The sequence below is a fragment of the Schistocerca serialis genome, chromosome 2 (genome assembly GCF_023864345.2).
Source record: "Schistocerca serialis cubense isolate TAMUIC-IGC-003099 chromosome 2, iqSchSeri2.2, whole genome shotgun sequence".
Classification (NCBI taxonomy): Eukaryota; Metazoa; Arthropoda; class Insecta; order Orthoptera; family Acrididae; genus Schistocerca; species Schistocerca serialis.
This window is the reverse complement of record NC_064639.1, coordinates 205,417,129-205,489,217: the sequence shown is the minus strand read 5'-3', so window position 1 is coordinate 205,489,217 and position 72,089 is coordinate 205,417,129.

Below are 72,089 nucleotides of genomic sequence, written 5' to 3'. Positions count from 1 at the left end.
GCTAAATGCAAACAGTAATTCCTCGCTGTCATTGGTTACCTGAAACCATCCTCACACTACCTACCAGAGCTGCAAAGTTAGCAACCAGTGAGCAGTCATGGTTGGCGCGTGGTAGATTCCAAAAGAAAATAGAATGACAGGAAGAAAAATAAGAGCAACTGAAAAAAGTCAATATGATGATGAAAATGACACGGCAAAGTATTAGAAATACAGAAGTACATTTAAAACAGTTACTTGAATAAAAAACTCAAAGATTTTTGAATAGATTTAAAAATAAAAGAATGTCATGGAATTTAACGGGATTCGAACCCACAACGTTCTAAACGTCGGGTTTCTAGGCTAACTACTGGGCTATACTGTGTGAGGTTGATGTATTTATGACTCTGGTAGCCCATTCGCAATGATGAACTCCAGTGTTCAAAAATTCGGCTTCGCGGAATGACGTGCGAAGCTTTCTAATTTAAGACAATCTCTGTGATTATAACAACTTATATGCGACGCTGAATCGCGTTCAATGCGGTAGGATCCAATAGCGTTTGCTTAGTGCTGTGTACGAAACGTGTGTATTTAGTTAGCATCGTGTGTGTGTGTGTGTGTGTGTGTGTGTGTGTGTGTGTGTGTGTGTGTGTGTGGTTCTAGTGTGGCTATCACGTGTGATGAAAAACGAAATAAAAAGACCAGATCCACAATTCGGGAACCAAACACATCAAGAAGAAAGCAGATCTGGAACTGGAAGCGGATTGACGAATTATTATGGCATTTTCACAACATCGAACGGTTCGGGCGTGAGGTTGACCGCTCTGATTGGAGGAAACCAGCTCCAAAACGTGAAGTGTCAACTACCAAGTAATTTTAATCGGATTCTAGATCATCTTCGCTGCTGTGATATTCGTCTTTTCTACTGAAGGCTCCTTGCTTTCTAATTTTGATAGATGGTAGATTTAACCAAAACTACAACAAAAAAATGTTGTAAACCAGGGCTCTGAATTACATTCCTTAAGACATATGATGACAAGTTCATCTTCGCAACTATGAGACACACCTCTGAACATGTGCTCATATTTCTTAAGGTATGCATCTCAGAGCCCATGTATACTGATCTTTTTTCCTTGCTTCGGTGCATACTAACTACTCCCAAAATACGGAAAGCACAGAGCATGCAATAGAAATGACGTGTTTCACAGAATCGGAGATGAACAAGTACTTATAGCTCTTAAGGTACGCTCTTTAGAGCCCATGTTTACCACAAATTTCTTTTTTGTTGTGGTCCCTAGGCCCCACTCTGAAAATTTTTAGTAGTAGTTCTGGTTCACTCTACACAAGTGGAGCAGAGACGGGTGGTATATGGCCGAGCGGTTCTAGACACTACAGTCTGGAACCGCCCGACCGCTACGGTCGCAGGTTCGAATACTGCCTCGGGCATGAATGTGTGTGATGTTCGTAGGTTAGTAAGGTTTAAGTAGTTCTAAGTTCTAGGGGACTGATGACCTCAGATGTTAAGTCTCATAGTGCTCAGAGCCATTTGAAACCATTTTTGAATGGGTGGTATATCATTCTAAAGACGATAAGGTTCGCAAATGAGGGAAATCGCTGACATAAGCGGATTTGACAAAGAGTTGTTTGTTACCCCGGCACCTGGGAATTTGTGTCTCGGAAACCGCGAAGCTGGTCGACGGTTCCCGTGCTACTGTCGTGAGTACTTATGGGAACCCTTTGAAGAATTGTGATACTACGAGTAGGCAACCAATTGTAGGACGTCGAAGGCTCATCACAGACTGAAGTCTGCCCTCTCTGTAAAGTAAATTTGTGGTAAGTCCCTTTGGGACCAATCTGCAGAGGTCATCGGTCCCTAGGCTTATACACTGCTTAGTCTAACTGAAACTAACTTACCCTAGTAGGACGGGGGGAGCTGGTGCGAATAGTGGCAAGTGGCAAGGCCATAGACCGCGCGGCAGCGTTTTGGAGTACAGCGTTGAGTAAACACTGTTGAAGGTGGGGCCCCCTCAGCAGACGACCCCTACGTGTTCAAGTGCTGTCCCATCGACATTGGAGTTACGACCTGGATCAGTAGCGCGCTGCACGTTAAGCAATACGAACAGGTCGAGTTGTATTCGAACAAATGAACACTATAAATGAAGAACATATGTCATTTTTTATAATGGAAATGCCACGATTTGATTGCAAAGTATCTGATTGACCAACTACCACAATTGTCTCTACGACTACGGGTTTTTAGTTGCTGGATACAGTTTGCAACTAAACAAGGCCGCTCGCAGAATTAAAAAACAAAATTACAATTTTTTTCCCTAGTGCCAGTGACAAACGGATAAATCGACAGTAAAATTATTTGCATAAAGCTTTTTAATTTGACGGCATCCTATTATCTAATCTTTTAATCGATAAACATATTTTTAGATATGCATCAAGACAGGCCACATTGAGATGTGGCGCTACTTCCTGTGACGTATTCATTTTGTAATATCAGGACGACAGGATTACCCGCTTATTTTAGCAATTTTATTCAAACAAGCTCTCTGATATACTTCATATAGATACTAGCTTTTATTCCTTATAAGATAACATTTCTGGCATTTTTGCATATTGTTAGCTATGAGGATGTCGTATAGAGAATTTAGTTTTCGTTTTTGGTCATATGTTCAGTAAATTACTAACGCAAAAAGTGACTGTACCGAAATACATTTATGTTCTTTGTGTCTCGAACAGACTGTTATCAAAAACTGATAAACTATAGATTATGCGACTGTAATACTTGTCACATTAAACTTCGTGATTTACCTGGAATCCAGAATGGTCGTTGGTAAAGCATACCCCATTTCTTACGGGTATGGGTAGAAACGAAGTGGAGTATTCAAATTTATTCATGTTGTAAGGAATCCAAATGGTTCAAATGGCTCTGAGCACTACGGGACGTAACATCTGAGGTCATCAGTCTCCTAGAACTTAGAACTACTTAAACCTAACTAACATAAGGACATCACACACAACCATGCCCGAGGCAGGATTCGAACCTGCGACCGTAGCGGTCGCGCGGTTCCAGACTGAAGCGCCTAGAATCGCTCGTCCACAGTGGCCCGCTGTAAGGAATCACTTGAGGGCTGTGACTGTATTACAAAATGTATAAAGTAATATTTCCGCTTGTATTTACTGGATATACACCAGAATTTGTTCCTATACTGAAAGTTCAATTTATTTCGGAGTATACTTTAAGTGAGCTGAATGTTTAATAATTTCAGTGATATCTTTACTTTCACTTTTGATGAACATTAATTTGTTTGGCAAAGCACAAATATAAATACAACATCATAATTTAACACTTCCACATTCAGCTGTTTATATTCCAAAGTTTCTTAACTGTTTATTCATCATAGAACCTTAAACATCTGACCCCATACCTGAGTGGTTAGTGTGCCAGAATGCCAAGCAAGAGCCCCGGGTTCGATTCCTCGCCAGGCGTGAGGGTTTTTCCACTCGGGGACTGGGTGTTGCGCTTTCTTTAATCTTCATCTCGTCCTCATCAACATGGAAGGCGCCGAAGTGGCGTCATTTAAAAAGATATACCCCAGGCGACAGGTCAACCCGATGGGGGGACCTAGCCGCACGTGCATTACAGTATACACTTAAATAAGTTTTAGCTCAGCAGTTAAAACCTCTGAAATATAAATAACTGAAATATAGATAACTGAAATATAAATAACTGAAATATAAATAACTGAAATATAAATAACTGACATATAAAGGAAATATTGAAATTTGTGGTAAGTACAAAAAATAAAGTTTCAAATGGCTCTGAGCACTATGGGAGTTAACTTCTGAGGTCATCAGTTCCCTAGAACTTAGAACTACTTAAACCTAACCAACCGAAGGACATCACACACAACCATGCCCGAGGCAGAATTCGAACCTGCGACCGTAGCGGTCGCGCGGTTCCATTCTGTAGCGCCTAGAACCGCTCGGCACGCCGGCCGGCCCGTGGTAAGTTCCTATGGGACTAAACTGCTGAGGTAATCAGTCCCTAGGCTCACTCACTACTTAATCTAACTTAAATTAACTTATGCGAAGGACAACAAACACACCCATACCCGAGGGAGGACTCGAAACTCCGACGGGGGAAGTCACGCGAACCGTCTCAGGGTGCCGAAGACCACGCGGCTACACCGCACGGCGAAATATAAAGGAATAAATGAGAAAATGTTAAATAGTGATGTCATGTGTATTCTCGTGCTCTGCGTGGCAAACAAATAAATATTCTGTGAAAATGTAAATAAAGACGGCATTGAAATGATTTATAGATACGACTCACTAAAGGGGCATAGTGAAATAAAGAACTTTACACAGGCATAAATTTCAGTACATAACCTGACTGGCACACCCAGCTATCAGACCTCATCTCACTCCAAAGGAATCTGTAAGTTAAAGGTAACGTAAATTTGAGTGTAAAGCACATGCTGGTGGCAGCATGCTGCCGAAATGCAGTGTGCCAATAAATATTGTTAAATAAAACTGGCTGAAGCAGAAAAAAAAATATTTTTTGAACGAAGTAGAGTATTCTACCACAAACCGACTGCAACTACCGAAATTTACAGCAAGGAATTTTTTTCATTTCTTTTTTACGTCAATGTGGCAGTCTACATCTACATCAACACTCCACAATCTACAGTACGGAGCGTGGCAGAAAGTACCCCGCACCTCTACTAGTAATTTCCTTTCCCGTTCACTCGGTAAATAGAACGAGGGAAAAGAGACTGTCCATAAGCCTCCGTATGAGTCCTAATTTCTCGTGTTTTATCTTCGTGGTCCTTACGTAGGCAACAGAATTATTCTGCAGTCAGCTTCAAATGCCGGTTCTCTACATTTTCTCAACACCGTTCCTCTAAAAGAACGCTCCTTCTCTCCAGGGATTCCTATTTGAGTTCCAGATGCAGGTAACACTTGCGTGTTGTTCGAACCTACCAGTAACAAACCTATCACCCCGTCACTGAACTGCTTCGATGTCTTTCTTTAATCAAACCTGGTACGGATTCCAAACACTCGAGCAGTACTCAAGAATAGGCCGCACTACCGTGCTATATGTAGGCTCCTTTGCGGAGGCACCACGCTTTCCTAGAGTTCTCCCAATAAACTGCAGTCGACCATTCGCCTATCCTACGACAATCCTCACATGCCCGTTGCATTTCATATCGTTTTACAACGTCACGCCCAGATAGTTAAACTACGTGACTGTCTCAACCAGGCACTACTAACACTGTATTCGAACATTATGGGTTTTTTTTCCTACTCATCCGCATTAACTTACATTTTTCTACATTTAGAGCTATTTGCCATTCATCGCACCAACTAGAAATTTTCTCTAAGTCTGTTGTGTCTTATAACCATATGTTTACGTAATGTGTATACATAAACGTACAGTTATAAATGTCCCTGTTCGGGCGCCAATTATAACGATATGTTTACGTAATGTGTATATATAAACATACAGTTATATATGTCCCCGTTCGTAGTCGCTAATTATAACAATATGTTTACTTTTGTGCTGTAACATATAGCTATAATCAGCGGTGGAAACATATTTGCGAACGCCGACCGTGTGCGGCTGTTTCTTGTTTGATCGTCTGATCAGTGGGAAGTTGCATTGCAGAGGAGAGTAAATGCCTATTCAAAATATAATTATTTTTGGATAGCTCAACATGAATTTCCTAAGGGACCGTAGTTTATCATGCATTTACCAGTAGAATATGGCGCGGAGAAAATATTTCGCCGCATGCAACTTCCGTCCGAACTCGACGAAAGAATTCGTGACTGTGAACTCTCTATTTGGCAGAAACATAAAGAAAATTAAGTAACTTCATGAAGGAGTGAGACATAGATTCTATATTAAATAAATAGTCCATACACCAGTTCCATTTAACTCTGAATTTATGGCAATTAATAGACGAACTTACACTGCAATGAAGGATTTAACGTGGATGCCGTTTTGACTGGCACTTCTCGTAATGAAAACAATTCCTTTGACGTTTTCACATACACGTCGCACAATAAATCTACTGCTAGGCACTTTTAGTATTACACATTTACTTTACACTAAAAAAATATTTTTAACGATAATAATACGGCGGCAAGACATGCGCGTCCGACACAAGTTACAAGAGACAAGAGAAGAATGAGTAACTGTTCATCGAGAATATCTCGTACATAAAAAAAGTGTAAAAGTGTTCTTCTTCTGTCCGTTTTTCGCGCCGCGGTTTTCAAAGTCAATAAATCACTGCATCTCTGACGGCGCTTCGACAATAAACAAGTTACGTCACAGGTCGTTCACCTTTTACATTCTCGCAACATTATTTGCTAACTGTAGCTGTTGCCGAGCGATTGCTCGATTAGTGAATGATTTAAAATGATAAGGCAACCACATAATGTTACAGTCTTCCTACAGTCACTCAACTTCGACACCTTACCGTACACCACAGTGTCATCAGTAAACAACTGCAGATTGCTGCCCATCCTGTTCGCCAAATAATTTACGTACGTAAATACTGTCATACATTCCTGAGGCACTCCTGACAATATCCTTGTCTCTGATGAACGCTCGCCGTGGGCGTCAACACAATGGTTTCTATAACTTACAAAGTCTTCAAGCCATTCGCATATCTGTGAACCTATTCCATATGGTCGTACTTTCTTTAAATACACTACTGGCCATTAAAATTGCTACACCACGAAGATGTCGTGCTACAGACGAGAAATTTAACGGACAGGAAGAAGATGCTGTGATTTGCAAATGATTAGCTTTTCAGAGCATTCACACATGGTTGGCGCCGGTGGCGACACCTACAACGTGCTAATATGGGGAAAGTTTGTCAACCGATTTCTCATACACCGGCATTGCCTGGTGAAGCGTTGTGATGCCTCTTGTAAGGAGGAGAAATGCATACCATCACGTTTCCTACTTTGATAAAGGTCGGATTGTAGCCTATCGCGATTGCGGTTTATAGTATACCGACATTGCTGCTCGCGTTGGTCGAGATCTAATGACTGTTAGCACCATATGGAATCGGTGGGTTCAGGAGGGTAATACGGAACGCCATGCTAGATCTCCACGGCCTCATATCAATAGCAGTCGAGATGACAAGCATCTTATCCGCATGGCTGTAACGGATCGTGCAGCCACGTCTCGATCCCTGAGTCAACACACGGGGACGTCTGCAAGACAACAACCATCTGCACAAACAGTTCGACGACGTTTGCAGCAGCATGGACTATCAGCTCGGAGACCATGGCTGCGGTTACCCTTGACGCTGCATCACAGACAGGAGAGCCTGCGATGGTGTACTCAACGACGAACCAGGGTGTACGAATGGCAAAACGTCATTTTTTCGGATGAATCCAAGTTTTGTTCACAGCATCGTCATGGTCGCATCCGTGTTTGGCGACATCGCGGTGAACGCACATTGGAAGCGTGTATTTGTCATCGCCATACTGGCGTATCACCCGGCGTGATGGTATGGGGTGCCATCGGTTACACGTCTCGGTCACCTCTTCTTCGCATTCACGGCACTTTGAACAGTGGACGTTACATTTCAGATGTGTTACGACCCGTGGCTCTACCCTTCATTCGATCCCTGCGAAACCCTACATTTCAGCACGATAATGCACGACCGCATGTTGCAGGTCCTGTACGGGCCTTTCTGGATACAGAAAATGTTTGACTGCTGCCCTCGCCAGCACATTCTCCGGGTGTCTCATCAATTGAAAACGTCTGGTCAATGGTGGCCGAGCAACTGGCTCGTCACAATACGCCAGTCACTACCCTTGATGAACTGTGGTATAGTGTTGAAGCTGCATGGGCTGTTGTACCTGTACACGCCATCCAAGCTCTGTTTGACTCAATGGCCAGGCGTATCAAGGCCGTTATTACGTCCAGAGTTGGTTGTTCTGGGTACTGATTTCTCAGGATCTATGCACCCAAATTGCGTGAAAATGTAATCACTTGTCAGTTCTAGTATAATATATTTGTCCAATGAATACCCGTTTATCATCTGCATTTCTTCTTGGTGTAGCAATTTTAATGGCCAGTAGTGTATTTGAGCAAGCTATTAATAGATACTTAAGCCGCAATGATGCAGTCTCACATCACAAGTGGCGTTGTTTTCATTATTTTTTTACACATCGGACTCGTATTGAATCGATACAATCATAGAATCAATAGCTGACATACTTTCACACGCAGACAGGCGAATTGTCCAAACCGATCACCATTATCTGCTGTTCAAACATTGGGTTCTACACATATCTCAGTCAGACCTAATTTTCTATATGTGCCTCGGAACTAAAGTGCTGGACATAACGACTGAAAACGCGTACATGATCTCGTTAATTGCTGTGAGCTTGCAAAAAGCAAATAAGCACTTTTATGACTGGTGGAATATCAGGAGACTGGTGATCATGCATTTGGGGCCATAATCGCCGTTACAGGGAACCAGGGTGATTCGCCTGTGCTGCTACACGCACAACGTCGAGCGCAAAGGTCGATTGTCGGCCTATCACGAGAGCCGTAACTCTCGGCAACACAGCTGCCTACCTCGAAAAATGGAGTGCGGCGGAGAGTGGGTGGCACGCATGGCGTCGGGGCAGCACACGCAGTGCGAAAATGAGTTCCGGGCTTATGAACGTTGTTTACATAAATTAGCTCCGCGGAATTGAGACGGAGCCGATGGAACCAATCACGGAACTCAGATTACAAAGTTTTGATTGCCCCACCGCCGGGAGCTCGCCGAACGAACGGTCGACGAGGTGGTGGAATGGCCGGGGCCGGAGAGGGCGCGCTGGCAGGAGAGTGAATTAAACGTAATGGCCTAGCAGAACGGAATGGCAGAATACGGTAGGGTGGAGATGGCCACTTCAGCGCCCTTTTGCAGCCAGATGGCCTTTCCGCACTACGGTTGCCCCAGGGCAGGATGGGGCTTATTCGAACAACTTGGCGTGCATTGGGCACTGAGGTAGCCGAATCGCGACCGTGCGTGTTCGATCCACTGGCGGGTTACTCCACCTCTCGCTTCTCAACTGCTGTCAATTAACGCAATTATGTGGCGAGCAAATGTGGTGCGGTAACAATGATGTAGGCAATGGAAAGTTTTCATTAAATACGAGGGCAGGGTGGGGAAAAGTGCTGTTGATCTCATACGAGGATTTTTACTAAATTACACAATAATACGAGGGTCGTTCAAAAACAAAGGCCACACATTAAAAAAAAAACATTAATGCAGGGTGTTCCATTGATAGTGACCGGGCCAAATATCTCACGAAATAAGAATCAAACGAAAAAAACTACAAAGAACGATACTCGTCTAGCTTGAAGGGGGAAACAAGATGGCGCTATGGGTGGCCCTCTAGATGGCACTGCCGTAAGTCAAACAGATATCAACTGCGTTTTTTAAAACAGGAACCCCCATTTTTTATTACATATTCGTGTAGTACGTAAAGAAATATGAATATTTTAGTTAGACCACTTTTTTCGCTTTGTGATAGATGGCCCTGTAATAGTCACAATCGTATAAGTGCGTGGTATCACGTAACATTCCGCCAGTGCGAAGGGTATTTGCTTCGTGACACATCACCCGTGTTAAAATGGACCGTTTACCAATTACGGAAAAGGTCGATATCGTGTTGATGTATGGCTATTGTGATCAAAATGCCCAACGGGCTTGTGCTATGTATGCTGCTCGGTATCCTGGACGACATCATCTAAGTGTCCGGACCGTTCGCCGGATAGTTACTTTATTAAAGGAAGCAGGAAGTGTTCAGCCACATGTGAAACGTCAAGCACGATCTGCAACGACTCATGTTGCCCAAATAGGTGTTTTAGCTGTTGTCGCGGCTAATCCGCACGTCAGTAGCAGACAAATTGCGTGAGAATCGGGAATCTCAATACCGTAGGTGTTGAGAGTGCTACATGAACATCGATTGCACCCGTACCATATTTCTATGCAGCAGGAATTGCATGGCGACGACTTTGAACGTCGTGTACAGTTCTGCCACTGGGCACAAGAGAAATTACAGGACGATGACAGATCTTTTGCATGCGTTCTAATTTGCGACGGGCAACGGAAAATCCACGATGGCTGCGACAAGTGGAACATCAGCGACCTTGGCGGGTTAATGTATGGTGCGGCATTATGGGAGGAAGGATAATTGACCCCCATTTTATCGATGGCAATCTAAATGGTGCAATGTACGCTGATTTGCTATGTAATGTTCTACCGATGTTACTACAAGATGTTTCACTGCATGACAGAATGACGATGTACTTCCAACATGATGGATGTCCGGCACATAGTTTGCGTACGATTGAAGCCGTGTTGAATAGCATACTTCATGACAGGTGGGCTGGTCGTCGAAGCACCATACCACGGCCCGCACGTTCACCGTATCTGACGTCCCCGTATTTCTTTCTGTGGGGAAAATTGAAGGATATTTGCTATCGTGATCCACCGACAACGCCTGACAACATGCGTCAGCGCATGTTCGACTATCTGCCCTGTAGTCCTGGTATCTCCTCTCCGGATTAACACGCCTTAATCTCTTAAAAAAAGGTATTGAAGAGGCGAACTACTCGCTGTGGAGAGGAATTTCGTTACAGGTTGACGGACATCATTTTGAGCATTTATTGCATTTGGTGTTTACAGGTAATCACGCTGTAACAGCATGCGTTTTCAGAAAGGTACATGCATCACATTGGAACAACCGAAATAAAATGTTCAAACGTACTTACGTTCTATATTTTAATTTAAAAAACCTACTTGTTACCAACTGTTCGTCTAAAATTGTGAGCCATATGTTTGTGACTATTACAGCGCCCTCTATCACAAACCTAAACAAGTGGCCCAACTAAAACATTCATATTTCTTTACGTACTACACGTATCTGTAATAAAAAATGGGGGTTCCTATTTTAAAAAAACGCAGTTGATATCCGTTTGATCTATCAGCGCCATTTAGCGAGACAACCATAGCGCCATCTGGTTTCCCCCTTCAAGCTAGACAAGTTTCGTTCTTTGTAGTTTTTTGGTTTGACGCTTATTTCGTGAAATATTTGGCCCCGTCACGATCAATGGACCAGCCTGTATACATAGACAAACGTCCTTGGTGGTGCTTCACATCTGATGTTTGTTCTGTGCGTCGGAGAAGTTTCGAACCGTTCTAGCAGATGGCAGAGCAATAGTAAAACGTCAAAATGCCATCTACATACGACTCACGTTACAAGCAGCGTGGTGTTACTGAATTCTTGTGTGCAGAAAAAGAAAATGTGGTGAACATCCATAAACGTTTGAGTACAGTGTATGGCGATGCTGCAGTTGATAGGAGTACAGTTGGGCGATGTGTAAAGAAAGTTACCGGCTCAGGAAATGCAAAAACAGAGCTCCTTCATCAGCCACGCTCGGGACGTCCTCTCAAAGCCAATGCTCCAGACATACTGAATAGTACGGATGCCATAATTCCTGCCGACCGGGGCATCATCACAACTTGACAATTGGCTCTATAGTTGTCTGTTCAGCACTGGAACTGCGTCTGCAATGATCGAGTCTCTCGGATATTCAAAGAGCTGCTCACGATGGCTTGTTCCACGAATGCTGACAGCGGACCACAAGATTCAAAGAAAGGCCACTTCATCCGAATTGTTGGAGCGTTTTGAGACTACGGAGAGGCCTTTCTGTCAAGGATCGTTACGAGGGACGAAAGCTGGGTGCACCACCTTGAGCCGGAAACAAAAAGGAAGTCCATGGAGTAGCATCATCCTCATTTACCACAGAAGATGAAATTCAAGATAACCCCCTCTACCGAAAAAGTCATGGTGACAGTCTTCTGGGATTTTGATGGCGACGTTCTCTTGGATGTTATGCCGCGAGGGTGAACCATCAATCAAGAGGCATACGTGAAGACTCTGAATAAATTCAAGAACCACTTCCAACCTGTATGATCGGACAAGAATCCAGCAGAAATCTTGCTCCAACATGATAATGCACGCCCACACATGTCTGAGAACCCGGGTACACATCACCAAACTGGGTGGGACATCATTGCTTCATCCACCTTACAGTCCAGACCAGACACCTTCGGACTTCCATTTCTTTGGACCGCTTAAAGATTCCCTACGGGGAACACACAAGAGTGTCAGAAATGCAATGAAAACAAGACCACGCCTACAGGACAAGAGCTTTTACCAGCATGCTCTTCCACAACGTTGGCATACGGCCATAGAACTACGTAGAACTACGTAGAAAAACAGCCCCGGACCAGGCTGAAGATACCCGTTTGGTAAAACACGATGTATGGCTACCTGAAGAAGTCTTGACTGCTTGCTTCACATTCTATTCTGGTAGGAATCGTCGAGTCTTCAATACCTTTTTTTAAGAGATGAAGGCGTGTTAATCCGGAGAGGAGATACCAAGACTACAGGGCAGATAGTCGAATGTCTCACACTTGAGTTAGCGTACCTTCTGCGTTACGACATTTGCGATATTGGGACGTGCGTTATCATGAAGCAGCAGTACACCTCGTCGCAGTTTTGCCGCACGTTTCGCCACAACTGCACGTTATAATTTCTCGAGTGTTGCGCAGCAGCGTTCCCCAGTGGTGAAGACACCAAGTTCCTTGAAATAAATAAGCAATGGGCCCCAGTAATCATTTAAAAGGTTGAGCACCGCCTTTCCAGCAAATGAATTTGTAGGGTCGAGGGGACAACAGAAGACACCACTGCAACGTGGATACTTCCGTTCCCATTGGTGGCACCAGCTACCATAAAATGGCTCAAATGGCTCTGAGCACTATGCGACTTAACTTCTGATGTCATCAGTCGCCTATAACTTAGAACTAATTAAACCTAACTAACCTAAGGACATCACACACATCCATGCCTGAGGCAGGATTCGAACCTTCGACCGTAGCGGTCGCTCGGTTCCAGACTGTAGCGCCTAGAACCAGCTATCATCGCTTGCAACAATGCGCACAAGGAACGTTTTGCCTTCAACAATGAGACACATGAGGCACGTCACGTAAACAGCTCCCCCCCCCCCCCCCCCCCCCCCCGATAATGTGTTGCACACTACCGAAGCTTACGTCGAGACCTTCTGCTAGAGCACGAATGGTTATGCGAAGGTCCACCCTAATCGTATCATCAACCCCCCCCCCCCCCCCCACCGTTATTGTCCGTAGTGGATGAGGCTGGCCTCCAAGATCGACCATCGTCTTGTGACGAATCGCGACCAGCACGAAACTTATTCGACAATGGTGGTTTTCGACGGACATGCTGCCCCATACGCAGTCCTCATTCCCCGATAAGTGTCTGCTGGTATTTCTCCCTCGGTAGCCAAAAAAAGAGTAACAGTACGTTGGTTCTGTTTGAACGCATTTATTAATAACGTCGCCATTGTTCGGGTTTCCATATTTATAGCAAGCACGTCGGAAAGACACGAATGCCACTCTAATCCATTGTCTATACCTCGATGCTTATATACCCGCATCAGAGTGGCGCTATGTTGCCTATTCTCCGCAGCAACGCCCTCTAACGGAAACTTTCTAATCACGCCTTATGTTTTTAATTTACCCCTTCCGTAGTTAAAGCTCATTTTAAACATATTTCAGAAATAAAAGGACAAGACTGTTTTCTGTTGTGATCAGTTTTCCACTTTCACTAACAAAAAATAAACTTAAACTGCTTTTGAAAATCAGTATGGTGAGGTACATTTGTCTCATGTACCTAACAAGAAACTCCCAAGTTAAATTTCTATACATTGAGGGACAGTAAAAATAGTGGAAAGTGGAGTATAGTAGTCATGATGAGAAGAGTGGCAGTTGCATATTTTTTGTCCTGAACAGTGATGCTAGCTGTGAAGAAGTGGTCAAACTATGGTCAGGTCTAAACTCATATCCGTCACTTGACACTACAGTGATTCCACTTCGGCTGCATGCTACCGATCGGTTAGAGGTGACACACAACCACAGCAGATCACTTCCCAAATGCTGTTAATGTGTAACGCAGAGCGATGTTGGAAATGGCCACCGTGAGGTATGACACAAATGCGAGATGCTCTGTCGGCAGCCCATTTAAGTGACCAATGACTGAACTGCAGCAGACGACGGTTTTTTTTAGCCTTGAATTTAAACTCATGTCCCAAGGCAACCACAATGCAGTGTGCAGTGTATATATGGCTCGATGAACACGAGCGATTTATTATGGCGCGATCGCAGCGTCAGTTTCTCGCGCGTTTCAGCAGCCAATGTGAAACAATGTAGCGGCGCACACTACGGCGGTAGCGATGCGAAATAGCAGCGAGATAGCGGCGAGCGAATTGCGCTCACCAGCCACTGCTGCGTCGCAGCGATTTCGCCAACCGCCGCGCAGCAGCAGTAGTTGCATGTGAATGGGGAGCACACACGTGCTCACAGCCACACCCACAGCTGCAGTCAGCCTGCCATGGATGCAGCCGGATTCGACGTCGAATTGTTTATTGAAGAAGTGAAAAATACCCAGAGACATGGGATACTTCTCGCAAGGGGCATCACGATCGAGTTAAGAAGAGATCCGCTTGGTTTCAAGTGTGTAAAGAGTTTTGTGAGGGTTGTACTGCGTAACCGGTTCAGGAGAGAAACGATATAGGTAAGTATCATCGTTAAACTATTTTGTGTTTGTGTTCTAGTGGTGGCGCTTTTGCTCGAAATGGTTCAAATGGCTCTGAGCCCTATGGGACTTAACTGCTGAGGTCATCAGTCCCCTAGAACTTAGAACTACTTAAACCTAACTAACCTAAGGACATCACACACATCCATGCCCGAGGCAGGATTCGAACCTGCGACCGTAGTGGTCGCGCGGTTCGAGACTGTAGCGCCTAGAACCGCTTGGCCAACTCGTCCGGCGCTTTTGCTCGAATGTGGGCATTCAAAACTTGAAATAGCGATAGGCAACAAATGCTTTGTGCTTCCTGGGGAGAGCCCATCATCTCAATGAACAAATATCCAATTAATAATGAAATGTAAATGCGACTTCCACCAACGAATGTATCAGGATGACCAAATGTAGCGGGAAGACACCAAATGTAGTGGGTGGAGCCAGGAGGTGCCGTATTAAAACTCGGTGAGAACTTTCCAAGTGATTTATCGTTTTTTTTTTTTTTAGCTACAGTGCCCTCATTCCTCTTGGTCTGTGTCACAGGGCCCTGCAGTGCTGAGGATGCACCCCAGTCGCCCGTGTAATGCAATGCTGTGTCGAGCCAGCCTCATACGCCAGCAGAGTTGTGGTGTCGTCAGGATGTCGCAGTTGACTCAGCGGTCTGCGTCCCTGCCGACTCACCTGTCCCCACCCTCTTTGCCTCCGCGCCGCTCCAAGGAGCCTCCGAGCAGCCCGCTGACAACTGCAAGATTGTCTGCACTGTGTTTCCTTGCCGGCATTGCTTGAGTCACGGCGCCAAACAGCGCCCGTGATCCGGCGTCCCAAACGGCGACCCTAGCCTCGGGATGTCTCCAGCGATTGTTGGGAGCCGAGACGACTGCCAGCGGTAGCGATCTGGAGAGTGGCCCTCCGCTGGCTGGCTAGCTACTGACCCCGCGCCAGCCTCAGAGTGTCGAACCAACGACCTGCTGTGGACTGGGATGATGGCGCCCCGTCTGTTGCTGCGTGTAGCCTGGTGGTGTGGCACACCCCACCGTCCAGGAGAGCTGCCACACTTGAATGAATCTTGTTAGAAAACGGCACCTATTTATACTCGGCTGTGCTACTCTGTTTTGCCAAGTGAGCCGCTTCGCGTCACGTATGCATAACAACTAGGTTGGCCAGTGGCGCCCTTCTGCCTGCAACTTGCGCCATGCAAACTGCTGTGTGTGCCTTCTCCGGCAGTTTTGCGCCCCTGTGCCCTATATTTGCCTTCGAAACTGCTGCTATGCATAACTCACTGCAATCCGGCCCGTACCTGGCTGTAACTTGTGCTCAGAATATCGCACAAAACTAACTTTCCCTATCCTAAACGGGGATGCTGCTACAGAAAGTTGAAAACAAATTTTGTTACTTCAGCTTTATTGTATTGCAGCCGCAAACTACACAATTACACACATTTCAATAGTGACATAAATGAAATCATCTTTCACATTCTACAATACATTCCTTCACTGTTCACTATGATTGATACCAACCAGATTTAAATACATTTTTCTTGCCAGGGTACGTTTCTAGCATCGTTTATGAAGTAATCAGCGAAAACATTTCTTTAGAATTAAGTGAACTTCAAATGGTTCAAATGGCTCTGAGCACTATGGGACTCAACTGCTGAGGTCATAAATCCCCTAGAACTTAGAACTACTTAAACCTAACTAACCTAAGGACAGCACACACAGCCATGCCCGAGGCAGGATTCGAACCCGCGACCGTAGCGGTCGTGCGGTTCCAGACTGTAGCGCCTTTAACCGCTCGGCCACTCCGGCCGGCAAGTGAACTTCCTCCTTGGGTTGTTGGAACTTCATTGCCCAGATCACATTGGCCCTGCAAACTTAAAGTGTCTCTAAAGTTATAGCCATCTCTGGAACGACAGTAATTGTGAAGGACACAGCAACATTTGATGATGCTAACAGTGACGTTCAGCTTACCATTGATAGGTCTGTGAAATATTCGCTATTTATTCGTCACAATACCAAATGCGCACTCCACATACCTCCGAGAACGACTTAAACGGTAGTTAAAGATGTGTTTCTTGTAGGGTAGGAAAGTTCCAGAGTACTTTCTCAAGACGAAATTATACATAGAAAACGCTTAATCCCCCAATAACGTAGTTCCTGGTAGAGGTTGTCCTTTTGGTAGGCTTGCTTGGCCACTTTCTAGTAGTTTATACAGCTTAGAGTTTTCGAAGATAATGCTATCCGATTCTCTACCACGAGATCCAACTTCAACATAGTTGAACAAATAGTTTGCATCTGCAACTACGAACAAAACTACAGAATGGAATTTCTTGTAGTTGTAGAAATGAGAACCAATGAAATCTGGTTTAACTATTCTCAGGTGCTTGCCATCTAAGGCACCTAAGTAGTTCAGGAAGTCACACAGCTTTGCAAACTTCCCTTACTATTTCACACAGTGTTGTGTGACCGATTCTGTATGGATAATGTAGGTCAATTAGACTGCAACCACTACCCAGGTATCTGCAATAGGTCAATATTAACTTAGTAATAATAATAATACTGTCTTCAGTAGCACCCCGGTACGCTAAAGTTTGTGTTACGTTACAGGTTCAAAATTCACGAAAATGTGGGAGGGTATTAAAGAGTCCTTCATTAAATGAGAAAGAAAACACACAAAATCAAGGAAAGGAGCGATTTCGTCTAGAAGTTATATATACGCCCGTCATTCTCGTTCCTTGCGAAGACAATAGATCCAGGTCCCATGCAAACTAGTGTCGATGATGATGGAGTGGCTGGTAGTGAAACTGCAGATGAATTGACAGCAGTAACATCACAGAGTGAGCCTTTGAAAAATTTCGATAATGCACCTGCTGCCAAACGACGCAGGATAATTGAAGAATCTTTATTAACATTCATGAATACTCCAGTACCGTCAGTTTCACCCGAAGCACCGGATGATGACAAATTATTTTTTGAGTCACTGGTTCCTGCAGTTAAAACGTTGCCTTTGGACGTTGAATTGGAGTTAAGATGCGAGATGACGAAATTATTGCAAAAGTTCAGAAACATGAATGAGACTTTCCAACTTGGTGCTCCGGAATGTCCTCAACATAGGCAGTTTATTGATAGTTTATCACACTGCTTCGTGATTCGCCTACCCAGACTCACGCACGTGCCAGTTCCCAGCAACACCATTACACCACGTCTAGCCCTTCGTCCTACAGCAGTACATACGTGACAACAGAAAGCGAGGACTCTGAGGACATTTTTGATATCCATACTCAACAAGCATAGAAACGAACGGTATTTCTAAGTGTGTTTGTAATTACTTTCCGAATAAATATTTTGTTTTGAGATATGTGTCTGTTGTTCGACTGCCCTTTACATATTCTTGTACTGCACTGAAGTTTCTGCACAACGTTGTTTAATTGCTTTACAAATATATATGCAAAATATTTCGACTACTCCTAATCTACTGATGTTAGTTATGATGATTTATATCAAAATACATTAGTAAAACCCCATACTCAGTAATACGGTAACAGAATATCGTTGATATGAGAATATCATTTACAGCTACAATCCAGCTCACTATATTTTAGCTTTTGATTAAAATAATTAACATGGTGTGAATACTTAAATAGTCTCTGCTAACCTTAAAGTCACAGCCAACATTTCTTGAGGTGAAACTGAAAGTCTCATCGCAGAGTCTATGCTTTTGATGAGTGACTGCAGTTTCACTGTTAAATCATCAAACGACTGTGCAGTCATTCGAAAATAACTAAAGAATTTACTTGCATCTTCTCGTAAATCTGTAAACAGAGTCACGAACGCTCCTTTCAGCAGTCGTGAACTAACGAGCGGGTGAAACCAAAACCTCCTGTTGTGTTGCTTGTTGTATTTGTAAACGAAATAAGCAAACACTGCCTGCTTTCTTCTGCGTACGTCCATACTGGTTGGCTCCCAATCTGGTACTGCTCCGGAATAGTGCAGCGCGCAGTCATAGCGTCGAGTATGGAGGGTCCTAATTCGTCGCGGCCACAAGACTCGAGACTGCAAACAGGTACGGCTTTCCTTCCAGCGTTAAAAACAATTTGGACACGTAAGCTACATTTATTACACAGCATTATATGATGTAAAATGCACCAAACTCAAACTGACCACCGACTACATTTTTCACTGTAAACTTTTCAAAATATGCGCGAAGTTGTACTTTGCTTTGAAGTATCACAATAACTACGAGAAACAATGAAAAGAAAACCAGTTCATTGTCTAGCTGAGGTTTCTGTTGTCTAGCTGAGGTTTCTGGCTATAACATACGAAAAAATCGTTTCGTTTTACCCAATTGTTTTCTCAAAGTCAAGTGAGAAAGACTGTATAGGCAGAGAACGTTCGCAATTCTAAAACAGTGGTTTTAATTTTTTATGCGAAAAGTTAAAGTTTTATCGAGAAACAAAATACAAATGTGGGTGTAGTTTTGCTTCATCAACATAAAACAATTTTTTTAACGCAAATCGGATGAAATGAAATTTCACTCCCCGTTGGGCGATTATCGCGCCGTGAGAGCACTGGAATAGTTTTGGCGCCGCGATCTCGCTGTCAACACGAGCGGCTATTTCTCGCCCGTGTGCATCGAGACTATGAGGGAAGCGGCGCCCAACAATCAGCGGCTGAACTAAAACCACGATCGATTTGTTCACGGTGATTACAGGTAACCTCTACGAGCAAACTCAAGACAGAAAAAACACGGGTTCGGCGCTAAAGGCAAACTTTAATTTCTCGATACCATTGTTTACCTGAAACTAACCTCACACAGGCTATACGAGCTGCCGCGTTACCAACAGATGAGCGTCCTTGTTGGCACTTTGTTGCAGGTTATGGGCGACACAGGCAGACTCCAAACGAAGAGAGAATGATTGGCGACTCCATGGAGTGTTCTGTGCACCACGAACAGATAATGGATACAATTGGAAGGAGAAACAGCAGTGGTCGTATTTATTTTTTGCTTTATTAACCGTAAAATCGATTTTCGGTCACTTAGTGACCATCCTCAGTGCTGTAATATACTAATAAAATTGGTAGGCACTGGTATCAACAAGCTTACAGCGATCGCTTGCGGATAATAAAACAAAAAATAAATACGACCAATGCTGGTTCTCCTTCCAATTGAAGAAAGAATGATAGGAAGAAAAATAAGAGAATATAAAAATTTCAATATGATGATGAAAATGACGCAGAAAAGAATTAGAAACAAATAAATTACGCGTAAACCAATTGTTGTTGTGGTCTTCAGTCCTGAGACTGGTTTGATGCAGCTCTCCATGCTACTCTATCCTGTGCAAGCTTCTTCATCTCCGAGTACCTACTGCAACCTACATCCTTCTGAATCTGCTTAGTGTATTCATCTCTTGGTCTCCCTCTACGATTTTTACCCTCCACGGTGCCCTCCAATGCTAAATTTGTGATCCCTTGATGCCTCAAAACATGTCCTACCAACCGATCCCTTCTTCTAGTCAAGTTGTGCCACAAACTCCTCTCCTCCCCAATCCTATTCAATACTTCCTCATTAGTTATGTGATCTACCCATCTACTCTTCAGCATTCTTCTGTAGCACCACATTTCGAAAGCTTCTATTCTCTTCTTGTCCAGACTAGTTATCGTCCATGTTTCACTACCATACATGGCTACGCTCCATACAAATACTTTCAGAAACGACTTCCTGACACTTAAATCTATGCCCGATGTTAACAAATTTCTCTTCTTCAGAAACGCTTTCCTTGCCATTGCCAGTCTACATTTGATATCCTCTCTACTTCGACCATCCTCAGTTATTTTGCTCCCCAAATAGCAAATCTCCTTCGGTACTTTAAGTGTTTCATTTCCTAATCTAATTCCCTCAGCATCACCCGACTTAATTTGACTACATTCCATTACCCTCGTTTTGATTTTGTTGATTTTCATCTTATATCCTCCTTTCAAGATACTGTCCATTCCGTTCAACTGCTCTTCCAAGCCCTTTGCTGTCTCTGACAGAATTACAATGTCATCGGCGAACCTCAAAGTTTTTATTTCTTATCCATGGGATTTATACCTACTCCTAATTTTTCTTTTGTTTCCTTTACTGCTTGCTCAATATACAGATTGAATAGCATCGGGGAGCGGCTACAACCCTCTCTCACTCCCTTCCCCACCACTGCTTCCCTTTCATGCCCCTCGACTCTTATAACTGCCATCTGGTTTCTGTACAAATTGTAAATAGCCTTTCGCTCCCTGTATTTTACCCCTGCCACCTTCAGAATTTGAAAGAGAGTATTCCAGTTAACATTGTCAAAAGCTTTCTGTAAGTCTAGTAAACCAATTAACTGATTAAAAATAGTAATCATACTCGTTTGGTTCGACTTATAAATAAAAAAAAAGTTTCGTTACATTTGACGAGATTCGAACGTACGACCTTCTACAAGTCAGATTAATGTGCTAATCACTGCGCTAGGCCACAGCATTGGGATGACTGTGGTGACACGATGGCAAAGATGCGTTGCAGCCATCAAAACGTCGGCTTCATGCAATGTCGTGCGTAGTTTATCCAACGTAATCTGATCTCTGTGATTACGATAACGCACATTTGACGCTGAATCGCGTCTTGGAAGGAAGTTTTGAGTAGTGTTTGATTAGCACTGTGTATGGAACGTGTGTATTTCTTTAACATCTGCGTGCGTGTGTGTGTGTGTGTGTGTGTGTGTGTGTGTGTGTGTGTGTGTGTGTGTGTGTGAGAGATGTAGCTATAATGTGTGACGAAATACGAAAGAAATGTGCCACAGCCATGATTTGGGATCCAAACACATCAAGAATGAATGACGAGAAGGAATGGATGTGAGCTCACCAACTTTTGTGGCTGTTTGGCAATGGCGGACACTTCAGGCGTGACGTTGAGCGCTCTGATTGGAGGAAACCAGCTCCAACGCGTGAAGAACAAACAAGTAATTTTCATCCGACTATAGTTGTAACATAAATCAACATTCTTGTCAGTGAGTTAGACACAGGAAGTTTGTTCCGTTATTTTCTAATAAAAGCTTTTCTGATTTTCACTCGTGTGATATTAGGCAGGCCTTTTATATTATTCTTGTTAACATGATTTAACGTAGAGCCCTTCTCAGTTACAATATCAATATTTAAACAATATATTTCGGCTTACAAATTTACCTCCTTTTTGTTTCTTTCGGAATGATCGTTTTCTTTACGAAGCATTAAAGACGAACTGCGTCCGAGCGGGATAAGTGATCCTTCTACTCGGTAGGAGAAGTGGTGAAGGTATCCACTTATTCAGCAATCCATTTTTTATCTGTTTACCTCAATAATAGTTAGTGACTTTCAAATGTTACACATAATACTACAGACTAACTTCTAAATCCTTCTAGATTGAGATTTAGATTTTCACTCTAGAGCGGAGTGTGCGCTGATATGAGACGAGGCACTGGCAGAAGTAAAGCTGTGAGGACGGGGCGTAATTCGTGCTTGGGTAGCTCACTTGGTAGAGCACTTGCCCGCGAAAGGCAAAGGTCCCGAGTTCGAGTCTCGGTCCGGAACACAGTTTTAATCTGCCATGAAGTTTCATATTCTAGTGTCTGAACAGTTACTCAGTACTGCCGATGCACAATCTATTCCACATGGGTTTTAGGCAAAATGCTACAGAAGAGTAGGCGGAATTCCGCACTGCTCTTAACGAAACTTGTGTATCGATACTGTAGTATTGTCTTATCATCCCTAAGGCCGAAGACGGAAATATCTTACCTGTTTCTAAGTTTTTAGCTGATAAGCTGGCATTCTATACTGGCACAACAGCTGTGTATCGTGGTTGACTCACCTGAAACAGAAGAAAGAGATAATTATAATCGAAGCCAGTAAGAGGCGATTATGAATGTTGTAAAATTTTTTGTTGCTTACCCGGGAAAAGGATTTCAGAAAACATGGTTACAACTTATTTTACCCGTCTGCAAAACAGATTTCAGGTTCGTTGGAAACTGGTGAGTCTACTCGCGCGTTGATGCTGCTTACTAACACAAAAACTATAACGTTTTATATATTTTGTTTTATTACGTACCTCGCGGAACCTGAAAGGATATCAAATTTCGTTGAGGCTCTAAACAAGGGATATCGTTTCCGGAGATTCGGCACCCAGATGGTGACTTTCCAGATCAACCAATAAATCAATTGATAAAACGGACACAATCAGACTTTGCGCCCTACTTCAGTGTCATCCTATAATAGTGATGAACAGTGATTGGAAACAAGAGGCAGCCTTAGATTCCATCCATCTGTAACCACTTGCCATCATCGTAGAATTACCTCATTAATCATGTGAATCTGTCACCGGACGAAGTTCAAAAATGGCTCTGAGCACTATGGGACTTAACTGCTGTGGTCATCAGTCCCCTATAACTTAGAACTACTTAAACCTAAGTAACCTAAGGACATCACACACATCCATGCCCGAGGCAGGATTCGAACCTGCGACCGTAGCAATCGCGCGGTTCCAGACTGTAGCGCCTAGAACCTCTCGGCCACTCCGGCCGGCCCGGACGAAGTGGTGCAGTCCAAAGACACATATGATGTGACTACCCTAAATGACTCAAAAAACCTAATTGTTATGATACGTTCGTTAGTGCATTGACGCTCAGTTCCGTGAAAACCTCTCACGGAATGGAAAAATTTGACTCAGCAACCCATGTTACGAGTATGAAACCAAACAATAATGGAGTTATTTTTGTCACGAAAAGTATGTCCTTTCGAGGTTAATAATAACCTTGAGGAGCACTAATATTCCCCATTCTTGACTACAATGATGCTATTTCCCATTATAACGGAACTTCAAAAGTTAAATAAACGAACATGTAAATGCGTTTTTATAAACATATTTTTATCGTAAAAATTATACAACTATCAATTAGAAATAGCTCCCAAATTTGTCAATATCTTTATTATAGGCTGTAACCATTACACTAGCGCAACACAATGAACTGACGCGGTGGCTGAACACATCACTGAATGCGAATAACAACAACGTAACAAGAAAGACCCCCCATGAACGATGGACCTTGCTGTTGGTAAGGAGACTTGCGTGCCTCAGCGATACAGATAGCCGTACCGTAGGCGCAACCGCGATGGAGGGGTATCTGTTGAGAGGCCAGACAAACGTGTGGTTCCTGAAGAGGGGCAGCAGCCTTTTCAGTAGTTGCGGGGGCAGCAGGCTGGATGATTGACTGATATGGCCTTGTAACACTAACCAAAACGGCCTTGCTGTGCTGGTACTGCCAATGGCTGAAAGCAAGGGGAAGCTACAGCCGTAGTTTTTCCCGAGGGCATACAGCTTTACTGTACGGTTAAATGATGATGGCGTCCACTTGGGTAAAATATTCCGGAGGTAAAATAGTCCCTCATTCGGATCTCCTGCCGGGGACAACTCAGAAGGACGATGTTATCAGGAGAAAGAAAACTATCGTTAAACGGGTCGTAGCGTGGAATGTCAGATCCCTTAATCGGGCAGGTAGGTTAGAAAATGTAAAAAGGGAAATGGATAGATTAATGTTAGATATAGTGGGAATTAGTGAAGTTCGGTGGCAGGAGGAACAAGAGTTCTGGTCAGGTGAATACAGGGTTATAAATAAAAAATAAAATAGGTGTAATGCAGGAGTAGGTTTAATAATGAATAAAAAAATAGGAATGCGGGTAAGCTACAACGAACAGCATAGCGAATGCATTATTGTGGACCAGATAGATACGAAGGCCATGCCTACCTCAGTAGTACAAGTTTATATGCCAAATAGCTCCGCAGATGGCGAAGAGATTGATGAAATGTATGATGAGATAAAAGAAATTATTCAGATAGTGAAGGGAGACGAAAATTCAAAAGTCGTGGGTGATTGGAATTCGATAATAGGAAAAGGAAGAGAAGGAAACGTAGTACGTGAATATGATTGGTTGGTTGGTTGGTTTTGGGGAAGGAGACCAGACAGCGTGGTCATCGGTCTCATCGGATTAGGGAAGGATGGGGAAGGAAGTCGGCCGTGCCCTTTCAGAGGAACCATCCCGGCATTTGCCTGGAGCGATTTAGGGAAATCACGGAAAACCTAGATCAGGATGGCCGGACGCGGTATTGAACCGTCGTTCTCCCGAATGCGGTGAATATGAAACGGGGGAAAGGAATGAAAGGGGAAGCCGCCTGGTAGAATTTTTCACAGAGCATAACTTAATCATAGCTAACACTTGGTTCAAGAATTATGAAAGAAGATTGTACACATGGAAAAGGCCTGGAGATGCTGGAAGGTTTCAGATAGGTTATATAATGGTAAGACAAAGATTCAAGAACCAGGTTTTAAAGTGTAAGACATCCCCAGGGGCAGATGTGGACTCTGACCACAATCTATTGGTTATGAACTGTACATTAAAACTGAAGAAACTGCAAAAAGGTGGGAATTTAAGGAGATGGGACCTGGAGAAACTGACAGAAACAGAGGCTGTAGGGGGTTTCAGGGAGAGCATTAGGAAACGATCGACAAGAATGGGGGAAAGAAATACAGTAGAAGAAGAATGGGTAGCTTTGAGAGATGAAATAGTGAAGGCAGCAGAGGATCGAGTGGGTAAAAAGAGGAGGGCTACTAGAAATCCTTCGGTAACAGAAGAGATAATGAATTTAATTGATGAAGGGACAAAATACAAAAAGGCAGCAAATGAAGCAGCCAAAAATAAATACAAACGTCTCAAAAATGAGATCGGCATGAAGAGCAAAATGGCTAAGCAGGGATGGCTAGAGGACAAATGCAAGGATGTAGAGGCGTAAATTACTAGGGGTAACATACATACTGCCTACAGGAAAATTAAAGAGACCTTTGGAGAAAAGAGAACCAGTTCCATGAATATCAAGAGCTCAAATGGAAAACCAGTTCTAAGCAAAGAAGGGAAAGCAGAAAGGTGGAAGGAGTATATAGAGGGTCTATACAAGGGCGGTGTTCTTGAGGACAATATTATGGAAATGGAAGAGGATGTAGATGAGGATGCAACGGGAGATATGATACTGCGAGAAGAGTTTGACAGAGCACTGAAAGACCTAAGTGGAAACAAGGCCCCGGGAATTGACAACATTCCATTAGAACTACTGACGGCCTTGGGAGAGCCATCCCTGACAAAAATCTACCATCTGGTGAGCAAGATGTATGAGACAGGGAAATACCCTCAGACTTCAAGAAGAATATAATTATTCCAATCCCAAAGAAAGCAGATGTTGACAGATGTGAAAATTACCGAACTATCAGCCACAGCTGCAAAATACTAGCACGAATTCTTTACAGACGAATTGAAGAACTGGTAGAAGCCGATCTCGGGCAAGATCAGTTCGGATTCCGTAGATATGTTGGAACACGTGAGGCAAACCTACGTCTCTAGCATTTGTAGACTTAGAGAAAGCTTTTGACAATGTTGACTGGAATACTCTCTTTCGAATTCTGAAGATGGCAGGGATAAATACAGGGAACGAAAGGCTATTTACAATTTGTACGGAAACTAGATGGCAGTTATAAGAGTCGAGGGGCATGAAAGGGAAGCAGTGGTTGGGAATGGAGTGAGACAGGGTTGTAGCATATCCCCGATGTTATTCAATCTGTATATTTAGCAAGCAGTAAAGGAAACAAAAGAAAAATTCGGAGTAGGAATTAAAATCCATGGAGAAGAAATAAAAACTTTGAGGTTCGCTGATGACATTGTAATTCTGTCAGAGACGGCAAAGGACCTGGAAGAGCAGCTGAACGGAATGGAGTGTGTCTTGAAATGAGGATATAAGATGAACATCAACAAAAGCAAAACGAGGATAATGGAATGTAGTCGAATTAAATAGGGTGATGCTGCGGGAATTAGATTAGGAAAGGAGACGCTTAAAGTAGTAAATGAGTTTTGCTATTTGGGGAGCCAAATAACTGATGGTGGTTGAAGTAGAGAGGTTATAAAATGTAGACTGGTAATGGCAAGGAAAGCGTTTCTGAAGAAGAGAAATTTGTTAACATCGAGTATAGATTTAAGTGTCAGGAATTCTTTTCTGAAAGTATTTGTATGGAGTGCAGCCATGCATGGAATTGAAACGTAGACGATAAAAAGTTTAGACAAGACTAGAGTAGAAGCTTTCGAAATGTGGTGCTGCAGAAGAATGCTGAAGGTTAGATGGGTAGACCACATAACTAATGAGGAGGTATTGAATAGAATTGGGGAGAAGAGAAATTTGTTTCACAACTTGACTAGAAGAACGGATTGCTTGGTAGGACATATTCTCTGGCATCAGTGGATCACCAATTTAGTATTGGAGGGCAGAGTGGACGGTAAAATCGTAGAGGGAGACCAATAGATGAATACACTAAACAGATTCAGAAGGATGTAGGTTGCAGTAGGTACTGGAAGATGAAGAATCTTGCACAGGATAGAGTAGCATGGAGAGCTGCATCAAACCAGTCTCTGGACTGAAGACCACAACAACAACAACAACAGCAACAACAACAAAGAAAGCTATCACAGTAGTGAGACGTTTTTCATGTATTTCCGTGTAATCTTTTATTATTAACCGCCGTAAAATACGAACTAATCGCCAACTTAAAAAAAATCATACCTCCATTAAATCGTAAGTTGCGTAGTAATATAAACTTAAAATACTGTATTCTGCCATCTAGATATGCTGTTCAGTCAGTAGGTTCTCGAAACTGCACTTTTTGTGCATTATTTCAAACTTTTAATTGGTGCGTAAAGCACCATAGATTTAGCATAGTGGTGCATAGATCTTAATGTGGCCGTGGATGTAGCAACATGATCGTTATACTATCACCCAAACTTTACTGGTAATTATTTTAAGCGAAGTCTGTAATGGTATGGTATTACAATATATTACAGAATTAATTGCAGATATTCACAGTCACCTGAAAAATAGAGGTACTGACAATCAGTATGTGATTCTTCCTAGCAGATTAAAACTGTGTGCCGGACCGAGACTCGATCTCGGGACTTTTGCCTTTCGCGGGCAAGTGCTCTACCATCTGACCTACCCCAGCACGACTCACGACTCGTCCTCACAGCTTCACTTCTGCCAGTATGTCGTCTCCTACCTTCCCCGCAATATCCTTTCTGCCGGTCGGAGTGGCCGAGCGGTTCTAGGCGCTACAGTCAGGAACCGCTCGACCGCTACGGTCGTAGGTTCGAAACCTGCCTTGGGCATGGATGTGTGTGATGTCCTTAGGTTAGTTAGGTTTAAGTAGTTCTAAGTTCTAGGGGACTGATGACCTCAGAAGTTAAGTCCCATTGTGCTCAGAGCCATTTGAGCCAATATCGTTTCTTCCACGAGTGCTAGTTCTGCAAGGTTCGCAGGAGAGCTTCTGTTAAGTTTGGAAAGTAGGAGACAAGATACTGGCAGAAGTGAAGCTGTGAAAACGGGTCGTGAGTCGTGCTTGAGTAGCTCAGATGGTAGAGCACTTGCCCCCGAAGGGCAAAAGTCCCGAGTTCGAGCCTCGGACCGGCACACAGTTTTAATCCGCCAGGAAGTTTCATATCATCACTCCGCTGCAGAGTGAAAATCTCATTCTGGAATCAGGATGCAGGCTCTGCATAGCTCTGTGCGGGCCAGGTATCAAAGCTTATAGCTCGTTGCGGAGGCTACAATCATGCACGTAATGTACATGCAAGCACTTTATCACTCCGTTCCGATGTCCTGCAGTCTCTTATAGAATATTCACGGAATAAAAAGTCAGAGAACTCAGGCTGCCTCAACGCTAGTTCCGTGCGAGCGGCGTGTATTCTAATCTTGTCAATGACCCAAGAATTGATGGTTACAGCACGTAATAACAATAGATAAAAAAATTCTCGATAATTAGCAATTCATTAATCATCTATCTGAACTAGTGACTCAACTAGATCACGCCTTTACTCTGTCCAAAACACAATCAGAGTAATACTTCTCTAAAAAAGTTATTAAGGCAGGATAAACGAAGAGTAAACGCTTAGCTTACGGAGCACATATTAAAGCTACATCGTAGTCAAACGTAGTCTTTGGTTCGCACGGTAGTGTGTTTCAAAATAGTTTTCTTTGTAAGCGTAGTCACTTTTCACACTCAAGGCCAATGTCATATCAATTGATAATTTGCCTTTTACTACATAGTAGCATTATACGCCGACAACATAATCAGTTTTAGCCGGTAATGAACTCGCTCCCTCTAACGTTGTCTGTAAACGGCGTAAGACGAGCTTCCGCGTAAGACGAGTCCACGCCGCCGAAGCACGAGATAGTAATTTGCCGTCTAGTGACGACTACCCAGCCCGCTGTCGCCGTTCCAGGAAGTTTCGCACTGTAGCGCAGCACTGTGAAGTACCTGGAAACGATACTTGATTTAACTGCCGCTGTAACTGAAATCAGCAAAGAGAACCTTCGCAGCCGACGTGCCGGCATTTTATCACGGGCTCGACCTCAATTGGCCACTAACGATGCAGGTTTGAGAGGCACACCACCCTATGTTGTCCGAGCACAGGCAGGGGAAAAACAAACAGCAGCAGAGTACGTAGACTAAAGAACTGAAACCGAGAACTCCGCGGTGGCAGCCAAATTGGGCCCAAGCGACTATAGTAGCGGTGTAGACATAAATGTTAAATTCTCATTTATGAAAGAGTGAATGGAACTGAAGTTTCATGTCACATCACAGACCATAAAGTAATCAATGAACTACAGTTTTTAACGGTTTCTTTGTATCTACTGGAAATACACTACTGGCCATTAAATGGTTCAAATGGCTCTGAGCACTATGGGAATCAACTGCTGAGGTCATTAGTCCCCTAGAACTTAGAACTAGTTAAACCTAACTAACCTAAGGACATCACAAACACCCATGCCCGAGGCAGGATTCGAACCTGCGACCGTAGCGGTCTTGCGGTTCCAGACTGCAGCGCCTTTAACCGCACGGCCACTTTGGCCGGCTGGCCATTAAAATTGCTACACTAAGAAGAAATGCAGATGATAAACGGGTATTCATTGGACAAATATATTATGCTAGAACTGACATGCGATTACATTTTCGCGCAATTTGGATGCATAGATCCTGAGAAATCAGAGCCCAGAACACCCACCTCTGGCCGTAATAACGGCCTTGATACGCCTGGGCATTGAGTCAAACAGAGCTTGGATGGCGTGTAAAGGTACAGCTGCCCATGCAGCTTTAACAAGATACCACAGTTCATCAAGAGTAGTGACTGGCGTATTGCGACAAGCCAGTTGCTCAGTCACCATTGACCAGACGTTTTCAATTGGTGAGAGATTTGTAGAATGTGCTGCCCAGGGCAGCAGTCGAACATTTTCTGTATCCAGAAAGGCCCATAAAGGACCTGTAATATGCGGTCGTGCTTTATCGTGCTGAAATGTAGGGTTTCGCAGAGATCGAATGAAGAGTAGAACCACGGGTCGTAACACATTTGAAATGTAACGTCCACTGTTCAAAGTGCCGTCAATGCAAACAAGAGGTAACCGAGTCGTGTAACCAATGGCACCCCATACCATCACGCCGGGTGATACGCCAGTATGGCGATGAAGAATGCAAGCTTCCAATGTGCGTTCACCGCGATTTCAGCAAACACGGATGCGACCATCATGGTGCTGTAAACAGAACCTGGATTCATCCAAAAAATTGACGTTTTGCCATTTGTGCACCCAGGCTCGTCGTTTGGTACACCATCGCAGGCGCTGTTGTCTGTGATGCAGCGTCAAGGGTAACTGCTGCCACGGTCTCCTATCTGATAGTCCATACTGCTGCAAACGTTGTCGAACTGTTCGCGCAGGTGGTTGTCGTCTTGCAAACGTCCCCATCTGTTGACTCAGGGATCGAGACGTGGCTGCACGATCCGTTACAGCCATGCGTATAAGATGTCAGTCACCTCGACTGCTACTGATACGAGGCCGTTGGGATCCAGCACGGCGTTCCGTATTACCCTCCTGAACCCACCGATCCCATATTCTGCTAACAGTCATTGGATCTCGAGCAACGCGAGCAGCAATGTCGCGATACGATAAACCGCAACCGCGATAGGCTACAGTCCGACCTTTATCAAAGTCGGAAACGTGATGGTACGCATTTCTCCTCCTTACACGAGGCGTCACAACAACGTTTCACCAGGCAACACCGGTCAATTGCTGCTTGTGTATGAGAAATCGCTTGGAAACTTTTCTCATGTCAGCACGTTGTAGGTGTCGCCACCGGCGCCAACCTTGTGTGAATGCTCTGAAAAGCTAATCACTTGCATATCACAGCATCTTCTTTCTGTCGGTTAAATTTCGCGTCTTTAGCACGTCATCTTTGTGGTGTAGCAATTTCAATGGCCATTAGTGTATGACTGCGCGGTTTTCCGCATCCCGCAGACAAGTTTTATAGTCCCTCCACTGTTAGTGCTGCCACCTGCCGTCTGTAGGAGGTTATTGCACATTGATGTCAAATGTAGGCGGTGGTTAAATTTAAGTGAGTGAACCGTGGATATGATGGTTCAAATGGCTCTGGGCACTATGGGACTTTACTTCTGAGGTTATAAGTCCCCTAGAACTTAGAACTACTTAAACCCAAATAACATAAGGACATCACACACATCCATGCCCGAGGGAGGATTCGAACCTGCGACCGTAGCACAGCATGGTTCCGGACTCAAGTGCCAAAATCGCTAGGCCACAGAGGCCAGATTGCATATGGTACCTATTCAGTTTCTTTGAGGGAGATGTTTGGGAATTGCAAACCATATTGAAACACGAACGCGTACTGTTAACGTCTTTAATGTTTGAGTTCGCTTTGTAGATTATGACACTCTTCACATTTACGTAACTACCAACTTAACTTACTTGTGCAAAAAATATAGAAATTAAATTCTCTGCCTGATGACTGCTTCTTAAAACAGATCTTAATTGGGGTACATTTCTCGTGCCAATGCTTTTACTGAGGTATTTTGCAGAGGTGTTCATCTCTGCCTGGCGATTATATTTGCTCACAATAATACACTATCACTTCTCAAAACATGTACAATATTTTGTGACAGTGTGACAACACGGAATACTGTTAAGGGAGTTTTGTGACTGTTTTACATGCCACTCCCTCCCGTACTTGAAGCGACAACTTCGCTTCTAAAATTTGTTTTCCCCCGACACGGAAAAAAATTTGTGACAATCGAAAAATGTTGAACGTTGCATTAGATACATATTCTATGGTTTCGTCGGTCATATAATTTTTAATTCAGTTAATCTACGCTCTTTGTCATTCAGATTCCTCAGATGGTGAAGATGATACACGGTGCACATCACAGAACACTTATTTCTGCTCAGCAAGCTTTTCTGTTTTCCGAGCTATATAATGCAGCCACAGTTCTTTCTCGTGTAAAGTCTTACCTACGTTGCTTATGTACGGCTGCATCGTCGTTGCTTTCTGACTCACTGCAAGTACGCCTTTGTTCTAGACAATCGATGAGGAATTCAGCGTTTTCTGTCTGATAATTGCCACAGCGACTGGGATGAAAATACTGTGACGCAGCAGTACACCGCAGAATTGTCATAAAACCGAAGGAATCTGGAACTGGATTATTTGCTAGGACTCTCCTGAAAAGTATTTACAGGCATCTTGTGAAAGCCTGCACAATAAAACAAAGATTCAGCAGGTAATTATGATTGCCGTACCTGTGGTTGTTGCCAGACTTACTCCCGTGCTCCACATACCTCTTTCCCTAACTTTCAAACAACATAACAACACTTCCGTGGAACTACACGGCATCATCGTTTTTCTCTTCAACAGCTTTGCACAGTGCAGTTTTTCTGTTCCTCGAGGTCATTAATTTAAGCAACTCGTACAGGAAGACAATGTTTACAGAATATGCAACTGATACAGAAGAACCTTAAGGTATCCTTTTCTACTATACATGTAACTGATGTTGAAGCATTATGGTCTAAAAGGGTGCACGCATGACCAACGTCATTTTTTCGTAACTCCCTGGTCTTATATTATCTCGCAGACTCCACGCAGTGTTTAATATTTTATCTTTGTTAGTATCATATTAATTTGCCACAGCCTCAATAGAGACAACTGAAATTGGCAAATTATTCTCTTCAAAGACTTGTCTCGCAAGAAAATATTGCAGGATGGAACAGTCCACGGGTGCACTGCCGGTCCATAGTGTCCAACGGGCACAATATTTCGGCGATCAGACATGTCGCTATCGTCAGGTGCGCTGACGAACTGAGCTCCTGAGGGTGGGGGCCGACTTTAATCCTCTCCCCTCGCGAGGCGTTCTCTCCGCGGTCCGCGCCCGCACGTCAGCGGTCGCTCAGACGCTGGCGTCGGAGTCTGTGGTGGCGTCGGTGTAACTGCCTTGTCTGCCCTAGTCGCCTGTTCGTTTCCTCTGCTGAGCGTCTTTTTAATTAGACTCACCGCTGGTTCACATGCCCTGTGAGGCTGAAGCCGCAATCTCGGTTGATGAGTCTGTCCCTGGTACGAATTTCGACAGCCTCTCTAACAACGCTCCCCGGTAAATGGACTACCAACATACCAGGCGCTGGCATTCCCACTCAGGCTGCGGAGAGGTACGGATCGCTGCTGTCGCTGTTGCTGCTCGAGATGTCGGGACGCGGAAGGGGACGCAAAGGTGCAGCCCTAGCGGAGTTGCTGCTCACGTTAGCAGGAACGTCCGACAACAAGAAGAAGACTGTAGCGCAGTGCTTCCGCTGCCAAAAGCTTGGCCACGTCGCCACACATGAAGAGGTGGTACCTTGTACAGAAGACGTCGTCTCCAGGCGTCTAAAGGACGCTGTACAAGAAGCCACGTCCGCCTTCAAATCCGCCATGGCGGAAGAGAGGGCGGCCATGTTGGCGGAACTGGACGAGGGTCGGCGTCAGATTGCTGTGCTGACGGAGGAACTACGCTCAGCCAAAGGAGACTCCGCCACAAGAGAAGACACTGCCACCCAGACGACGCCTGCACGTGAGAAGGAGTTCGCAACGGTGGCCATGCAGACCGACGAGCCTGCCGAAGGGGAGGCGACACAGCACAAGGACAAGGACACCGAAGCAGCTGCACAAGAAGAAGAGTGGGAATAAGTCCCATTCCTCCCGCTTCCGGACATGTACAGCGCAAGTACTGTAATGAAGAAGATTGCTAGTTCGTTTCGCGACGGTACATACCCCCACCACGAAAATCTCTATCCTTTTGTTCCACCAAACCATCCAAAACCGCCGCTCCCACATCAGGGACTTGGCTATCCAGAAGGTCTTACTGGACTTTCCAGGGAGGATTCTGATCTCATTGATTCCTACCCTATCTTCACTACAATGCAGATGCGTTGTTTAATCATTTCTCTGGCTTCCGGAGAACAATCGAAGACAGAATACGTTACGTATGAAGCCAGATCCGAGGAACAGTCCTCAGTCACCAGTAAGAAGGAAAAGTGTCACATCGACAAGAACAAGAAATAGATTATCGACACTCCTTGCCAGTTCCAGATATATCAAACAGTCCTAGGAAAAAGTTTCGTCACGATTCTCAGGGGAGTGAAGGCCTACAGGCCACAAACTTCCACTAGAACTTCCTCACAGAGAGGAAAGCCAAAAAGGAGCAGCGAGCAAGAGGGAATTGGCACGGACATCTAAACACTGGGACACCGTCGTCAGAGAGGCTATCGAAATTCGTACCAGGGACGGACTCATCAACCGAGATTGCGGCTACAACCTCCGAAGGACATGGGAACCAGCATTGAGTCTAATCAAGACGCTCAGCAAAGGAAACGAATGGGCGACTAGGGCGGACGAGGCAATTACACCAACGCCACCACAGACGCCGACCCCAGCGTCTCAGCGATTTCTGACGAGCGGGCGCGGACCGCGGAGAGAACGCCTCGCGAGGGGAGGGGTTTTAATACGGCTGCCCGTCCTCAGGAGCTCAGTTCGTCAGCGCACCTGACGATGGTGACATGTCTGGTCGCCGAAACATTGTGCCCGTTGGACACTATGGACTGGCAGTACACCCGTGGACTGTTCGAGCAAGAAATACGCAGTGAGAAACTGAACAATCACAATATTATAGGATATTGTTAAATGGCTTCTGAGATGTTTAAGAATAGGCATAAAATATAGTTTTCTAACACCATCCTCGAGATTCATCTCAAGTTGATCAGTTGCAAAATGAAGCCATGAAATGAAAATATATATTAAAATGTAATATGATATGGAATTTAAAGCTCAAACAGAACTCTGTTACGAGGAAAGTAAACTTAAGAAGACATTAATGTTAATTGAAGAGAGCAGGAAGAAGCCGGCCGGTGTGGCCGTGCGGTTCTAGGCGCTTCAGTCTGGAACCGCGCGACCACTACGGTCGCAGGTTCGAATCCTGCCTGGGGCATGGATGTGTGTGATGTCCTTAGGTTAGTTAGGTTTAAGTAGTTCTAAGTTCTAGGGGACTGATGACCACAGATATTAAGTCCCATAGTGCTCAGAGCCATTTGAACCATTTTTGAAGAGCAGGAAGAAGAAAATATTTGCACTGAATGAGATTGATCTCGCGGTCATTATATTTGAACTACAGCACTATACCAATTACACTATAAAGAAATACGTGCACTAGCTACTAAATAATGTTTTATACAAGTTATTTATTATGTGATCCACGGCGAGAGGAATGTCTACTTCTTTCAAATATTGCAGCCTCGTACTGAATTGTATCTTTCCTTCTATTTCGATGCAGCCATATGTTGTATCTGTTTTACCCTTGCAGTCTCCTTTCGCTTTGTGGAATTCGTAAAGATCTACATAAAGTTTAATTGATTTTTTCACCTGTCTATTTTTTACTTGACTGCCCCTTGTACAAACACATCTGAACAACCAGAGACGGGTTATACAAATCCCGGAACATCCATGGGACATGTACTACAGAATTCGCAAGCGATACCAACAGTTGTGTGCGGGGCTGGAGAGCGTCGAAGTCCCAAACATTAATTCTTCTCTCTTCTTTTCTCTGGCCTCTGTCCTACACCTTCACGGGGGTCGGCATGTTAATTTGCGGATTTCGCAATGTTAGTGGGAGAGGGTGGCAAGATGCTTTTACTGTCGCCACGTGTCTGAGTTGTGTGTTTACAGTTATTTATACTTAGGTGCAATTACTTTCGTTCTCGAACTTATAGCCTCTTTATTCCACTTTAAATGTGTAAGACGTGTATATTTCTATTGTCTATTGTCTAATCACAATTTATGAAAGATGTTTATATTTTATTAATAGGAATAATTAATATTTATCATGTTGGAAATAATTGTGGTAGCAGGGAATGTCAGCACCAAAGTATTGTTGGCAGGAGAGAAAACACATTGATATAATGTTAAAAAGAGTGGGAGAGACCGCGTACGGATAGATTGTAAGAAAATAGCGGGAAAGACCGCGCATTGATACATTTTGTAATGGTAGCAGGTGTTGTCTGCACCAGAAAGCATTGTTGGAGGGAGAGACCGCACTTCAGCGTTCGCAGGAAGTCAGTAGTAAGCGAGAAGTGAAGCGAGTCGGTAGCAGGTCTGACGCGAGAGGTTGAAAGGAGCGGTGTGTCTGCCAGCCACCAGCTATGATTTGTAAGAGATTATAAACGGATGTACAGAGACATCAGCTAACTATTAACATAAGAGGAACTAATATTATTGAATTATTTGTTTTGAGAAACTCAAGACTACTGAAGGTATGTTTGCGCAATGCTAGTTGTAAGATTATTGTAAAAAGTAAGTCCCATTCGAACGATTTTAAAATCATTTCATTCAGAATATAATTAACTTTTGCCAGCAATATTGCATTACTGATTATAATCCATCCCAAAAACCATCAACGTAAAACTTTGCGAAATTTTATTGTTGTCAAGTAAAAGTTTAACTATGAACAACGTAACGTCAGTCAAATTAATTAAAGAATAACGTCAGCTTTGGTAATAAAAACAGTCACTTATTATGACAGCCCACCAGCAGCTAATAATGTATAGTAATACAGAGTAAGTATATTCATGTCGTAGTTCGATGTGTCAGTCACATGGCGATCGAGTAACTGTAAAAATGGTAAGGAACAGTTGTGGGTTATTGCAGGTAACTACTGAGGGCCACGACGACGACACATTCTATGTTTCGTCGAAATAATCAGGAAATCACTTTTAATAAGCAGCATTTAAATTTGTATGCGAAGATTGAGAAAGAGAATTAATTTCAAAGGGAAGATTTCATTTGTTATTATTAAGCAAGAGATAGAAATCCTAAGGGAAGGTTTCACAGGTTATTGTAGAAGCGAAGGTTGCTTAACAAAAGAGATATAGAGGAGACGGGAAGGTTTCAAATGCACAGTACAAATACAAGGTTATTCTAAATGATGGACCCATTTTCAAAACTTCATATTTATTCAATTACAAATCCAAAATGAACAAGCTTTATGCCAATGAAAAGAGGAAGTTTCAAAGTTATTTTTTTTTCATTAAGTTTGATATTAGTCTAATAAATTTCTTGAATCCGTCGGACATCATCCTGTGACACACGCTGTCGGCCTGTGCTTTTTTCTTTTCACACACTCCCAGTCTTTTTAAATTGCTTAAACCAACGGCTAATGCTTTTGCGAGTTGGTGGATGAACACCGAATTTGATACGAAATGCCCGCTGCACTGCAATTTGCGACTCGCTTTTCGCGAACTCAAGAACGTAGAAAACCTTGTGCTCCCCAGTCGCCATCTCACTCACAACTAACACTGAAACGGAATGACGGCCCGATTGCCGCGAGTACTCTACCGGCCGCTTCTGAAACCATCACCGCCCGCCTAAAACATTGAACCTTCCTCTTTTCATTGGTATAAAGCTTGTTCGTTTTGGATTTCTACTTGAATACACAAAAATTTTTGAAAACGGGTCCATCATTTAGAATAACCCTGCACTTTCAGCTACACTGATGCACTGATTTAGATCAGCATTCGCCATGTATTCTTCTAATGCGTTTGTTTATATGAAAAATTGCATACCAAGTCAAATATAATTTCCTTGTGTATTTCGAAATTGCTTCTGGAAAAGGTTATGTATATAGACTATTACTGTCATTACAGATAGTTACATGCCTTTGTATCACTAAAAAATTGCTTAATATATTATACATGTATTGCAAGGTGCTGCGCTAAGTTATTTTACAGACAGGTCCTATTTTCATTGAATCGGAATGAGTATGCGGACTCTGTGGGCAGGCGTCTTCAACTCGCTTGACGATTTTACGTACGACTAGAATTTTCTCGGGTTCTCGGCAAGATGTTTTGCTAAGGCATGAAGGTGGTAGTAGTTGTATGCTTCTCGCATCGATCTGTTCTAATAAGTTGCGCCAGTTGTCATTTGTGTGTTATTTTTTTAGCTGAGTGTGCAACAGTCATTGTTTATCGCAGCATTTCCAGAATTTTGTTATTAAACCACGGGCCGCCCGTCATTCACTAACTCGGAACGTACCTCTCAAGAGAATGATTTACAACCCATTTAACATTTCTCCGTAATTCCTCTACGTCCATCATACTGGAACGGAATGATCAAATGTTCAAATGTGTGTGAAATCTTATGGGACTTAACTGCTAAGGTCATCAGTCCCTAAGCTTACACACCACTTAACCTAAATTATCCTAAGGACAAACACATACACCCATGCCCGAGGGAGGACTCGAACCTCCGCCGGAACCAGCCGCACAGTCCATGACTGCAGCGCCAAAGACCGCTCGGCTATTCCCGCGCGGTGGGACGGAATGATGTTCATTCAGTGTCTGAAGTAGGGGGTTTATGAACTGCTCTTTCTAGGAAAGATACTCTCCTAGGTTTCTGGATAGCATTATTAACTTTGGCAACCATCGTCGCTATGATGACATCTTAATCACCAGTCCCTGTCTCTATAACAACACCATCATTAATGTCAGGTCAATTTGAAGCTACAATATATAAAATATTTCCATTTCACGTGTGCTGTCGAACTAGCTGCTGAAGAAAGTTTTCGTAAAACCTGTTCAAAAGTAGTTCACTAGACTGTATGTCCTTACCACGTGCTACGGTCGCAGGTTCGAATCCTGCCTCGAGCATGGATGTGTGTGATGTCCTTAGGTTAGTTAGGTTTAAGTAGTTCTAAGTTCTAGGGGACTGATGAGCTCAGAAGTTAAGTCCCATAGTGCTCAGAGCCAGAGCCTTACCACGTGCAATGTATCCGTAGACGTCCTAGTCCACATCCGGTCAGTTAAAATCGCCCGCACCCTACACTGCATGAAGTGGCTATTGATACGCGGCTGTTCATAGAGATTCTATGAATGATTATAAAACAGTCACGGCGGAATCGGGTGGCCGGTAGAAACATCCGATACATAACTCAGTTCACCTGTAACTATTAATAAGCGTCCAGCTACCTTCACCCTGAGTATGCAAAAGCACAGGGAAGCTTTTGAAGCGCAACGCCGCGCCGGATTAGCCGAGCGGTCTTTAGCGCTGCAGTCATGGACTGTGCGGCTGGTCCCGGCGGAGGTTCGAGTCCTCCCTCGGGCATGGATGTGTGTGTGTTTGACTTAGGACGATTTAGGTTAAGTAGTGTGTAAGCTTAGGGACTGAAAGTAGGCCCCTTCCTTATATTAGGTATTTTCTAGCTATTCTAGCGCGGATGAAACTACTCTGACAGTCGCTAGAGCATCTTCCGCCTGAAGTTTCCTAGCTAACTGCATTTACTCCATGCAGTTAGCACCGAACGGTGAGCTTAGCTGTGCTTCATATTTATTAAACCTATTTACAAAGTTATTAAATTTACTAAGTCTATGCAGCAGAAATAGTAGAAACGTAATTTTTCACAAGAGGGTGAGGGGTGAGAGGGGGGGGGGGGGAGAGGAGAGGGAAGGAGGAGGAAGAGAATGTGGCACAGCTTTGGCAGTTACGATGGTCGAAGTCGTAGAAAGTTCAAGTTCTCATTCGAACATATCGCGAAAATATTTTGATTGAAGAAGCTGTTTCCTGCTATTAACTTTTTCAGTGTGCAGCTAGGGCGCTAATGTGGTTCGGTGCGTACGGCTACGGGCGGCGTAGCCACTTTGTCCCTCAGAGCAGCAGGTAGCCTACCGCTCCCACCCACGTACTCCAGTTTCCGGCGGCTGCAGCCGTGTTGTCGGTGAGTGCGGTCAGTCAGAACAGCACTTGCTGGTGCGCCCACTTCCCGCCAATTAGCGGACTGCTCGACGCAGTAGCGTATGCTGCTGCCACCGCAAAAGCGGGCCACTTACATCGCGTTCACTTCCTGTGTCTGTGTGTATGAGAGCGCTAATAAAAAGAAGAGTATTGGAATGATGTTACCGCTTAGTACGTAATTCGACAAACAATATGTACAACATTTCATTATTTCGGCATGTGTGTGTCATATCTTTGGTCTCCACAAAGCATTTGTGATGTAAACCGCAGTGCGGAATTTCGCATTACCCTGTCGCAATGTGCCATTTGGTATGCTCGTCAAGATGCGAATGACAGCTATGTTCACCATTCTTGCCACATAATACTGAGCATTCAGCATCACTGCAACAACTACCGAATCAGTCCTGCTGTCACATCCAGTAGCTCACCAAACCATGATTCCAGAAGTGGGGCACATATGGATCTGGTTCAAATGGTTCAAATGGCTCTGAGCACTACGGGACTTAACATCTGAGGTCATCAGTCCCCTAGAACTTAGAACTACTTAAACCTAACTAACCTAAAGACATCACACACATCCATGCCCGTGGCAGGATTCGAACCTGCGACCGTAGCAACAGCGCGGTTCCGGACTGTAGCGCCTAGAACCGCTAAGCCACAACGGTCGGCTCTCATGACATTGCCCACCTCATTACCCACCACATCCTCCATCTCTCCCGTGGCTCCCTTCAACACCTCTTGAACCTACTGGTCCACCAGTTGAATATGGTGAAACTTCAAGTAAAACCACACACCGCCGACATACCCTCTGTGATCGCACAGGTCGACAATGGTGGACGCATCCTCGTACAGAAAAGGTGGGAGCACGTACTGCACCCAGAAACATTGTGGAACATTATCGTTTTGCTGGTCCGGTTGTAAGGGGTTGGGAAGGCATAATGCTTGCGTGAGTGTACTGACCTCCAAATCTTTGATAACGATTCACGCAGCTATCAACATTATTGTGACACTACACTACTGGCCATTAAAATTGCTACACCACGAAGATGACGTGCTACAGACACTAAATTTAACTGACAGGAAGAAGATACTGTGATATGCAAATGATTAGCTTCTCAGAGCATTCACACAAGGTCGGCGCCGGTGGCGACACCTACAACGTGCTGACATTAGGAAAGTTTCCAACCGATTTCTCATACACACATACATACCGATTAATAACTTCACGGGAGCTGTTAGTCGGATTGTAGCGTATCGCGATTGCCGTTTATCATATCGCGACATTGCTGCTTGCGTTGGTCGAGATCCAATGACTGTTAGCAGAATATGGAATCGGTGGGTTCAGGAGGGTAATACGGAACGCCGTGCTGGATCCCAATGGCCTCGTATCACTAGCAGTCGAGATGAAAGGCATCTTATCCGCATGGCTGTAACGGATAGTGCAGCCACGTCTCGATCCCTGAGTCAACAGATAGGGACACTTACAAGACAACAACCATCTGCACGAACAGTTCGACGATGTTTGCAGCTGCATGGTCTATCAGATCAGAGGCCATAGCTTCGGTTACCCCTGACGCTGCATCACAGACAGGAGCGTGAGCGATGGTGAACTCGACAACGAACCTGGGTTCACGAGTGGCATAACTTCATTTTTTCGGATGCATCCAGGTTCTGTTTACAGCATCATGATGGTCGCATCCGTGTTTTGCGACATCGCGGTGAACGCACATTAGAAAAGTGTATTCGTCATCGCCATACTGGCGTATCACCCGGCGTGATGGTATGGGGCTACACGTCTCGGTCACCTCTTGTTCGCATTGACGGCACTTTGAACAGTGGACGTTGCATTTCAGATGTGTTACGACCCGTGGCTCTACCCATCATTCGATCCCTGCGAAACCCTACATTTCAGCAGGATAATGCACGACCGCATGTTGCAGATCATGTGCGGGCCTCTCTGGATACAGAAAATGTTCGACTGCTGCCCTGGCCAGAACATTCTCCAGATCTCTCACCAATTGAATGCGTTTGGTCGATGGTGACCGAGCAACTGGCTCGTGACAATACGCCAGTCACTACTCTTGATGAACTGTGGTATCGTGTAGAAGCTGCATGGGCAGCTGTACCTGTACACGCCATCCAAGCTCTGTTTGACTCAATGCCCAGGCGTATCAAGGCCGTTATTACGACCAGCGGTGGTTGTTCAGGGTACTGATTTCTCAGGATCTATGCACCCAAATTGCGTGAAAATGTAATCACATGTCAGTTCTAGTATAATATATTTGTCCAAAGAATGCCCGTTTATCATCTGCATTTCTTCTTGGAGTAGCAATTTCAATGGTCAGTAGTGTAATTTCAAAACCCACTCCCGGCACCCATTACCTCACCCAATGATCACTAACCCAGATATCGTACTCCGCCCCTAGATCCACAGCCCATCTTCCATGCCTTGCCTATCTTCTCCCTCCGGAACTGCACCAACTCCCACTACCTAATGATAAAACATGTCGAGAGATATTCCCTTCTATTTATCCACAGTCACAGCGTCCCACCAAGCATCACGCTTCCGTTTTCCGCCCTCCTCTTTCCTCTACCTCACACATTTCAGTCACTACCTGCAACTCCACAAGACCTCATAGTCACACTCATCATTGTATCTCCATCATGATGATCACGATTTTAATGTACCAACAGCATCGCCATTATGCCGTAATAGGATTAATGCGGTCGTCAGTGATTATATTTTAATACTGATGTAAAATAAACCAAAAAAAATTTTGAAGTCGCACAAATTGTTCATCAAAGTTAATTTTAAGAAGTATTGTTTATTTTCTTCTGCCCTTCCTTTGTGCAGCGTGTAACAGATGCTAGTGCAGATATGTGATATCTTAATATGTACGAACATCAGTGTGTTGGTTGATTTTCTCCGCGCCGAACTATCTTCCCACAAACACGTTACAAGCTTCATAATCTGATGTTTTCTGCATGGCCGTAACTGCACCAAAAAAATGGTTCAAATGGCTCTGAGCACTATGGGACTCAACTGCTGAGGTCATTAGTCCCCTAGAACTTAGAACTAGTTAAACCTAACTAACCTAAGGACATCACACACATCCATGCCCGAGGCAGGATTCGAACCTGCGACCGTAGCGGTCTCGCGGTTCCAGACTGCAGCGCCAGAACCGCGCGGCAACTTCGGCCGGCGTAACTGCACCACTAACAAGGGAAGGCCACAACGTTTTGAACGCGGATTTACTTCAAACTTCGTACACTCGTAGTACTCCATTAGGACAACAAAATGTGTAAGCAGTAGCGCTTACGTCAAAGTGTTATTGAGAAAATCGCAAGATAATTTCGGTCATCAAATATATACCTGTGATTGGCCGTTTTTACCAGGAAGCGGCGGCAGCCGAGTGGGTAGCGCTCAACCCCCGTGATCGCTGGATCGAGTCCCGTTCGTCAGTTTTTTTTTCTTTTAACATAGTCATTTTCTTTACTACTTATATTACAATTGATGTAATGGGAAAAATAGGTGTAATCGGTTGAACTTTTATTAAATTTACAATGTTATTTGGAAGTCTGTAAATTTCTATTATCACAAGTAATATAATATTCATAACTATCGACTAGTAAACGACCAAACGCATAAAGTGATACCGAAAATGTATGCTTGTCCGTGATTAGAGAAATTCCTTACACCTGGAAGGAGCCCGAAACTACTTGTTACCTCCAACTTCTGACCGGCACAGACGGCTTTCGAAAGATGCACAATTAATCGTCGCTTTCGACATTACGAGTAGAATGGCAGGATGGTATTTTTCGTAAAAACATGAAAAACAAAGTTAAACGGCACCAGCTGCATTTAATAAATGCTGTTTCCGCATACGCAACGTCTTTTGAGGTTTTCCGTGGAAAAATAAACCTCGTTAACATTTTCAAAAACCTCTCTTTCAGCCGATAATTTGGAAGCAAACCATGCATAACGCAGCATTTCCTCAAATATCGGCGCTGATAATTAATCATGCAGTATCGCGTGTATTTTAATAGTGTCTTCACGAGAAGCAATTTCTCGTTCTTTTTAGATTAAATACGAACAATTTTGAAGACACGGACAAGCATACATTCTCAGTATACGTTTGGTCGTTTACTAGTCGATAGTTATGAATATTATATTATTTGTGATAATAAAAATTTGTAGACTGTCAAGTAACATCGTAAATTTAATAAAAGTTCATCCGATTACACGTATTTTTCCCATTATATCAATTGTAATATAAACAGTACAAAAATGTGTTAGAAATAAAAAAAACTGACGAACGGGGCTCGATCCAGCGACCCAGCGATTATGGGCCTTGAACGCTACCCACACGGCTGCCGCCGCTTCATGGTAAAAACGGCCAGGCACAGGTATATATTTGACGACCGAAATTATCTTGCGATTTTCTCAACAACGCTTGAGAAGTACGCGCTACTGCTTACACATTTTGTTGTCCTCATGGAGTAGTATCAGTGTACGAAGTTTGAAGTAAATCCGCGTTCCAAACGTCGTGGCCTCCCCTTGTAAGTGGGTTATACGTGGCAGTATAGACTACCCGTTTTGCGTCCACGTGTCCACCCTTCAGCACCTGAGCTACTGCCCAGCGGAAAATAAGCATTATTAGCTTGCTCTTGCCGCTTGTACTTGCAGGTACTAAAAATAAAAACATACTACTCCTAGTAGCTATAATTATTAATCTGCAAATGAAGTAAACATAGATGTGGTGTTGTTCAGCACACAGTGCTCAGTAACCAACAGAAATATCTGCACTTACAACTCCATCACCCTGTGTATTTCAAGTCTGCATTACACATATACACAAAACCTTTGGCTGAAGAGTGGTTTTATCCACTGCTAGCCCACCCCTTCGTGGGGAACTGAAATAAAAACAGAAGAGTAATATACGACCGTCACCGTCAGTGAGAAAATGTTCGGAAAAGCACTTGACGAGGGTGAACTTCGATGAAATTAAATGCGTCGCAGTAACACCAAGCGTTCGTACATAAAAAAGGTGTATTACTTACCTTTATTTCCTTGAGGTGATAAGACCACTTTACGATTACTCCTCGCAGTCTCGCGGTATCATATGAATCTTTTGGAGGCAACCTGCATAGGTGTGTCACAGAGCTCTAAGCACCTCCGCCCCCGCCCCCCTACTGTCGTAACGAGTGAGGATCTCCAGGAGTAACGGCTGTGTGTGGAGGTGTCCGCGAGGGAAACCCCCCCCCCCCCCCCCTGGAGACGCGTTTGCTTTCAATTATTCGGCGGCAGCCCGGCGGGTCGGCAGCCCGCTGAATGTGTTCCCCGCCAGCTAATTGCAGGCGGTGTCTTGTTAATGAACCCGCATTGTGCGTCGCCCGTCGCACACCGTTGCTCGCCTCATTTGCGGAAGAACAATGCCCACCCGTGGGCCTGCCAGGGGCTCCTCCGTACACGTCTCCGTCACCTGGGCCCTAGGGCGCAGGCCGCCTGCCACGTGCAAGCGGCGCTCAACACGACGACGATCCGGTTCCAAACACCACGGCGTCTTACGGTAAAGGAGGAGCCAGCGATAGGAAATTCAGCTCGTAGCAATTTGACGGCGGAAAACATACTGCCTGACAAAAACAGTGAAGCACCCACAAGGATGATCGGATATCAATGTAACATTGTGCACCTACTGGAAGTAGGCTGTTTAGGTTTTTATGTTGGTAACGTCACCTAGCGCTCTGTATGAAAATCACTGGCTGTGCTGGGTGCAGTCTACGGCTGGTTGGCATTGTTGAAATATTCTCTATTGTAGTGGGCAGTTGGCTGTTAACAGAGCGTAGAGTTGCGCAGTTGGAGGTGAGCCGCCAGCAGTGGTGGATGTGGGGGCAGAGAGACGGCAGAATTTTGAGAGCGGACGATCTGGACGTGTGTCCATCAGAGACAGTAAATTTGTAAGACTGGATGTCAAAAAATGGTTCAAATGGCTCTGAGCACTATGGGACTCAACTGCTGAGGTCATTAGTCCCCTAGAACTTAGAACTAGTTAAACCTAACTAACCTAAGGACATCACAAACATCCATGCCCGAGGCAGGATTCGAACCTGCAACCGTAGCGGTCTTGCGGTTCCAGACTGCAGCGCCTTTAACCGCACGGCCACTTCGGCCGGCTGGATGTCATGAACTGATAATATATATATATATATATATATATATATATATATATATATATATATATATATATATATTATAACTTTTGAACACTGTTAAGGTATATACATTGTTTGTTCTTTATCAGAATCTTTCATTTGCTAACTATGCTTATCGGTAGTTAGTGACTTCAGTAGTCAGAATTTTTTATTTAGCTGGCAGTATTGGCGCTCGCTGTATTGCAGTAGTTCGAGTAACGAAGATTTTTGTGAGGTAAGGTTTAAGTAGTTCTAAGTTCTAGGGGACTGATGACCATAGATGTTATGTCCCATAGTGCTCAGAACAATTTTTTCTTATGGATTCCTAAACTGACTACCTTGAGATAAGGAACCAATAGTCCGAAATAAATACTTCTCATTTTTGTTAATCTGAACGACTTACACCTCACAGCTACAATTTTACGCTTACAGCGACTGATCTAAATGTGGATCGCCAGCATCAATACAAGAATTGCAAAATAGTCCCCATATACCGGGTTGGCATAGCTAAACTTTCCCTATTTAGCACGTTATAACAAGGAAAATAATAACCATAAGAGTACCAAAATTGGTGGCACTAATGTCAAGGGATTGGGAAAGAGAAATAACGCAGAGTCAATTCAATTGAAACACCTCTAATGTACTGCAACGATAAATCATACCATCACATAGCGCTACCATCACTACTACAAAACGGGCTCAATATGGCACCGAACACTGTCCAGAAAAGCCTAAAAGCACAGTACAACTAAGCATGACCTTAGGTATTCTGGCCAACACTCTTGACAAGCTGCGCTTCAGATCGGCACATGTGTGAATGTTCACCTGGTAAACCTTGTCCTTCAGGTAGCCCCACAACCAGAAATCACAGGGAGTCAGATCAGGTGTCATGTCGGCCAAGCATTGGAAACGATCCACTGATAATTCGATCGTTTCCAAATGCGTTTCGGAGAAGCAGGTGAACTTCACGAGCGAAGTGCGGTGGGGCGCCATCCTGCATGAAAAGGGTTCAGTTCAATGCGTCTCTCTCCTATAGGGCGCATATGAGATGCTGGCGAATCATATCGTAGTAACGAAGGCCAGTCATACTGCACATCTTTGGTCTTTGAGCTCAAAAAAGAGCAGGCCAATGATGAACGTAGAATACCGTTCTGCGTTCTGTTATCTAGGAACTCTTCAATCCAACCACACAATTGGTCTGATAGTCCTTATGCTCTCACTTTGTTCATTAAACGACTGTGGAGAATTGTATCAAACGCCTTGCGGATGTCAAGAAACACGGCATCTACCTGCGAACCCGTGTTTATCGCCCTCTGAGTCACGTGGACGAATAGCATGAGCTGGGTTTCACACGATCGTCTTTTTCGAAACCCATGCTGATTCCTGTGCCATTTTCCAACCATCTGGAACACTACGCTCTTCTAGAGACATACGGTACGCCGCTGCAAGAAGGGGGGCAAGTTCCTTCACGTACTCTGTGTAAAATCAAAGTGGTATCCCATCAGGCCCAGCAGCCTTTCCTCTTTTGAGCGATTTTAATTGTCTTTCTATCCCTCTGTCATCTATTTCGATATCTATCATTTTGTCATCTGTGCGACAATCTAGAGATGGAAGTACAGTGCAGTCTTCCTCTGTGAAACAGCTTTGAAGAAAGACATTTAGTATTTCGGCCTTTAGTCTGCCACCCTCTGTTTCAGTACCAGTTTGGTCACAGAGTGTCTGGACATTTTGTTTTGATCCACCTACCGCTCTGACACAAGACCAACATTTCTTAGGATTTTCTGCCAAGTCAGTACATAGAACTTTACTTTCGAATTCATTGAAGGCCTCTCGGATAGACCTCCTCCTACTACATTTCGCTTCGTGTAATTTTTGTTTGTCTGCAAGGCTTTGGCTATGTTTATAATTGCTGTGACGTTCCCTTTGCACATGACCATTTATTTAAAAACATTCGCCCGGGTTCCCGGGTTCGATTCCCGGTGGGGTCAGGGATTTTCTCTGCCTCGTGATGGCTGGGTGTTGTGTGCTGTCCTTAGGTTAGTTAGGTTTAAGTAGTTCTAAGCTCTAGGGGACTGATGACCATAGATGTTAAGTCCCATAGTGCTCAGAGCCATTTGAACCATTTAAAAACATTAAGTATACTGCAGTCGCCGCGATCCATGATGGTTCTCCGCACACTACAAACCGCGAGACATGATTGTCAATAGGGTGTGCGATCACCACGTACAGCAATGCGCGCTCTGCAACGTGCTGCCATTCTGGCCGAAAGGTCAGTAAGGAGTTCTCGTGGTAGGGCTTTCCATTCCTCCACCAGCGGGGTTGACAAGCGCTAGGTGGTCGTTGGTGCATGAGGACACGATGCCATACGTCTCCCCAACGCATCCCATGTGATTCATAGGATTTAAGTTGGGGAAATGGGCAGGCCCGTCCATTCCTCCCGACCCAAGTTCTCCTCCGCTTGTGCTGTTCGATGTGGTCTTATATTGTGTGAGCGTGTGGGTGCTATTCTGGCATTTTGCGCAACGGATTAATCTGAGATGTACCCTTTACCCTGTGGCTCCTGCAAGATGCAATTTCCACCCCCACACTACTACAGAAGTCAGACAGAGGCTTCTAACGTTCTAAAGAGAAATGCCTGAAAAACTTTCAGCAATAAATATCTTCTGGAGTCGTCCGATGTAAGGAAATCACACAAAAATTCACAAAATTTCTTACGTAACTTGTGGGATACTTGGGTACTGGATTAGTGCTAATTAGTGTAAGAAAAACATGAAACCAACGAAAATTATTATTTTTTTCAAAAATCCTGAGAAATCACAATGGTACTTTTAGTTATGAACTGGACAAGTTATTTCTGGGTTCTTATCGGAATGTGAAGTTACCTCTTAAGGGTAGGATTCGCTAATGAAATTTCTATACAATGTTTAAGATTGTTATTGACTTGGCAGACTGGCTGAGAGCCGCGCCTACTCAACTTGAATAATTATCCATTAGAATGTTGCTAGGTATGCTCGAGGCTGTCGCATGTGAAACGTAGTGAAGTGTACTGTTATGGAGGAAATATGGGTCTCGCAGCAGCTGTAGCGCACAATACCATAAGCTGCAAGACTGCTGTCTGCGCCGCTCGCTGCTGACAAATAAGATAACTCTCGTTCTATCAGGATTGACGTTCGTCAATCAAACTCTCCCTACGTCTTGATGAAGTCAAGGACTCCCATTCGCCCCTAGTCTAACGATTGGTGTGGTACACCGATCAGATAACCAGTCCACCGCGATGCCACTCAAAAATTCGCTCACAGGCGTTTAACTATAACTGTGTCCGTTCACACCGCACAATAAGTGTGGCGGCCAACATAGTGAACAACGCTTAATCACAACAACTCAATGTAGAGTCGTACTCTGATTAACTCTCGACAGAGGTGCTCTCCCAGTGAAGTACTGAGGAGAGACTTGTTCCTCGCTCTTTGAGTACACGTACGAGCGCACACGCTCTCGTTACGTGTTCTCACTCCATGGCGACAACGGAACGGGCCCTCTCCACGCCAGACGTGAAAGGGTTTATGTATCAGTCTCTTCCATTACTCCTTCAGCTCAAGGTGTCAGGAATATCGTTTTCCAATCAGCATTGCTCTTCTAAAACGGGAGAATGACGTTTCGTTTAAGGTGAGCAATCCGGAAATCTGTAGCATCGGTGGTTGGCGTTTGCTGTCTCCCTGCGAAAACCTCTGAAACTGCGTGCTATGTTTGTAAAGAATGCATAGGCTGGGCGCTCCCACACAATGTAGCGGAATTTGCTTTTAAGCCGAACACGGAGTCGTTCTCCCTTTCACTCGGGCAAATGCTGTCTGCTCTACAGGCGTTCGCCGGCCAACATAGATAGGTTGACTCGTCCTCTGAAGGGACCGGCCTCCTGGCGTGCGGTTTGCCTCTCCCGAACTAAAAGCTTTTGTGACCATCGTGTCTTGAATGTGTGTGTGTACTCCAGCCTCGAGTATTTCAACCTCGCTGTGTATTTGCGATTTACTTCTGATCTGCATATCCTTTACATGTATTCATACAACATTGACTTTATCTTATCGAGTTTGGGTTCGAAAGAAGCGTCTTGATGTGCGGAATATGATTGTGAGGGCGGAATATGTAAGCAATGAAGGTCAGGAGACCACGACGTCTTACAATTGTCATCCGTAAAAGTGATGTCACAGCCGAATGCACCGCTGAAAACATGCACATGGGAAACGAATATGATGTCACAATAACGTTGATAGTTGGGTGTATCGCAATCAAAGACTTGGAGGTCAGTACACTCATGCAAGCGTTATGCCTCCCCAACCCCTTACACCTGGACCAGCAAAACGATAGTGTTCCACAATGTTTCTAGGTGCTCCCACCTTTTTCCGTATGAGGATGCGTCCACAATTATCAACCAGTAAGATCAGAGAGGGTATCTCGGCGGTGTGTGGTTTTACTTGAAGTTTCGCCATATTCAACCAATGGACCAGTAGGTTCAAGACGTGTTGAATGGAGACATGGGAGAGATGGAGGGTGTGGTCGGTAATGTCTGTTCAGTCATCTGTAGACTGTCTGGAGACAACTGTTTCAGTGTCTGCGGTAATGTCCCGAGCAAGGCAACCTGCAGTATTCCATGGCCGTCTGCGGGCACAGATGGTGAGATACCGGTCTTCTTGTGTAGCGCCTGGACACGTTTCCTGTCTGCTAGAATCGTTGCCATAATCTTGAGATCATACTTTGTGGCACACGGAGGGTCTGGGCTACGACCTGCTGTGTTTGACCAGCCTCAAGTCGCCCTAGTATTCTACCCCTCATCACGTCATCAATATGTGTTCTTTGAGCCATTTTCAACACACAGTTACCATTAGCACGTCTGAAAGCGTCTACACACTTACTCGCTGCACCGTACTCTGACATGCAGCAACACACCTCTGCGTATGTGGACTGCTGCCAGCGCCACCGTGCGACGACCGCAGGTCAAATGCACCGCGTGGTGAAACCCAGAGGTGATTTAAACCCGCAAACCGCCCACCAGAGCGATGTTTCACCGTGTACCAGCATTATCTTTAATTTATGAGCGTGAGTGTACACACACAGGATTGCAACGCACATTGCACTATCGTTGTTTTGAACATTGTAGTCGGAATCCATACTGCACGGTGACAGTGCGTGGGATACAGCTATGAGCCTCTATGTGCAACATAGATTCGCAGTTAAAATTTTCATTGCATGCGTACCCATAAAGGGCTTTTATTTGTTTATTTATTTAATGGTTTTCGCAATGTGCCCACACAGCCATCTCAACATTGGGTATGTTATACTACAGTTTGTTTTGAAGACGCAAAGTACATGCCCGTTTCGATATTACCCTGGTATGAAATTACACGGGCTTAACGAAGGATACATTCCGACATAGAACAAATTTCACATCCACAGTAAACAGAAACGAATAATATGAAAAAGTTTCCAACCGCGCGTTTGCGGACAGGTTCACGCAACACAAACACTATGGAAGCAGAGTGTAGAACGGCAGTCTGCGCTTCAGCGGTACAGCTGCAGTACTCTCTCCCGTTCTCAGCTAACGCGTAGGTTCTGCAAAAAATGGGAACGTACCTGACAGCATCCTTTTCTGACCGTGATGCAAGCATAAGGGGTCATTCCCTACTGGCAGGGTGGAATTACGCTCAGAGTTCCTGCTTCAATGAAGTTTATTGAAGGTACACTTAGATTCATAGGCCGGTACTCGGACTTGAATAAAACAGACATTTTCTGATCTTTGGAGCACACATAAACAAACACACAGATTGAACTGCTTAAATGTACTGAAATCAACATCAAAGAGTGCTGCTTCACAGAAATTGAACAAGAGAATGAATCCGTCAGATTGTGGGGTGACAGATCTCTTTCTGGTCAAATATTTGAGCGGAACGAAGACAAGACTCCAAAAGTATTACATAATGGACTTCTGTCCGAGTATTCATAGCCAAACGAAGAATATGTAATGAACAGATGGGGTGTCATAGTGACAAACGCGATGCCTATGTTACTAGAATTTTCACAGCCAAACAGTGTCAGAAATGAAAAAGTGAGGTACCATATCGACCAGCGTGACGTCTAGTTCTGCAAAAAAGAAACGATGAATGGCTTGAAAAATCAGGGCAAGTAAGAAAAATGCAATTAATGATATGAGGGAAAATTTTTCTGAGAATGAAAAGAGTCAAACGAGAAGTGGGAAGAGGACAATTGGATTATCAAACTGATCAGTGTGAGGTCTAGTTTTGCAAAAAAAAAAAAAAAAAAAAAAAAAATAAAAAGAATTAGAAGTTTGAAAACAATCAGGCTAATTAAGAGGAACCTGATTAGTGATTGGAGGGACAATTGAAATAATTCACAAACAGCTGCTGGTATCTATGTAAATGAAGTGCCAGAAAGTTTGTCTCTTCAAGAAATAGCTATTTTGCCCAAAAATAGTTACATTGGTGAAAAGTTGTGGCGTTATTTCTTTCATCTTGAAAATTTAAAATAAATATCAAAGTATAGCGTAAGTCTAAAACTCTCTCAATTACCTTCATATAGACTACTGATAGATACGTAAATATATATTTCATGCTTTCTGAAAAAAAATTGAAAATAGAAACAAATTGCAATGAAAACTATCAAACGTTGTGTGAAATGATTTGTGTAAAGTAATGGACAACCTAAGCACGGCTAGTTTTCTTAAAGGTGGTTAGTTCTACTTCAAGTTCATTCACCACTACCTAAAGTTTGTATTTGACACCCACTCTACAAGAGCCTGCAGATCACTCGAATATGTAACCTAAACATACTCTAAAAGCACTACCTGAACTCTACAGTCCACTTTCCTTTGTGGCATCTCATCTCCATCTGTTGAGCAACACTGCCTACTGCATCCTGACTGATAGCAAAGTATGCTTTCCGAGAAATAAGGTAAAGCTGATTCTGGTAAAACTGACGTATACTGAGTCTCAAAACAATACAGAAAAAGCCTACAAAGCACGCCAAAAGTTGCATTTGGCACGTTTCCGATTTGGAAATCTGAGGATATTCCAAGGTATGTCTCTGTTACTTGAAATAATTAAAGGCAGCCTACTTTAAACGTAAGCTTTATATCCTTAAAAACTGAGTGAATTAACACTCCACTTGCCACGATGTATCTTTTGCAGGTGGTGCACAACAACTTTTACAAACTGCAAGATACGAAAATCTATGTCACTTTCAGTCTAGTTATACAAATGTCAGATGAGGCATTCGTAAACATCTATAGGACATTCGAATTGTCTTTCCACAATACATACACCAAAACACAGCGATCCGAATCACGCCTTTCTACCTTCTGTAACGATAGCTTTATACAGACTAGCACGAACTCACTACACAGATTGAGCGGCGTCGACATATCGCACAGATTAGTTGCTATTGACAGACTGAGTTCTCTAGAACGATTTAAATAGCTTTCGTGGGCGCCGCCGTATGAGGGAATCTTAGTTTACTCGCAGAGAACCCTCTGCCCGGGGCTAAGAAAGCCCCATGCGTCCTATAGAAATCTGAATATCCACTGCAGTTCGGTATCTAAGTTAATGGCAAATTTTTCAATGGTACAAGAGAGTTCTTGTGACACGATGCAATTAATTCTGAACAGTATTTCAACCGAAAATTCTGCCAAGGAGTTCCACACCATCTCCGACTGCTACTGCTGTAGTAAAGCACAGCATGGATGTTGGAAACTAGTGAGTAGTACACAACAAGTGCTGTGATCCGATTTCCCAGACATTTAGCTCAGGGGAAACGAGTCAAAATAAGTGAACAGGTGTCTTCTTTTATCTGTAGATACAGGGTGTTTCAAAAATGACCGGTATATTTGAAACGGCAATAAAAACTAAACGAGCAGCGATAGAAATACACCGTTTGTTGCAATATGCTTGGGACAACAGTACATTTTCAGGCAGACAAACTTTCGAAATTACAGTAGTTACAATTTTCAACAACAGATGGCGCAGCGGTCTGGGAAACTCTATAGTACGATATTTTCCACATATACACCACGCGTAGCAATAATATGGCGTAGTCTCTGAATGAAATTACCCGAAACCTTTGACAACGAGTCTGGCGGAATGGCTTCACATGCAGGTGAGATGTACTGCTTCAGCTGTTCAATTGTTTCTGGATTCTGGCGGTACACCTGGTCTTTCAAGTGTCCCCACAGGAGGAAGTCACAGGGGTTCATGTCTGGCGAATAGGGAGGCCAATCCACGCCGCCTCCTGTATGTTTCGGATAGCCCAAAGCAATCACACGATCATCGAAACATTCATTCAGGAAATTAAAGACGACGGCCGTGCGATGTGGCCGGGCACCATCTTGCATAAACCACGAGGTGTTCGCAGTGTCGTCTAAGGCAGTTTGTACCGCCACAAATTCACGAAGAATGTCCAGATAGCGTGATGCAGTAATCGTTTCTGATCTGAAAAATGGACCAATGTTTTCTTTGGAAGAAATGGCGGCCCAGACCAGTACTTTTTGAGGATGCAGGGACGATGGGACTGCGACATGGGGCTTTTCGGTTCCCCATATGCGCCAGTTCTGTTTATTGACGAAGCCGTCCAGGTAAAAATAAGCTTCGTCAGTAAACCAAATGCTGCCCACACGCATATCGCCGTCATCAATCCTGTGCACTATATCGTTAGCGAATGTCTCTCGTGCAGCAATGGTAGCGGCGCTGAGGGGTTGCCGCGTTTGAATATTGTATGGATAGAGGTGTAAACTCTGGCGCATGAGACGATACATGGACGTTGGCGTCATTTGGACCGCAGCTGCAACACGGCGAACGGAAACCCGAGGCCGCTGTTGGATCACTAGCTGCGCATTGCCCTCTGTGGTTGCCGTACGCGGTCGCCCTACCTTTCAAGCACGTTCATCCGTCACGTTCCCAGTCCGTTGAAATTTTTCAAACAGATCCTTTATTGTATCGCTTTTCGGTTATTTGGTTACATTAAACCTCCGTTGAAAACTTCGTCTTGTTGCAACAACACTGTGTTCTAGGCGGTGGAATACCAACACCAGTTAACATCACTTGCAGCGCCATCTGTTGTTGAAAATTGTAACTACTGTAATTTCGAAAGTTTGTCCGCCTGAAAATGTACTGTTGTCCCAAGCATATTGCAACAAACGGTGTATTTCTATCGCTGCTCGTTTAGTTTTTATTGCCGTTTCAAATATACCGGTCATTTTTGAAACACCCTGTATGAGCCCATTTTTGAGAAAACAACTGTCTAAATTTTGAAGGTACTTCGACTGCCTTTTAGTCCAAATGTGTGTGAAATCTAATGGGACTTAACTGCTAAGGTCATCAGTCCCTAAGCTTACACACTACTTAACCTAAATTATCCTAAGAACAAACACACACACCCATGCCCGAGGGAGGACTCGAACCTCCGCCGGGACCAGCCGCACAGTCCACGACCGTAGCGCCTGAGACCGCTCGGCTAATCCCGCGCGGCACTGCCTTTTAGAGAGTATAAACACTCCAATCGCAGTGGCACAGAGGCCAGTGTCGCGACGTAATGCTTTTGCGCCCCCTGTTCGAACCCGATCATTACTTTTATTTTTATTTTCCATTTATCTGGCCATATCTGTAGAAGATCACTACACGAATGTTTTTCAGTAGACATTGAAATAAAGTTGCTCTTGTTCGTTTACTAAAAATTGAGTGCCTAGTGAACTAATTTTAAAAAAAGAAAAAATCAAATGAATTGATAAATTATTTGTAATTGTTTTCGGCGAGATTTCTGTAGTTTATCTTCATTCGTAGTCAATTTCAAGCGCTAGTTTTCGGAAAAATGATCCGTTACGCGTGATTGGGCGCGAAGTCATTGCCAACACGTGAAATCTTGAGCAGTGTTAACGAACTTTCTTCCTCGACTGAGATTCATACGAAAAAATGTCTCCGCGGCAGACTTGCCTTCGCACGATGTTCGTGATGTGCAGGATTTCTATATTTAGAATGTTTCTACGATCGGTATCATTCAAGGCAATGCAGCAAATCAATGACCTCAAAAACTCTGACGGTAAGTTTTTCAGAAGTGGTAGAGTGTCTACAGATAAGCCGAGAGGCGTGGTCGCTAATTTTGAACCCTCTTCCATTGAGCGAAGTTTCTGGGACTCGGATTGCGCCACTTGCGTCGTTATCCTCGTAAGACTATGATAATATTTTTACCGTCGTTATGTATTTTATTTTCTGCTAGTATCCTAACTGTTGGAACTAACTGCACGATAACATTCCACCACAATCTCGAGCAATGTTCATTCCTCCAGCATCTGCATACTCTGTGTTCTGTTGAGTCGTAAATATTGTCCTCGGGGCTCATCTTTTATGCATTATCGCCGACGTACAAGGCAACAAAAGGCCTTGGGTCGGACCGTCGGACCCGCTCCTACAATGGCTTTGCGGAAAGCGCCTGCGACGTCATTGTCTAGCGAGGGCCTCCTCTACCGGTGTGTCCAGGCCACCCAAATACTACACAATCCAGACGTCCGCTTTGCAGCAATCACAGCTGCCTGTAGGTGCGAACGGTGGTGCTAGACAAGACAAATTTTTCCAACATCCCAGCCCCCTCCCTCCGCCATCCCCTCCCCTCTGCCCTCTCCCACAGCTCTCCTAGAAGTAAACCAAGAGTGCTTTATGAAAATTTAATGCCGCCAGCAAGAAAAATGGCGACCCATAGAGCGGTACGTAACGGAACAAAATAAGTAGATGACGTCAGCTAGTACCGCAGCACCCGAGCGCTATTACCGCTGCGACTTGCTCGATACCTCGTTAGTGGAAGTGCCAGCTTACCAGCGCCCCCCCCCCCCTCCCCCGCCCCCCAACCACCACCCCTTCGACCACCCACTCCCCTCCAGGTCAATAATTCACGGCAGGGTCCCACCTCGTCGTGCGGACAAGGAGTGTTGTCGCGGAACGCCGCTAAACGTAACGCAGCGAATCATTAACACCGGCGACGGTGCGCAAAAGCAGACAGCAATTACTAAATTAAACAGTTTCGCCCGCGATCAGACCGTGCCTTGCCGAAGGGAAACGCAGCATGCAATCAGGAACAGTGTGTATTTGTTCCTCGATCTACCGCCCACCACGAAGCCACGCACAAGATACTGTATGTTCAAAGGTGCCGCGATTGTGTTCTGCAAAATTCCTTCCGTTGCCACACCCCTCCAGCACTTGTTTGTCCTGTAAATTACAGATGAACAAATCATACCTAACGATCAATCAAATTTAATCTTCTGTTAAATGCCTCTATAAACATAGAATAAAACTACAAGAAAATACGAGGGTGATTCTACATGTGGTCTAGTCGGCAGGTGCAGCGCTAGGGAAGTATGATTTGTCTGAAATCATTTATGGACAGAAGATTACGTAGCAAACTGAATGTGATGTATTTTTGTAATTTTTACGAAAATCTAGTAAGAAATTATTTTTTAGAAATTTGGAAAGCAGTGCGTGAGTCATATTGTATACTGGAAAACCTTATGTTTCTAACTTGTTGCGTCCAAAGTTTTATGTTTATATGCCTTTGGTGTATGAGACACGCGAAACACCCTCAGACTTCAAGAAAAATATAATAATTCCAATCTCAAAGAAAGCAGATGTTGACAGATGTGAAAATTACCGAACTATCAGTTTAGTAAGCTACTGCTGCAAAATACTAACGCGAATTCTTTACAGACCAATGGAAAAACTGGTAGAAGTCGACCTCGGGGAAGATCAGTTTGGATTCTGTAGAAGATAGATTAAGGAAAGGTAAACCTACGTTTCTAGCATTTGTAGACTTAGAGAAAGCTTTTGACAATGTTGACTGGAATACTCTCTTTCAAATTCTGAACGTGGCAGGGACAAAACAAAAGGAGCCTAAGGCTATTTACAATTTGTACAGAAACCAGATGGCAGTTACAAGGGTCGAGGGGCACGAGAGGGAAGCAGTGGTTGGGAAGGGAATAAGACAGTGTTGTAGCCTCTCCCCGATGTTATTCAATCTGTATATTGAGCAAGCAGTAAAGGAAACAAAAGAAAAATTCGGGGTAGGTATTAAAATCCATGGAGAAGGGATAAAAACTTTGAGGTTCGCCGATGACATTGTAATTGTCAAAGACAGCAAAGGACTTGGAAGAGCTGTTGAACGGAATGGACAGTGTCTTGAAAGGAGGATATAAGATGAACATCAACAAGAGCAAAACGAGGATAATGGAATGTAGTCAAATTAAACCGGGTGCTGCTGAGGGAATTAGATTAGGAAATGACGCACTTAAAGTAGTAAAGGAGTTTTGCTATTTAGGGAGTAAAATAACTGATGATGGTCGAAGTAGAGAGGTTATAAAATGTAGACTGGCAATGGCAAGGAAATCGTTTCTGAAGAAGAGAAATTTGTTAACATCGAGTATAGGTTTAAGTGGGAGGAAGTCGTTTCTGAAAGTATTTGTTTGGAGTGTAGCCATGTATGGAAGTGAAACATGGACGATAAATAGTTTGGACAAGAAGACAATAGAAGCTTTCGAAATGTGGTGCTACGGAAGAATGCTGAAGATTAGATGGGTAGATCATATAACTAAAGAGGAGGTATTGAGTAGAATTGGGTAGAAGAAAAATTTGTGGCACAACTTGACTAGACGAAGGGATCGGTTGGTAGGGCATATTCTGAGGCATCAAGGGATCACCAGTTCAGTATTGGAGGGCAGCGTGGGGGGAAAAAATCGCAGAGGGAGGCCAAGAGATGAATACACTAAACAGATTCAGAAGGATGTAGGTTGCAGTAGGCACTGGGAGATGAAGAACCTTGCACAGGATAGAGTAGCATGGAGGGCTGCATCAAACCAGTCTCTGGACTGAAGACCACAACAACAACAACAACATACCTTTCATCAACAAGATGATAGACGCCAACTTAATTCGCAGCGCGTGTTTTCCAGGTAGTTCACCTCAACTTATGTAGCATTGGTAGTTCGTGCTGGAAATGTTACCCACTGTTCAGGAATGGGGGGGAGGGGGGAGCTTAAAAACGTTGCTTTGAATAAGACTGGTTTTGTAGCATTGATGGAAAACGTTATTTGTAAAAAGAAGTGTCGAATATAAACTACGTTCACCTTCTCACAAAAATTGTCGCCTTTTCGACGAGTTTTCAGTTAACTGTAAAACAGTAGGAGGATGAAATCTAATATTACACATCCCTGCGCTATGGAGCTATTGCGTATTAAGTTTCATGTTCAGTATGTGTTTACTCTACGAAATATCAGAATCCAAAATTTACATTTTTTTTCCATGCCGTGATTTTCGTGCCCATCTATGACCCAAATTATCTAGCATTCTTAGCCCACATTGGACAACCAAATAAACATTTTAGATGGTTAAAATCATTGAATTTCTCATAAGAGCAGTTTGAAGACTTTTATAGAATATAAGTTTTTGCAAAATCAGATGGAAAATAATGCATTTCCGACGTCTTTACAAAATCTTCATATTTCCACTTAATTTATTCGGTATTTAAAAGTGATATACAATGAAACTTTGTATTTGCGAACCTTGTGTTGTGAGGTTACTACATGCCAATTTTCACGTTCGTCATACCTTTAGTCCCTGAGATATAAGAAGCCAAACAACGGATTTTTTTCGAGCGCCAGTTTTTTGGGCTATTTTGTGTAACATTTTCTGGCTCAATATGGCTCGTAATGTTTTTCATTATTTCTCCTAAAAGAACAAATATAACTGCTCAAAGTAGCCAGAAATTCGAGTTCGCTCTGAGGAAATTTGCGTATGGAGTCAGGCAATAGATAATGCGCCATGTCACAGATTGCGCGGCCCCTCCCGCCGGAGGTTCGAGTCCTCCCTTGGGCATGGGTGTGTGTTGTTCTTAGTTAGTCTAAGCTAGTTTAAATAGTGCGTAAGTCTAGGGACCGATGACCATAGCAGTTTGATCCCTAAGGAATTCACACACATTTTAACATTTTTGAATAGACGATGCCTCGGCCAGTATTTCTTCGACGTACATTAAATTTTACTTGTTCATCAGAGACATGTGCGAATATTCACTTACATGTCGTCCAAATCCGTGACTGTCGAGCAGGAAAATTTTCCGAAATTAGGTGGTCTGAGATAGAATGACCCAGCTGTCTTATGATATGAGGTTCTCCATCGTATAACGAACTCAGCATCTACCTTTATCTGTTTCTATGTTCGTTCTCTTCTGATTTCATCCAATATACCTCTTTCACTCATTCCTCATATTTCTTCGTTCCTAATCCTACAGTCCACTGCCCTTTAAGCAGTCTTCTCCATGGATACAGTTCACAACTTTCTAAATATTTTTCTTCTTTCTTTTTAACTATCTGTGACTTACTGAAAACTACACTTCGGACATGACATTTAGCAAATCTTTTCTTCAACTCCATTTGAATTCGTGTAGGTGTTAGTAACTGCTTCACCTTTTCAAATGCTCTCATTTTCATATATATCTTCCTCATTTGTTCTGTACAGCTTCCATTCCTTATCATTAGGCTTCCCAGATACGGAAAAGATTATACTTGAACTACCTTTTTTCCATAAAGGAATATGTTAACTGGAGCTGCATTCTTGCTTATTCTCATCACTTTTATCTTTCCTACATTTATTTTCATTCGATACTCCTTGCCCCTTCTGGCAATACGCTTCGTCATCTGCTGTAACTGCTCTTCTGATTACGCCATCAGTGCTTGATCATCCGTTACCTAGGGGAAAACGTAACAGGCAAGTTACTGATCACCGTGAGCGTAATAGACACGTCCCAAACGCTGCAGAAACTATAATATATTGCAAAGACAACTACTGGAAATAAAAACCTATCCACGAACACCCAGCTGCGACATTGGAAGTTAATAAACAGAAATACCCCATTGTACGCAACGCAGACAACAGCCTTCAGCAACCTGTAACCTACTGGAGGAGGAGAAACGAACGGTCTTGAAATACACTGGGACACGAAAAAACAAGTTGGAGTCGGGAAACGTAGATTAAGACATGAGTTGCATGACAGCGTTGAACCAGTGTCAAATATGACACGGCCGCGCGGGATTAGCCGATGCAAATGGTTCAAATGGCTCTGAGCACTATGGGACTTAACATCTGAGGTCATCAGTCCCCTAGAACTTAGAACTACTTAAACCTAACTAACCTAAGAACATCACACACATCCATGCCCGAGGCAGGATTCGAACCTGCGACCGTAGCGGTCTCGCGGTTCTAGACTGAAGCGCCTAGAACTGCACGGCCACACTGGCCGGCTCTTATGCGCTGCAGTCATGGACTGTGCGGCTGATCCCGGCGGAGGTTCGAGTCCTCCCTCGGGCATGGTGTGTTTGTTTGTCCTTAGGATAATTTAGGTTAAGTGGTGTGTCAGCTTCGGGATTGATGACCTTAGCAGTTAAGTCCCATAAGATTTCACACACATTTGAACATTTCTTTGAAATATGATACGGAAGGGAAGACTGAGTTTAATCGGATACATCAAGACGATGGGCACATCAAGACGATGGAAGATAATATGTTGCTCAAAAAGAAATCGAACGCAATATTCCCAACAGAGAAAAACTCGACGAAGGAAGTCGGAGATGAGGAGGGAGGGATGGAGGGAGGGAGGCAGGGGGTGAGAAGAGAGGGCAAAAAAAAATCCATACGCAGACGTACAGGATAGGAGTACAGTGCAATCATAGACGATGTGATAACAGCGTGAAAATTAAGATCACTGGAGCAAGGAAAATGAAGAAGTACTGGGGAAAAAGACGAGGTACTGAAAAAGTCACCCGTAATCCTAAAGGGTCGAAGAAAACCAAATAAATACGATGGCATTTTTCAAATTCTGAGATACGTATGTAAATGTGAACATGACATATCCCATGGGGATAAGAAATTTGCACAGTACTGATGGAAATATAAGACCGTAAAATAAAGAGGAAACACTTTGTTTTCATTCCAGTCCTCAAATGGTTGAAATGGCTCTGAGCACTATGGGACTCAACATCTATGGTCATCAGTCCCCTAGAACTTAGAACTACTTAAACCTAACTAACCTAAGGACATCACACAACACCCAGTCATCACGAGGCAGAGAAAATCCCTGACCCCGCCGGGAATCGAGCCCGGGAACCCGGGCGCGGGAAGCGAGAACGCTACCGCACGACCACGAGCTGCGGACTCTAGTCCTCAAAATCGCTTTAATCGCACTGTATCAAATAACTGAAATATCTGTTAATAAATATTCAGATCTGGACGGTACGGGTTATTTAACGAATACCAATAGTGGCGCAGAATCAACTTGCGGTCTTGTATTTCCCCTCTGCACGAGACCGCGTCGGGAGAAACGAAGGAGGGAAATGATGGCCGTTTCGGAATTGCTGATGCCTTCCTAGGCAATCTTTCAGCGCTTCCCGCCGGCGAACCTGTTGCGCTGATTTCCAATTCACATGCGTCTGATGAATTGCCCGCGGCGCCGGCGAATATCAATAGCGTTATTCGCTTATCCGCCGTCGCACGCATTACCATTCGCCGATCCCCGTTCGACAGTCGCCCCAGTACAAGCGCTGCATCATCAGATGCGCAATTAGTGGGAGAGGCTGTGAAATTGCCACCGCGTTTCCATGTAATCATCAGAGCACACAGAAGAAGATCATCTGTTAATTAGCCGGCGCAAAGGCTCGCCGTCGTAGATGGGTCGATATGTTCGCCCACTAAGGATAGACTTATTTAGCCTACGAACGTGCGAAGTTTTTCTCCTGCCGATCACCCAGCTTTACGTATTCGCTGCACATGCAGTTGCGATGAACTGTCTAACATCACTGATATACGAGCTTGTACCAGGACACTAAAGGGTGTTTCAAAAATATTCATCCGATTTCAAACCGCCATATCTACACTATTTTAAAATATAAGATTTTGTTTAAGGTTATTTTCCAAAATCTCAAAAAGTTCTTGACTGGTACGCTTAAAATTTTTACATGATACTCTAATAAACATTCAGACAGTTATTGGATGTATATATTTTAATGCAAAAAAATGGTTCAAATGGCTCTGAGCACTATGGGACATAACTGCTGTGGTCATCAGCCCCCTAGAACTTAGAACTACTTAAACCTAACTAACCTAAGGACATCACACACACCCATGCCCGAGGCAGGATTCGAACCTGCGACCGTAGCAGTATCGCGGTTCCTGACCTTAGCGCCTAGAACCACTCGGTCACATCGTCCGGCATTTTAATTAAAAAAATGGCTCTGAGCACTATGGGACTTAACTGCTGTGGTCATCAGTCCCCTAGAACTTGGAACTACTTAAACCTAACTAACATAAGGGCATCACATAAGGGCATACATACAATATATAAATAGGTATATAAAGGGTGGTCCACAGATAGTGACCGAGCAAATATCTCACGAAATAAGTATCAAACACATAACTTCAAAGAACAAAATTCGTGTGCCTTGAAGGGGGAAACCAGATGGCGCTTTGGTTGGCCCGCTAGATGGCGCTGCCATAGTTCAAACGGATATCAACTCCGTTTTTTTTAATAGTAACCCCCATTTTTGTTACATATTCGTGTAGTACGTAAAGAAATATGAATGTTTTAGTTGGACCATTTTTTTCACTTTGTGATAGATGACGCTGTAATAGTCACAAACGTTCAAGTACGTGGTATCACGTAACATTCCGCCAGTGCGGAAGGTATTTGCTTCGTGATACATTACCCGTGTTAAAATGGACCGCTCACCAATTGCGGAAAAGGTAGATATCGTGTTGATGTATTTCTATTGTGATCAAAATGCCCAACGGGCGTGTGCTATGTATGCTGCTCGGTATCCTGGACGACATCATCCAAGTGTCCGGACCGTTCGCCAGATAGTTACGTTATTTCAGGAAACAGGAAGAGTTCAGTCACATGTGAAACGTCAACCACGACCTGCAACAAATGATGAATGCGCAAGTAGGTGTTTTAGCTGCTGTCGCGGCTAATTCGCACATCAGTAGCAGACAAATTGCGCGAGAATCGGGAATCTCAAAAACGTCGGTGTTGAGAATGCTGCATCAACATCGATGCACCCGTGCCATACTTCTATGCACCAGGAATTGCATGGCGACGACTTTGAACGTCGTGTACAGTTCTGCCACAGGGCACGAGAGAAATTAGGGACGATGACAGATTTTTTGCACGCTTTCTACTTAGCGACGAAGCGTCATTCACCAACAGCGGTAACGTAAACCGGCATAATATGCACTATTGGGCAACGGAAAATCCACGATGGCTGCGACAAGTTGAACATCAGCGACCTTGGCGGGTCAAAGTATGGTGCGGCATTATGGGAGAAAGGAATATTGGCCCCCATTTTATCGATGACAATCTAAATGGTGCAATGTATGCTGATTTCTTACGTAATGTTCTACCGATATTACTACAAGATGTTTCACTGCATGACGGAATGGCGATGTACTTCCAACATTAGGATGTCCGGCACATAGCTCGCTTGCGGTTGAAGCGGTAGTGAATAGCATATTTCATGTCAGATGGATTGGTCGTCGTAGCACCATACCAGGGCCCGCACGTTCACCGTATCTGACGTCCCCGGATTTCTTTCTGTGGGGAAAGTTGAAGGATGTTTGCTATCGTGATCCACCGACAACGCCTGACAACATGCGTCAGCGCATTGTCAATGCATGTGCGAACATTACGGAAGGCGAACTAGTCGCTGTTGAGAGGAATGTCATTACACGTATTGCCAAATGCATTGAGGTCGACAGTCATCAATTTGAGCATTTATTGCATTAATGTGGTATTTACTGGTAATCACGCTGTAACAGCATGCGTTCTCAGAAGTGGTAAGTTCACAAAGGTACATGTATCACATTCGAACAACCGAAATGTAATGTTTAAACGTACCTACGTTCTGTATTTTAATTTAAAAAACCTACCTGTTACCAACTGTTCGTCAAAAATTGTGAGCCATATGTTTGTGACTATTACACCGCCATCTACCACAAAGCGAAAAAAGTGGTCCAACTAACAATTGCTTTACGTACTACGCGAATATGCAATAAAAATGGGGGTTCCTATCCGTTGATATCCGTTTGACCTATGGCAGCGCCATCTAGCGGGCCATCCATAGAGCCATCTGGTTTCCCGCTTCAAGCTAAACAAGTTCCGTTCTTTGTAGTTTTTTCGTTTGACGCTTATTTCGTGAGTGAGTGTGAGAGAGAGAGAGAGAGAGAGAGAGAGAGAGATGGATGGGGGGGGGGGTTGATTCAGTATGTATCGGAGTTTGCAGCATGCTGTGTTACTGTCTACGGAACGGTCACAGTGTGGTTGGTATTGTTACTCTTTGAGAAAAGGAGAATTCTCGGACATCCATGCTTAAATCATTCACCCACGTGACCAAAACTAGCAGAAATTATTCAGGGCGCGAAAAGGAAAAGGTTGATGATTTTACAGCAAGTGAAACAATATCGCTCCATCGTATTTTTTCCCAAGTACCGTCGAATGCTCGACTAGACAGCAAATACAACATCGGTGAGACATTAGCAATGCATGAGATTTAAAAAATTTGAAAGAGAACAAAAAGTCAATCTCTTTCAATGGTGTAAGTACGTTATGGTCTGGAAGTGTTTCTGAATGGTAACTGAATAATTTTGTTCTAAATATAACTGTAAAAAGTTCCCCAACATCGTTCGTATGTTCACTAATGTAAGAGATATGATCTACCAGGTTAATCTGGCGCGCTAATGCGCCGCTTCAGTGATCCGGGGAGTGGCACAGGCCCCGGATTTAATTTGCTCAGCGGATTAGCGGCGATGGTAGATGGATGCGGTGTTTAGGCGAATACCGGGCTGGTTCCCACATCCTACCTGATATACACACCGTGCAAACATTTAAAATGTGGCTAAGAAATTTTTCGCGACAGAGTCCTTGCATAAAAAGTTCTCGGTTTATTTGCCGCGTCAAATTCGGATAAAACTCCAACCTTTCGATTACTGTCTGCATCAACATCGTCAGGAGGTGTAACTGACTGTCGCGAAACGCCAGGACAGTATCTGATTGGATGTTTCAGGTCATAAAAATCGTGCATACTGAGATGACGCCGACTACATCCATGCATTTTGTTTGTGCATCGTAAATCGATCTATTGGCACCATATGATCAGGGGAGCAGTTGAAATTAGACTGGGTGATAACTGCTTCAATAGAGACACGAGCTATTCACTTAGCAGTGCATGGAACGGTGCACTTTATAAAGAAAAATCACAAAGGGGGATTTCTCGCAGTTTACCACCTGATGCAAAGGACGTTGCTGGAAGCAGTCCTGGATAGTGGAGCAAACAAAATCTATGGACGTGGAGGGCACCACCTCCGTATGCGCCATTTTTGTGCTATCGTCGTGACGTAATGTAGCCAATCAGATGTCGCCCTCTGTGTATATTTGTGGGAGCCTTGCCGACTGTCAGTTTTAGCCACTGGTGATGAAGATGATGATGGAGCCAATCTTTGACAGCTTGAAATTTCTGAATATGGACTTTCCTGGCGTATACAGTTGATGAAAAGCTCTGGTTGTAAACAGAGACGAAGGATACCAACTCAATTCGTCGAGAGCGCGCCCTCGACCGTCCTCCACGTGCAACAAGTCCGGAATGCTCTGACAGAGATGATAATGGCGCGCCCGCTACCCCCACCACCTCGAATTCACTCCCTCCCCACCCACCGGCGCCCTGTACCCAGCCTGCCGCAAACAGGTGGAGGGGGCCACACAGCAGATATAAGTAGGACAGCTTCCGCAAAATCTCGACACTTCGCCAGAAGATTATGAATATGTCACTCGCGGAAATGTAGCGGTTTAATAATACTGCCGCCCAGCTGAAAACCCGAGAGCTTTTCATCAGCGTGGAATTTGATCCGAAACTGACATGGCAGGTAAACCGAGAATTTATTATGAATTTAGAACACGTTCTCACACTTGAACATGTGCTTTATTTTAGACGAATTCCATCACGGAATATTCCGCAAAAGCTCGGTGAGTTGGAATGGTAATTGCTGGAGGGATTGAGAAAGTGAAGGCAACCAGCATTTGCGATGAACTGCAGTATGATCCTGCTGCCACCAACATGCATCTCGCGTAAGGACCACGGACGCAACATAAGAAATATCGGGGTACATACAGAAATATGTAAGCTGTTCTTTTTCCCTCGCCCCACTTGTGGTTAGAAGGAAAGGGAATGACTAGCTGTGGTAGAAGGTACAGTCCGCCATGCACCACATTGTGGCTTGTAGAGCATACATGCAGATAATCATTATCATTACTTATGAAAATGGAGATACTAGAAGTTCTGTATGAGTAAACCAGGGCTGGCCACGGCGTGCCAAACTTCACGCGAACCCAATGTGGACATCGCGTGTGAACTGAGACTCAGCGTATCTCGGTTCAAAAATGGTTCAAATGGATCTGAGCACTATGGGACTTAACTTCTCAGGTCATTAGTCCCCTAGAACTTAGAACTACTTAAACCTAACTAACCTAAGGACATCACACACAACCATGCCCGAGGCAGGATTCGAACCTGCGACCGTAGCGGTCGCGCGGTTCCAGACTGTAGCGCCTAGAACCGCTCGGCCACTCCAGCCGGGGCCTATCTCGGCTTTCCTCGTCCAGTGCAACGCGATATTTCGTTTAGCATTGGGGTGCGGCGGTTTTCGGTTGACACAACGTTCTTCAGTTCGGTGGAATCGGGGCGTCAGCGCTTCTGTGTTTGTTGGTGGTATAAAGGAATTTCACAGGCCCAGTAGCTGTCTGCAAAAAATGAGGTAGTGTAACGATCTACCGTCAGAAGCTTTTAAAAGTCAGTAGGAACGACAGAAGGAAGGAAGAGAATTGTCAACACGTATTATGCAGTCGCTAAATCGACGGGTACCGCAGATATGCTATGGAACAACATTACAGCACCATGTAGAAAGATTTTAAAGATTCAGTTCACGGTGAAAGAGCAAAAAATCACGGCCGACAGACGGGTTTCATTTTTTGTACATCAAGATGCACTTTGCGCTAGATTTCCAGGCATGGAGCACGTGATGCAATTGGTGGTACAAACAGAAAATTTTTTTTCACTGCCAGTGGCAACCGTTTTCGATGAAACTGAACGAAGGGTATGCAGACAACATATTTTACTGTAAAATACGTTGGGTATGTCAAGAAGCGTGCCCGGAATGATTTTTCGATTAAAAACCCTTATTGTTGAATTTATGAAGGAAACTGGAAAGTAGAAACGAAAACAGATTGCAACAGATTGCAGAATTGGTGTTTTTAGCGGAATTGAATGCACACTGCCGACTGTAAGAATTACAAGGTGAGAAACAACTTATTTCTTATATGATAATGCTGCATTTAGAAAGACAATCGCGTGACAGAAACCGCCATCCATTTCCCTATGCTCACTGATGTTAAACAAAAGGCAGGTATCTCTTGCAGCAACTTACGAGCTTTGACCATTGCCATCCAATTAGGGCGCTCGGTGGGTGTAGTTCGATTGGTTGCTTCATGCAGTTTGAAACACAAAGACGTTTTTCTCTCGTCATGGTCAGAACGCTGTGGCACAAGTAATAAAGACTCTTAACGTAGTTTCTTATACCTTTTGAAAATATAGCATCCACTTTAATGTTCTCTTTTCTGAAATTACAAAAATTACCCCATGAAAGTAGGGTTTTTCCAAATGAGAAAAACTATTCCAAGGTGTAACATGGTCAAGTACCTACGAACAAATATTCTGCTCAAATTTAAAAGTGTTGCAGTCAAGAAAATCTTGTCACCACCTTATTTACAAGCTTTGTGTTATTACATTATTAATCCCTACACACAAATACTCATTAAATGAAATCAAATTAAGTAGTATTTTCAAACCCTAGTTACAAGTTAAAAAATTTCAAAACAGAAGGCACTGTCAACTAGCACAAATTTCTATTGTTGAGACAGGTAAAACTCTTGAGACATTAAAGAAACTTAATCCGTTAGGAATCATCATGTGTTTCGTGGTAAAAAGAACTTTCATCAAGATACAAATGATCCACGACCTACGAAGTATGGCTCAACTGTCCACATGTTATGTAACTAGTTTAAAAGGTATACAGAATTGTACTCACCGTAACATTCTGCAACTAGAGAGTTAACAGTAGCCTCAAAAATATCTTTAATATATTATACAGCACTTAAATGTGTAGCTTTAGTAGTATTTGCACGGTACAAAAAGCACTCTCATGTATCAGAGCAGGAAAAACACTAGAAAATCGCGGAAACTGCTTATGGTGCTCTTTAGCAGGCGGGCAATAGCTTGAAATACCGATCAGGGCACATACGACCAGGGAATTTTAACAGAATAGTGAGACTGCAACGAGCCGTGAGCATGTAGAGCGCATTCACATGCCTGAAAATCGCGAGAATGTTGAAGCTCGGCAAGATAGAGCTTATTTTTTTTTTATTTTGCGTTTGGACTTTCACAAATACTTTTTTGCCTTTGTTTTCGTTTTCTGTTGGTTCTCAACAGGTCGTAATCTATATCTGTCTCTGCGTTAACCTTCTATAAATGGACTTACAGAATCTCTCAAGCGCAACGCTATACCTCATCAACTTGTAAATTTATTTTTAGTTCTTTTGTGCCATGATTTCTGAAAACTATGTTAAATGATCTCATGACATATCTGATCTTAATGATAACGGCTGTCTTTCATATCAAATTTCTTCACATATTTTACTGGATTTTTCATACATCTGCGCTTCGCAAATTCATTATCTTAACCATTTCCTTTGTTCACAACTTCTATGACGTATACCTTATTTCCATGTTTGAATACGAGGGTCGTCCACAAAGGAAGTTCCGTTTGGTTATATAAAACTACAACTGTTAAACTACTTTTCTAGTAGCTTCCGATATTTTGTAGGCACTTGTCACAGCGTGGCACAAGTTTTGTATGCCATCTTCACACAAGGTTGCCGCGTTTGTATTCAACCATGTGCAAACATGTTCTTTTAGCTCGTCATCATCGTTGAAGTGTTGACCACCAAGGACAAAAATGTTCAAATGTGTGTGAAATCTTATGGGACTTAACTGCTAAGGTCATCAGTCCCTAAGCTTACACACTACTTAACCTAAATTACCCTAAGGACAAACATGCACACCCATGCCCGAGGGAGGACTCGAACCACCGCCGGGACTAGCCGCACAGTCCATGACTGCAGCGCCTTTAGACCGCTGGGCTAATTCCGCGCGGCCCACCAAGGACAGATTTTAGGTTTAAGAAGAGATGAAAGTCGCTTGAAGTGAGGTCCGCGTTGTATGGAGGATGATCAAACGCATCCCAGTGAAATTCCCGTGAGAGTTGTTTGGTCACATTCGCCGTGTGAGGTCGGGCATTATCGTGGAAAAAAACAACACCTTTTGACAGTAGTCCTCGGCGCCTGTTTTGTAGTGCGCGGCGCAATTTCTTAATGGTCCCGAAGTAACCATGTGCATTGATTGTTTGGCCTCGTGGTAAGAAATCAGTCAGTAAAATGCCTTTTCTGTCCCAGAAAAAGGTGCACATGACTTTTCGAAGTGTCAAGATTTGCTTAGGCTTAACCTTAGTTGGGTATGAAGTGTGCCTCCATTCCACTGATTCCCGTTTTGTTTCAGGGGTGTCGTACGATACCCAAGTTTCATCCCCCGTGACTATCCGAGAAAGAAAACCATCGCCTTCTTCATTGTAGCGTGCCGAAAACTGAAGTGCACTGCCCATCCGTTGTTTTTTGCGTTGTTCAGTAAGAATTTTGGGTACCCAACGTGAGCAAAGTTTTCGAAATAACAGTTTTTCAGTATGAATTCATGAATTAGTGAGCGTGAGATTTGCGGAACTTCCATAGCAAGGGCGATAAGTGTAAACTTATGATTGTGCTTTATCTTCTCTTCAATTGTGCGAACCAGTTCATCAGTAAACACAGACGGGCGTCCACTTCGTTCTTCATCGTGCACTTGATCACATCCATCATTGATCAGTCTGACCCATCTTCTAGCCATTGAAACACTCATAGCATTTTGTCCGTAAACTCGCAGATTTGCCGATGAATTTCCTTTGGTTTAACTTTATTTGGCCGGTCGAAGTGGCCGTGCGGTTAAAGGCGCTGCAGTCTGGAACCGCAAGACCGCTACGGTCGCAGGTTCGAATCCTGCCTCGGGCATGGATGTTTGTGATGTCCTTAGGTTAGTTAGGTTTAACTAGTTCTAAGTTCTAGGGGACTAATGACCTCAGCAGTTGAGTCCCATAGTGCTCAGAGCCATTTGAACCATAACTTTATTTGCATTTATAAACGGATCACAGATCTGATTTCACACGCGGCGGCATTTTCAATTACGGTTGACATTATATTGAAGCACTACAAAGCACATATCGGCAGCAGCGATCTGAAAACGGCGTACATGTCTTCTCCTGAAGGCAGAGTAACTGCCGCGCATGCTTGCAAATACGACCGTAGCGCTGCCACGGATAGAAATAGAAACGGAACTTAATTTGTAAACGACCTTCGTACTTAATATGTATTTCACACGACACGACCTCCATTCAGCTATATTGCCATCTGATCGCGGGCTAAAAGACAAATGCTTGCAGTGCTTCAGTAAATCTTCCGGAACCAATTTTCAGCAAAGCAGGTAAGGTGTCGCTAATACTGTTATTCCAGGTACGCGAGGGTATCGTAAAGTATTGCTTTCACCACATGAACACTCTATTTTTTTGTTATTAGGGAGAGTACGCACAAGACGACAAAAAAGGTTTTCCTGCACAAAACGACCATATAAGGTCTGATTTCCATACATTTTGAAAGCGTGTAGTGTGAGGTTTGCAGCTTACGTTCTATTTCAGTTGTTGTTATTGTGGTCTTCAGTCCTGAGACTGGTTTGATGGAGATCTCCATG